Source organism: Diadema setosum, chromosome 15, assembly GCF_964275005.1.
Source record: "Diadema setosum chromosome 15, eeDiaSeto1, whole genome shotgun sequence".
NCBI classification, from domain to species: Eukaryota; Metazoa; Echinodermata; class Echinoidea; order Diadematoida; family Diadematidae; genus Diadema; species Diadema setosum.
In genome coordinates this window covers 37571744-37643832 of record NC_092699.1, presented here as the reverse complement: position 1 = coordinate 37643832, position 72089 = coordinate 37571744, and the positions used below count along the sequence as shown (strand labels likewise).

The 72089-nt window shown below is 36.5% G+C and overlaps 1 protein-coding gene across 1 annotated transcript; it reads left to right on the top strand.

Moving 5' to 3' along the window:
* Positions 1-33268: 33268 nt before the first annotated feature.
* Positions 33269-59845, top strand: LOC140238470 (leucine-rich repeat-containing protein 23-like). Its single transcript, XM_072318373.1, has 8 exons — positions 33269-33496; positions 35871-35983; positions 37359-37533; positions 38111-38189; positions 40525-40655; positions 46462-46675; positions 55628-55782; positions 57795-59845. The coding sequence occupies exons 1-8, from the start codon at positions 33374-33376 to the stop codon at positions 57834-57836; spliced, it is 1032 nt and encodes a 343-aa protein (XP_072174474.1). The 5' UTR covers positions 33269-33373; the 3' UTR covers positions 57837-59845.
* Positions 59846-72089: the final 12244 nt, after the last annotated feature.

The following is a 72089-nucleotide window of genomic DNA, read 5'->3' as shown; positions in this document are numbered from 1 at the left end:
TTCTGCCAACTGTGTACCACCAAACATGCCTTCATCATTAATCCATAAACAATGGGTAAGAAAACACAAATGGCGCACACTTTTACTCCACAACCGGAAATAGCTGGAAGTTGACCTGGGCAGCTTGGGGATATCCAAGATGCATTCCGCAATGGGGTTCCAAAATGGCATTGCGTTAAGCTACTTGTAGAAAGGCGATCATGGTCTCAAAAGCGTTTCAAATCGCCATTTGAATAGCATTCAAATTGATGTTTCTTGACACGTTTTAAAACACGGTTGCATTCATCTATGGCCAGAAAATTTCTCAAACCCAGTTTGTTAATAGGATCATGATTCTGCCTCAGAAAATTTTTAGAAAAATGCACCCTCAGAGCAGGGAGGTGGGATTCCCACTTCCTGCTGTGAGTGAGCTATTTTCTATAAGCTTGAAACTGCAGGAAATGGGGAATTTTATCAACTACCATAAAAATTACAAAAAATCATGCCCTGCATTGTATACATCTGAATGAGAAACATGTGCATGCATTACTTGTCAATTGGATTTAAAACATGCTCCTTACTATTATTGAATCCACTTCTCTCATGCTTGCCAGTTATTATTATTATTATTATTTTTTGGGGGGGATCTACATCTTTAGGTTGTTTTAATGCATGTAAGGTGAGTGCATTTACATGAAAATGATATATACACAGCAAACAATCTTGAGTGGTGATAAATTTTCTGGATTTTGAAATCATAGAGATGGATGAGCCCCTACACAGTATAGTTTCCTTTCTTCTGTGACATTTTGTATTATCACAGAATTTTATTTAAATAAATTTGTGTCTGTAGATCATGGAATTACAATTTTGCAGCTTCACGTAATACATGTAGTATCACTTCTGCCTTCAAGATAACACTCAGATATACCATAACACTCCCAAATGGTTGGTACATAACACAGCTGTTCCTATTTTCATACACGGTATGTTATGGAATGGCCTACACTGTACCACTGTCAAAAATGATTATTCATTGTTGTACAGGGGCTGGTCACAAATACCCTTGACAAACTGTTTTCACATACCCAAACAATGGCCTATTTGTAGCAATCATCAATCCAATGGCGTTTATTACATAGGCACAAAAGATGATGTTAGCATTGAGTGATTGCCTTCCACTAATCAGTTTCAGCCAGCCTCATTCATATAGCAACCCCCCCCCCTCTCCGAATTTATGAAAATCCTGCAATTGGGTACATTATTACATGTACCTTGTCATTCTGGAAAATGAAATAGCCGGAATAAATTTTCCAATAGCCGCATTATCATAAAGTCCCAGTTATTGGTTAAAGTAAATTCTCTTTGCCACCATTCACACACACTGCGCAGGACAAATTACCGGGTATCACAAGTTTAGAATAAAAATTAACAGTGACCAGACTATGACCCCGGTCAGCCAAGTATGCACACCTAACTCTGGCAAGCTGCAATATGGATTATAAAGTATCCCTGTGCCATTCACACGTACTGCGGAGAGCAATTTTTTTGTAATATTTTTTTTATTTTTTTTATTTTTTTTAAATCAACCAAGGATTGATTTTTTTGCATTGTAACGCTGAATGCGATAATTAAAAATTTTGTGTGTGTGAATGTGTGTCCACACACGTGTTAAATGTTTGTGCATCACACTGCAATAACCAATTTTCAAAAGCCTTTTACTTAAATTTTGGGTGGCTTTAAAAGTGGCTAGTATCACAGCTGGGGTATACAAGATGTAGCTTTACATTACACTTCAAGAGATCTGTATCCGTATCACACACACACACACAAAAATCAAGCCCACATGAAAGCAATAACTGACAGAAGAAAATCAAAGTTCTAATTTTCAAGACGGATATAAAGTTTGTCTGGGGAATATTTGCAGATATTTGTTGGAAATACTGTACAAGCTACAGACAAAATTCAAGTATGTCCTGATCAGGATTCGCTTACTAACGGATAAGTGTGTACACCACTGGAGATCTGGAGCTGATGATACATCACTGAAGGTTTCTCATGTCGTCTTTTCTCATCAACATTTTGGAGCACACATTGACTGCTGGATATTTGTAATACTGGTGATTTTGTAAAAAAGTGTGCAAACTATCATCAAGTAATCAGGAGATCAAAAAAAAAAAAATTGCAGGTTATGCAAATTCCTAGAATACAATCCATGTCAGAAGGGTGAGTGTATCTAGTTCATATCACTGAATTCTCCTTATCGCATACAAATGTCCGACCGCTAGCAACGAAAAACATTTCGTTGATGGTGGTTGGGTCTGTATGCTAGTCGTAGCCTATGCCCAAATGAATGGGGTGATCGTATGCATCCGGTGTTAGCTTGTGTACCGATAATTCCAGTACTACTACTATTACTAAAACATTGTAACTTTAAAACAATAGATTATGCATTTTCAGAGTTTATAACTTCATATTTCTTTTGCCATCATGTAACAACTGCTGAAATAATTGCACAAAAACTAAAGGTAGCTTCAAGATAGAGATAGTGCTCTGTTTTTTGTGTTTGATCAAATAGAGCTCGCGCAGTGCACCAGCACATCATTGTTGACACATTGTTACGAAAACTAAATACATTGTGGCGCCACCGCTGTTTGAGTTTTTACAGTAAGGCCTATATGCGAGAGGGAGAATTTAGATGATAGATGTTCAAGATGTCCAGGCAGGAGAAAGAGGAAAAGATGTGATGAGATAGAGTCAGAGTGAAATGGAAGATAAAACTGGTATGTACCAATGAGGAGCAACAGGAGAAGGGGGGAATTGAGATGGAATGGAAAAAAGATACCATACACTACCAGTCAGACGTCGTTATCTCAATGGAAGCCAAGAAAACACACCAAGAGATTTTCTTCTCTCTTTTTCTCTCTCTCAAGAAGTAACACCCCCTCACCGAGCCTCCTGAAGATATGACACAATCTGGCTGGGGGAGAGAAATGACCATTTATGGTGGTCACCATGGCCTATGGTGGACCTACACGGAAGTGGACATTCACGCCAAGGAGTGGACAAAGTATTTCTGATGTCCATCCAATGAAAACATGGATGAGAGAGGAAAACAGCTTCAGTCCGGTCTATGGGGTCAAAACTCAGCAAGAGTCTGACAATGTTTCCTATTAATTGATGAACAACATTATCATCTACTGCTAATCTACCATGGAGATGTGATGTGTAGTTGTTGATGCTAATTACAATGTTCTTGAACAATGCACTTTGTCTTTACTGCTTGTGAGTGTACTAGGACAAAGGACTATCATCTTGATAACCACATGCACATTCATGGCGAAAATTGCTGGTTTTTCATCTCATATTAAAGATTCCCAGGGATGTGACACACATAAATGATGCACATTGAACTCAAATAATTGATAAAAACGATAAATTCTATGCTGCCAAGGCATGCAATATTCCCGTTCTTTCTCTTTTCTCTAGATCTATGATAAGTCTAGATCTCAACGGTGATATCATACAAATAAAATATACACATTCACATATCAAAGGTTAAGTACAACATTGTACCATGTTTTATAGCCCTTGCTTTTTAGCAAACTTGACAAATTCTGTTCATAATTCATTGTTACATTAGTACACTCAAAGTCACACGATGTGCTAGTCTGCACAATATATACAGTATTGCAACTGCAAGAATTGATTACCACGCCCCAAAATATGCATGTTATTTCATTACAAAATTCTTGATGTAATGACACGGTCCATTGTCCTAGTTAATCAATTAACCCAAAAAACTCAGAGCTATGAAGGACAGCACAACTTCAATAATGAACAAGTGAGAGAACATCTCCATATACCACTTATATGGAAAAAAAAATGCCACATATACACACTGCAAATGACAACAAACACACACACACACACATAGATAAACAAGTTATTCATATTTATATCCTCCTACTTCAATGAAACATAACTTTGATAATAAAGATTTAAAAAATAACACACATAATAGAGTAGTTTCTGAAAAGATTGAACTGAAACATAAAGATGACATACTGTATCTTCAGCATTCCCATATAACCATAGTGTTGTGACGGCACGGTGAACCACATGAGTAAACTCTGAGCATTGCTACAGTCAATGGTACAGTGTGGGAGAGGCTGGTACTACCTCTCAATTTATGTTTCTCAATAACCAGCAGGAATCTTTTATCTTTATCTTTTATGTCTGCAAAGGAGAGACATAAAATGAAAGTATGAAGGAAAGTGACAATTGTATGATAACTCTCTACACTGAGTGAGTGTGATTGAGATATTGTATTACAAGAAGGACACCAATGAAATGTATCATTCACTGCACAAATAAGTGCAGAGATGGGTCCCACATCAGGATTTCCACACCTTATCAAATCCCTATCATTTCCTTCGATCCGGAGCTAAATGCACTCTCCGTCCCGCCTCCATTTGCATGCAGCAGCGCAAATTTGCACACCTCTTCCCCATCTCTCAAATTTGTACACACTTGAGTGAGAATTGTGGAAATGATCAGCGTGGCTCTGCAATTTCTTTCCTTTTTTTTCTATTAAAAATAATCCATAAGAAATCCTGTCAGTAAGACTAGGTGTACTTTGGGATAAGAGGAGATGCTCCCTACTCATACTCAATTAAACATGGCCATAAAATCCCCTTGCATCTACACTACTCCGCTGCCTGCCAGCTAGAGCCAGCAGTCAGTGTGTTTATGCAGCGTCGGATAGCTCCATTTTCATCACCCCGTGGGCCCTGCCGCATAAACCAGATAAAAATAACTCGAAATAGAAATGATGCGAAAGTTGTCCATTCTCATTATGAATGGGCATCCGAGTAACCTTGGCGATACAAACGACGGTAATTTGTTTTTTCGCTCGATATGGGGTGTTTTCATAGAATAAATTGCATTTGTAATATCCGCGATATTATAACACTGTGGCACATGCGGCTCCATCGTAATTCTAGTGAGTGATGCCTGGACTGTATTGTACTCTACACACATACATCCTGCATCAGAATGTATGCTTTGAAAGACAGATATTTCACGCCTTTCTCTTGAAAGATTGTCAAATATATTTTGTGAACAACACACACACACAAAATGTGACAAACAACAAGCTTTACAGCGTGAAAAGTCTACCTGCAATTTTCAATGTGCTTTGCAAATATGAAAGCATTTTTTTTCTTTCTCTTTCTTCCCATACATTCAAGCAGTTTGCACCTAAACATGGCATAAGTTGATTAAATGCAGATCCTATTAGTTTGAAGGTAAAACTGAAGCCTGTTCGAGACTGATGAACGTTCTACTGTATGCTGTACTTGTCATTGTCTCAAAAGATATATCGCAGGGAATAATTTTCCTGGTATCGCATTAGCAATTTGCCATGCATTTTGGTATGACTGCTATACAAAATGTAATTTGCATAGCAGTTTCATTACATAGACTTGTATACCATTTTGTTGAAAATGTACATCCATCGACAAAAACTGCTATTCAATTTCGAGAAGGAAAATTATTCCATGTTGACTCGTATTGTGCTACTATCATAGTTCATCTAAATTCTTGCCATAGACTGTATAAGACTTGAATGCATACAATGAAACTGAAAAAAAAAAAGGAAGCACAGTATCCCAATTTTAAGTTTGCAGAAGTGATAGTAGAAGAGGATTTGTGTTATTCTAAAAGTGTGATTTTTTTTTTTCACTTGGTAAATTTCAGTGAACTACAACTGTATATCTGTGAATGATTCTGTGACTGAGGATATGTTTGTGTATATTTCACTATCTTTCTGAGTGAAATATATCTACATCCTACATCGAGTGTATGATGTTCACACTAATTCAGTAGAGCAAAAATTCACACAAATTTCAATACAATGAAATAATTCACATAATTGACAGTAGTGGACTGAATGCCTTAAAGGTACTGTTCACTTTTGGGAGCAGTGATTTAAAAAATGTTTGAGTTATCACATTTGATGCATGTGTTGGTCAGTTGTACCACAAAACACCCTACCATATATCACACTTTGCAATTAAGCCTAAAATATAAGGAGATATCACTATTTTCTCACTAAACCATAACTGAAGATGGTTTAGTCTAGAAACAATTTTATCATAACTATTGTTCACATTTTGTCTATTTTACAATACTTATTAAACACCTATTATATTGAGTAACATTTTTACACTGGTCGTTTCTATCCGTAACTCTTATTTCAGAACTATTTTGAAGCACTAAAGCTGAGTTTTTGTTTCATCTGCAAATGGTAAAAGAATGCCTCTAATATGAGAGAAGCAGTTCAAATGACTGTATACTAAGCCCTCTTTTGTTCAAGATAGCAAAGGTAGGTGTTCACAAATTAAAGTCACTACCTTTAAGACAAAGTCAAATTTGTCTGGTTATTATATCATATCAACAAAATAGATGTTGCAATCTATCATGGGGATGACATTTAGCAGTGTAGTCAAAGCTATTTCCTGCTCACTTGGAGACCTTGTTTGATACCTTGACAGTCAGGGCCATCATATAACACACATCACTTTGCATCACCTGAGTGTGAAGATCATGTGTATTGCCTTCCAGAATGCATTCAAAATCCATGCCTTCAGAGGTTGTCCCTGATAGTGCCTACCTAGCAAAGTGTACCCAAGTTTCCCCCACGGCTCACACGGTCTAGGAACACGAATCTTGCAAGATTAATTTCTAGGAAATTCAAGGAAATGACACAGAAGGAGGGGCAGGTGGCAACATCACCAGACATTTTCGTCAGAAACACTCATAAATTGGAATAATATCCATCAATAAACAATTTCCTACTAGACGTAATGTATGCTTTCTGTTTGTAATAGAACTCATATGATAATATCATGCCACCACAGCGTAAGCAAAAGAGCACAACTTCAAACTGCATAAACAATCTGCTTCTCTGAAAATTTGACAGAAAATAGAAGGCATGGTACATACATTTGTAATGTACACAAAGCAGTCGATTCAAATACTGTACATGTACTCAACTTAAATCTAAAGACAATATTATTGCATAATACATGTAGTTTGAAACATTAGGCCTAAATCTAGTGCATGACTGCCAAAGTTATAGAGTGAACAGAGAACTACTTGATCAGGTATAGAGAGGGGACTACTCAAAGTAAGACAGGACACATATATAACTCACAATAACAATAATAAAAATGACCTTCTTTGTGAGAGTATCTGACCACAAGATTTACAGTCAAAATCCTTCAACTGTCTGATACTCACTAAACTTCTATCCCAAAGGAGTTCATCTATTAGAGAGGTAATATCAACAGAATTCATGAAATGTTACTGGTAGCTACACTGCCCACCTACAGTAATGGACATTTTTTGACAGATTTTGACATCTCTACACAACATCCATTTGGGCAATTCCGCGGTTAGTAACGTTACATTTGAACAAATTTAGATATTCGTTTTTACCACTAAATTACCATTTATTCATTTCAAGTCAAAATTATGTCAAAAACATGTTCATCCTTCCCAGGTTTATGATACAGAAAAGAATGAACACAATCCAAGAAATATTAGAATTGCTATAGCAACTTAAAGGGCTGGTTAGTAACGTTACGAAAAAAGGACATGACAAAAAAATCAATGTCTTGTAACAAAAAGTGTGCAAAAATTCAAGTTACTTCAAACAAAGTGTTGCATTAATTTCAATCATTGCATCATGACAAATGTTCATGCAAATTTTTTTAGCAGTTCGACCAATAATTTTTTAGCTAGACCCCCAAAAGCATGGTTAGTAACGTTACTAACCGTAACGTTACATTTGTCCGGAGTAATTCCGCAGGTCATTTCACCCTTTTGTAATTGACAAAATGTCACATGACTTCTGGAGTATTTAGATGTATTCATCTTTTACCCTTTAGCAAAACTTTGAGGAAAAAATTTCAAAGGAACCCACTGTAATTTGCATTTAAGTGAATTTCAGCGTCCCCAGTCCCACATGTACATTTTAAATGATGGTTTTAGATCTCGCAAAATCAATAAATACGAAAAATAAAATCTACTGAATTTGAAAGACCCTAATGATTGGTGAACATCCATGGCATTAATTGATACCTAGATCAAAGGGTAAGATAAAGAGGCACATTTCTTTTATCCATGTCATGTCCACCTAACTGCGGAATTGCCCATTTGGTTTAAATGTTATCATTAAGTTTTCCCTTTTTTCCTTCCATGTTTTCCGGTTCATTTTTCACCTTGCATTTCCTCAAACAAGTCAAATTTCCTCTTCTTGAGTTGCCTGTTCCAACTACAAATGTACTTAGAAGGTTGTTGGATTTTTTTTTTTCACGTGTTCATATTGCAGTACATGTAGGTAATACATGTACTAGTGTAATAACACGAAGAGATCTGTATGGCAGTTTTTGAACTACAGTCCATGGCTACTCAGGTCTCTTGCTACAATGTACAATATGCAATAATGCAACACATATAAGGTATATTGTATGTATAGACCTTAGATTTACTGTCATTTTTTAAAGTTTTTAGCCTAAGCTGTTAGTTAAAGCAAAAGGCTGTGGTACATGGTAGTCAAGGGTCTTTTGACACGAATCAAAATACTGAAAGCTACCAGGCCAAGAGATTTTTCTGCATGTGCTCAATACCATCCTCCTGTAGCATCCCGTTTTGAGGCAGTGAGGAAGAGGAGGAGGAGGAGAGAGAGAGGATCGGATGCAGGAACTGAAGATTTTAAGCCTCTTCCCAGCCTGAAAACGTAAGCAGAAGATTCTGACGGATGAATGGAAGCGGAGATACCTGAACTGGTTTGTTCAATTCAATTTTCTAATTCTCCTTTGTTACACCAATAGGCATCCTGTATCGTGGTAGGGTTTCGTCACCCCGAGGGGTGTTTATGCCAGTGCTCGACCCCCCCACACCAGGCAGGACGGATACCCAAATGGGCGCAACGCACGAAAATGGGGCGATGGAAACGAAGAAGTGTTTTCACAACGGACATCGGATGACAACCGCTCCCTCGAGGGTCTGTATCACTTTCTGTTAGTTAACATATTGCTGAATTTTATGACCGATTTCATTACCTCTTGAGATGAGCTCTGATCATTTTAATTTAAATTTTCTGGTCCCTCTCCCTCTTGATGTTCTACCCTTATTTCTAGAATTTCTCTACTCCCCCCCCCCCCCCTCACCACCACCATCACTGCCATCCCTCATAAATACAAGCTTATCGACTACACATTTGAACAACCTGTACACTAGCTTGTATCATAACCTAGTGATACTCCTTGCGGGGGGCTAGTGAAATACAGCACTTATTTGGAGAGAGGAATTAGAATTTATCATTTTGCCCGCTGTGACATTACAAGGCTCAAGAGGTTTTTCCGAAGAACACAGAGAAAGTTGGCAGCTGGGTAAAAAAAAAAAAAGACAAGAAAAGGAAGAAAGAAAGTAAAGAGAGTTCAAAGTAAATTGCGAGAGGGAGAAAAAAAAATTGCATGGGAGAGTCCAAGTCACGTTTGATAATCCAGTTTTTGATTAGAGAGCTGCAAAATTAATACCATACCACACCTCGATTAGTTTAATATTAATCACAATGCAACATAAAAATGGAACTTGGCGGGGATCAGCCATTCGAGGCGAAGTTCACATCAATTCTGCATGGCTTTGCTTAGCGCATCACAAAACTGAATGTTTTAGCAGATTCTTCCAGCACCCAGCAAATTTGTATCCCCCTAATGACCGAATGGATTCTCTCGTGGATTCTCCTCCGAATCAACTCCTGACATTAAGGGGGCCCAAACCTCTTTCTGCAAGAATGCAATTTATGGGAATAAAAAATGGATGGAAATGCCTACTGGAAAGTAAAAGGAAAAAATTGAGTCAAAATGACATAATTGAGAAAACTGACTCTCGTTCTGCAAGTCATCTATTGTAGCTATGACTTGCACTTTGCGACTTAATTAGTTCTGACGAAGAAATTGCCTAATTGATACCTAAGGACTGTTTGCAGCGGTGTAAAGACAGAATGTACAATCTCAGTAGGCAGAATATTGGCTAAATTGGCCACGCAAGCTATTTTGATGCGAGCCACAAAGTTTCTTGTTTAATACCATACACCTGGTGAAGCTCAAGCATATGGGGGCCAAACCAAATACTCAGGTCAAGCTATATCATACACAAAGCACAATGATACTACAGCTGCAGAATGCTATGACATATTGTCAGTTTAATTACAGAATACATGCACATGTTTGAAGTAGGAAGACGATTAGACAATTTCATATGTGATTACTCTATTTTCCAACTTTTTAAAAAAGAAATATTTGTTTTCATACTCCCAAATCATTCCCACTACAAGACAACCTTGTACCAAAAGTAATCAACAACAAAATGTTTTATATTGAAAGGTATACGAAAAAAAAAGTGAAATTTTCTATGTCTTGAAATTGAGAGCTGTGGCATGAAGAAGAAGAAATAATGGAAAATATAAACATGAATGAATGCATTCTTATTCCACTGGCTATCAGCCCTGTAAACAAGTTATGGAACCTAACGATACCAAACTTTGAAATGTATAAATGCAGTAGAAGTAAAACAGTTTGTGGAGTCATATTTTTATCTTTGTTATTTTTTTCTATTTGAATCAGTTATCACTCAGTATTTGAATGATTTTGAGAAATGCTGATTACAAGTGAGATTTGAGAGCTTGATATTTCACAATTCTGCATCGATACATGGCATGGTTCTGCAACAGAACAAGCTGATATCATTGAGCATGGATACACTGTTAATAGCTCTAGTAGCTCTGCCATTCTCTCACTGGCCTGTGTTCTTTAATTCTCTGAAATAATCATATGCTCAAGTCCCATCTTGAAGAAATATAGCCCCCAAGGCTAGTCATAAATGTGATACAGCAATCCTGATATTGCACACTTTATGATTACTTTCAATGTTTCAACGAACAATGCATTACGCTCAAGATTCATTGTTAAGTTTCGAAACCTTCCATCCAGCACGCTTATGTTAGCCATTTACAAGTGTGTGAAATTACTCAGTGAGAGAATTCATACAAAGAGTCTATTCTTGTTGCTACAAAACTTAATTAATGCCAGAAAACATGTCTGCCCCATATTAATTCTCCACTATCCTTTCACAGCAAGACTCCACGACATGTGAGCGTAAATTGAGAACTTCCCTCTTGTGACCGACGATACGATTACAAATACCATGCCGTAAACGACAACAAATATTTCATGCACTTGACAATGAAGAAGGCATGAAAACTATTTCATGTCATATGAAAGGAAAATGGGGAAAGATTATTCTAAAGTTCAAATGGCACAAACGCCTTTACTTCCCTAAAGAGACAGCGCTATTGCAATCACATGATGCATAAGCTTTACTGAATACTCAAACTGAACAAAAGACACTCAATTTTGGAGCAGACTGAGTCCATTGAAGTACACTAGCCATAGCAACCAAAGCCAAAAACTTTTATTGTCTCTAAACCATTTGTAAAAATGGCCACATCGACCCAAGCAGCCATTCACTAACCCTGTGTCAATAATCCACTTCTCTCTTTTTTCTTCTTTATCCCCTATCTTTTTTTTCTCTCTCCGTACCTTACTCTCCTTTCTTCTTTTCTCTATTTTCCCTAAATCGGTTGCTTCTTTCACTACTTTGCAAGGAAACTGGGATTAAGTGTTGCTATGGGCACTTTGCTGCAAAAGATGACATATCATGTAACAGACTAAAAAAAAAAAAAAAAATCTAAGATCATTGCTCTATATAGGCTGGGGGGGGGGGGAGCATGGATAATGCTCAAAGAAACAGATCCCAGCGAGCGGCTAAAGTTGACCGTCTTGTTTCCCAAGTGATTGCACAAGAGAGGAGAAGCACAAGTCTATTGTCCATCTTCTCTTTTGTTTACACCAAACCCCACAACCTTTTTTCCCCTTTCTTCCAGGAGGAAAAAAAAAAAGAAGATCAATATTTCCATTGCTATGGCAACTACTAAGACTTTGGAACGCTCGGCTAGCGGGGCCTCGCAGACCAAAAGAAAGAAGTGAAAAGAAGAAGACAGTGCTGCGGTCCCAAACAATGGACGTCGAGGTCAAGCAAGCTGGCAGAATGGATTTTAAAACTTTCTCCCATGTTTTATTCTCCTCACTTGGCTAAATCAGTCAAGATGAGCTGTGGGCATTATGTAACACCATTTTCAGCCCCAATTTAGGAGGACAAAAGAATGCAGCCTTTACCCACATCCTTGCTATCTCTTACTGCTGGGGGTGAAATGTTCAGTTCGAACAAAAAAAAAAAAAAGAAAAAAAAAAGAAAAAAGAAAATCAATTCTTGAACTGGGACCTAAGAATTCATTTCTCTTTCTTCCCATGCCATGATAAAATCAATAAGAGCAACATTCAACAAACTCTGCACTCTTGAGAAAATACAGTATGATTCTCTGCAAGGCTCTTGCAAAATCATATGCAAACAGGCATGTAATGACATGTAATCCAAATGTGATGTGATCGCAAATAATGCTCAGCACCGCCTCAATCATTTTGCCAACGTCAGACGACATTATTTGTTGTGTAGCTTAAGGCTGGCGCTTAAAGCTGACACATGTTAGTAAACATGTAGAACACACACAAGTAAAACATGTCCTACCAGAGTCTGAATGGCCTAGCATCACAGCACAATGTGGGCACAACTCCAAAAGGAGATGAAGGGAAACCACAGATTGAAAATATTCCCCTTCACAGGTTCAGATTTCAGTCCATTTTTAACTTGCCTCTTGCCATGTAAAGCTTATCAAGTGTAGTGAAAAACCAGAATTTTTTGCGCTCATGAAACTTTCACAAATTTCGCAATGAGCCGGATTCAGGAAAACACAATGCACATGAAAGTTCTTGTCTGCACGATGCACAGAATGGCTGTGGCAACATTAAGACACAGCTACATTGTTAGTTTGTCAAAGTGATGCGTACGGACGAAACAGACTCCCACTGTCCCAGAGACCCAAGCAGATTCTGGGCTCTTGGTCCACGAAAACAAATTCACAAGAATTCTGAAACAAATGATGCGATTGATAACAAGCAACATCCCATTATTCACAATCCAACTCCCCTCCCCCTCCCCCCCCCCCCAAACACCATCATACATCCAACTTGTCAAAATGTTTCTGCAAGTTCACAGCATCCTCTACTAATCATAATACACGTAGTATCTGATTTCATATCAAATTATATATTTCAAAAAATATGGCGGTGATCCGCAAAGTTCTAGTAGTGGTTGTGAAATCATATCTGTCAGTCTCTCAACTACTTTACTCGAAGTGCCTCTACTAAATATTAACTGTCACAAGAGAGAAGGGGAATAAAAGGGAGTTCCATAAATCTAAGACCATAATGGTCGAAAGCTAAAGATGGTCTCTCAATTTACTGGGAAGCTTGACATATTTGGGGGGGGGGGGGGGGGGGTACCACGATACAAGGTCAGGAACAAAAGTTCACAACGTATTGCAGATTTGTTTTCAATGAAATACCACTCCAGCACTTCCTTTGAATACAATACGTACTTTCAAAAAAATTGTGAAAGTACACTCTACATTTTAAGCAGAATTCCATAGTCTTTGCTACAATTGGTGCTATAGATTGATTAATGACATATGTTTATGCTGCATGTACATTTTGATATAGAAGATTTTCATATTCATCCTTCCTTCTTTTTTAATTCCTGCATTGTTATATCCTCTTTCCTGCTACATACAATGTACAATATGTCCCCCCAAAAAATTACAATCAGATTTTTGCATTGATAATACTCAATATGATTAAACTGTCTAAATGCTACTTCAGGGTCTTAAAATATAACATCTTAGCTCTATTTTGCAGAAAACCCCATTCAATTTGGTTAAGCGGTCACAGAGAAATGTGGATTGTTGTAAAGCATGTCATGAGTCTGATTCTTCCAAATTAACACTTCGATGCTCTTGTGTGTGAATACAATAGACAGAACTTGGAGGGAAGAGATTCCCGACATCCTCTACAAAATTCCTCATTTCTCTTTGACCACTGAAGCAAATCGAATGGGGTTTCCTTTAATATGTTGGCAATGAGTTATAATTTCATTCCCTGAATTTGTATTTAGATTGATTTACTATTTTTAAAGATATCATTGCGGAAGGTCCCGTTGTAATTTTTTGGGGGGGACATACGGCACAGTATACTATTTGTTTGTTGCTACATACAATAATTGACTTTTCCATGTTTCAGCAATTGTGAGAAGATATTCTAACATTATGGCTCTGCTTTATGGCTTACTACGTCTTTTTTTTTCATTATAACCAGCAAATATGTCCATGATCCAGAAGAAAAAAAAAAGTTATTGAGGAACGATGAAATGAAGTCGGCTGAAATAAAGCAAATGAAGTTGGTAGAAATAAAGCCAATGAAAAGATGTTTGAACACATGAGTTCTAATATCAGAAGCTTTTAAATTAAATTTCAGTGTGTCTTGCAGTAATACACAACAAAATGAAGACAGACAGTAACAGTACATAGGTATTAGACAGATGACTGCAAAATGGCTGACGAGGACGAGACTCGTAGCTTTTTATTCTAATCGTCAGACGAGGATGCAAAATGATGTAAGATTTCGATAAGTAGGCAGAGATGCCAACCTTTTAAACAACACTGCAGTATTCTGAGTGGTGAAAAGGAGTATTAGTGGTGGAAAACAGCATGTTTACCTTTCCAGCAATAGACAAGTAGTAGTACTACAATTTGGGTTCCATGAAGCCTGCAGTATTTTTGGCAAAAACCAGTACAAAATACTGAAAAAAAAAGTAACAGTTTGTATCCTCTGCATAGGGTGTCCAGTAGCCAGTTTGGCATGATTACAAGAAATGAAGTACCCCGGTGGGGCGTAGGGGTTCCTGCCCTCAAATACACAGAGACCGGATCTGGATCTACAATACAAGCCAATCTGTAATGCTGTTTTTATCATCTGAGTCACATATACATTTTGGTGCCTAGATGAACTTGGAATTCCATTCCTTATTTCAATCAATTTTCCAGAAATACCTGTTCCCTCCCGTTATGGGTAAGCCATACTCACACAAAATGCTGCTATTTACATCAAGACATAATCCAAGCACACCTTCAATACGTTAACTGATACTTTGTGTCCAATTCTTCAACCATTTCAGCATATGTAAAAATATACGCAAGTGCAATGCTTTTGCCTTCCGCCTCAACCCGCATAGCGTAACATGAACATTAGTATCAAATCTTTAATATCAATTTGCCATGCTTGAATATACAGAATTTCTTGCACTCTAATATTGCACTTGTCTCATATTTGGAGCAATCAGCCCAGCAGAAACTCACAATCTACCCTAACGATATGACGGTGAGGCCTGAAAAAAGATATTTTTGTTGCTGAAACACTTCCCATAATGACTTTTCAATGCCAGCTTACAATCTGTAGGCACAATAAAAGGTGTGATACATACAAGACAAAATGAAAGATACATGTATTAAGATAAAACAGAACAAATTTTCAAGGCTTTGTACATTTAATTCTGAAAATGAGATGTTAGCAAATGCTATAAAGGAGGTTTAGTATGATGAGCACATTGCTGACAAAAAAAAATATCAATCATAAAATTTGATATGAAATGTTGACTGCAATGTGCCTTGCAAAACAGCTAGAGACAGGGTATATCACAGGTGATTATGACTATTGCCACTGAAACGGTAAATGCTTATTGAGAGCAATTAGGACAAATAGTTTGTGTAGTAAGAAATGTCTGCACTCCATAATTTTTGTAATTTGGCAGTGAACAGTTGCCATGGCAACGTACTTTTGCAATACAAGTGTAGGTGTCCAGCACATCAATACCTCACGGAACCAAAATGTGAGCGAATGTTTATTTGAATTACTTTCTCACTGCGCTGTGCTAGGTTTTCTACCCAAGATCTCTGTTGCTCTTTTTGATCCAATATGCTGTTGCCACGGCAATCTGCAATTTCCATCATTCTACAAAAATCTGTCTTGTACAGTTTTGTACATCAACACCTCAAGATCAGCATGTGTGCCAAAGATCATCTGAATTGCTTTTAAAACTAGGGAAGTTGTTTGCTTCACAAGGTTTTCCCAAATTTCTTGTCGTAATATGCAGCTGCCATGGCAATGGCTGTATTTGAAATAAATACAATTGTGTCTAAAAACCACAATGCTCCAAAGTTCATCTGAATTTCTCAATTACCAAGGAAGTCTTTTTTTTTGTCTGCAAGGTTTTACCCTGAACTTTTCCATGATGTACCATTACTGCAATGAAGCACTTTCTGCAACTCTCTTATAAATGTCTTGCACATCACCACCACAAAACCAAACATAATGCCACATTCCATATGAATCACTTCAAAACTTGGGAAATTGTTTGTGCTGCAGACTTCTTTCTGAATGCTTGCCAAAATACGCCATCACCATAGCAACCATTTCTGCCACTCTCTCACTCTCAAAAAAAAAAAGAATAGTCTTGCACATCTACATATAGTTTCCCCATCGAGGCCATTCAACACATCTGCAAATTTTCCTTCAAACCCTTTTCTATCCGAATGTGGAAGCTGTTTATTTCACAGTCTTTTGCTATGGACTGACCATCCATCCATTGAAAAGACTGACAAACTAATCACTCAACAAACCACTATATCCTCTTTTAGCCTTTGGTGGGTTGCATAATTTGAACACAATAGTTTTAATTATGCAAAATACCCAAATCTGTCAGGGGAATTTTTAGCACAAAGTTGTCTTACTGATTTGTGTGATTACTCATCAGCATGCTTTTCTTTTCTAAAGCCTCAGTATCTAAAACACTGAAAATAAATGTGTACAGTAAACATGTAGGTTAAAAAATATTTCATGCTCTGAAATTAAGTAGAAATCTATTTACTTTCAATACAGTTGTAAGTAATCCAGTTTACCACACTAAACTATCTTCATACATAAAGAGGTTATCTGCCACAATCCACTTCACTGTTTCTTAGCATGATGATTATTTGAAATGTGTAGATCTCTTGATAGTTACAGCAAAGTTCTCAAAACCTTTGGACATTGGAGTGGGTGTTGTTGTTGTTGTTGATATGCATAAATATCATCATACAATTGAATAGCTACAAAGTATAAGTCAGCACAGTTGAACAATTTCTAAACCAGTGTCTTTATTAAGATAAAAAGGCAGAATAATGACTTTAAATGGAATGTTGATGGCATGGAAATTCTCTCATTTTAACTGCAACTGTAAACATGCCAAAACATTTCTCTGAATTCCTAGAACTACCTTCAGTAAAAGACCACGGTGAAAACAAATGTGAAACCATGGTAAAATAAATGTGAAACCATGGTAAAATAAATGAGACCCATCTGTTGCCTCACAACAGTTATGATGTATTTTGCTTTGTTTTGCTTCAAGGTGGTTTACAAAACCAAACACAAGTTTTAAAGTGGACCACCTCCAACATAAGGCAGTGCAAATGAATAGAACAAAATGATTAATAATCATCAATCATTCCCAACAGCGCTACATGTACCACCACTTCATATGATTAATCATATCAAACGAAACAATGGCAAATAAATCCATATTTCTGTGCACAATATGACCACAATACTTTGAGGAACAGAAGGAAGAATTATGATAAAATCATGAGAATAAACTTTCACTTTCACATTAGCTTGGCAAACTCTAACGGCAAGTGGGATGTCCTTTGAATAGATTTGTCAATACTTCAAAAGGATCAACTGGTACAATTCACCATTGACAGGATTCATGTTCTTTATAAAATAAAGCCAGGAGAAACACAACCTAGTGACATTTTGTGCATGATCTACTTGGATGTACAGTGCATGTACAAAACTGAATGAAAATGTCTTAATTCCATCACGGTAAAGTTATCATAAAAGAAGCAATCAAGAATCAACAGCATTATGATCATTATCCTTACTGTAACTTATGACATCTTATTGATGAATAAGAATCAAAGAAACTGACTCTTCTGTTATTCATGTGTGTCTACACTTCATCTTGGCGATCAGTAGCAATGTTGGCTTACTCTGGAAACTAGAAAAGCTGGCGAATCAAGTACTAGTAGCTGAGTTGTACGGGACAACAGACTCGCGACATTCGCAACTTCACAATTGCCTAAATCTGCCCCACTGAAACCATTTTATTGTAAGATTACTCAGATTATCTTGCTGAACTAAAGCTCCTCAATGTCATTGGGGAACTTTAAAGTTGAAATTATGCTCAGTTGCAAGCGTTGAGTCTCTTCTTTATTGTGTGTGTGTGTGTGTGTGTGTGTGTGTGTGTGTGTGTGTGTGTGTTACATTGATACATTTCTGGGCAATAATATGGATACACTACAAATCAAACTAGAAATTTATCATTTAAGGTAATTCAAACCTCACCCCCCCCCCCACACTTTTGTATGTGAGTTGGTATGCTGCCGAAAATAACAGAGAGTCAATATTGCTTTACTCAAATGTATTCAATAAATAATAAGTATGGGTACAATATTGCTGCACAGACATAGATGTTACCATGGCAACAAACTTTCAGCTTCTCTTAAAAGATATATCTCGCACAGCTTCAGAAAACAAACACCATGTGTGCCAAACTCATTTCGAATCGCTTACAAACTGGAGAATTTTAATCTGCAAATTTTTTTTCCGAATTGTCAGGCCATACATAATGCACTGTTAAAATGGCAATTCACTTTCTGCTACTCATGAAAATTTGTCCTACACAACCCTTCATCAAGTTCAACAAGTGTAACAAATTTGATTTGACTCTCTTAAAAACTGAAAAAGTTCCATCTGATTTGGGGGGCATCCTGATTTTGGGCAATAATGCACTGCTACTATAGCAACCCACTTCATCCATTCTTTTAAAAAAATGTTTAGCACAACTTTTGGTATCACAGTCACTATTCTAAACCACCTAAAAACTGGGGGAAAATTCCTTCTCCAAGGCGTTTTCCTGATTTGGGGCCTCATAGTGCACTGTTTACAATTCTATTGCAATGCACTTTCCAGAAACTTTCAGGAAATGTGTCTTAAGGATAACTCTGTACACTGAATTTTTCATGTGTACCAATTTTCTTGTGAATAAAGTGAAAACTGGAGAAGTAGACTGAACCTCAAACTCCACACCTGATTTGGGGGCCATAATGTGCTGTTACCATGGCAATGCACTTTCTGCTATGGTTAAAAAAATGTGATTTGTACAACTCTACATTGAGCTCAACATATGTGCCAAATTTCTTTTGAATCACTTCAAAAGTTGAGTAGTTTGATGTACAACAGACCGACCTATTGCCCGACAACATACTGATTCCTAAAATACTACCTTCAAACTTTGTTTGGTAGGGGTATATAAGAAAGAACATAATCACTTACATTTCAAAAAATAAATAATCTAGGGTTTAGACATAATCTTACAATATAATTATGTGGCACTTTTCAAATTTCATGTAGCTTTGCCTTTGAAGTGTCAGTATACACAATATAATGGCCAGCTAAAATGATGCAACTTTCCTTAGATTTTAGCCAACTGAGCATTACAAAAAATACCATTCTTTTCCCTATCTTTCCAGCTACCAAGTTTGTTGTTGATGTTGTATTCTCTCTTCTTCTTCTTTCTTTCTTCTTGGGGGGGGGGGGGAGGGGAGACAACGGTCATGGGATAGGCACTCATAAACTTGTATACCTTATTATAAAGAACAATTTGAGAATAAACCAACTCTATCCCTGTGTTTTCCATGAATCACAGTATGGGGGGGGGGGGGGGGACTGCAATGGGTGTAAAGTGTAGCAGGTACTCTTTAAAGGACAAGTTCACCTTCATTAACATAAGGATTGAGAGAATGCAGCAATATTAGTAGAACACATCAGTGAAAGTTTGAGGAAAATTGGACAATCGATGCAAAAGTTATGAATTTTTAAAACTTTTGTGTTGGAACCGCTGGATGAGGAGACTACTATAAGGCTCGTGATGTCATATGAGTACAACAGTATAAAGAAAATGTAAAGAAAATTCAACATATTTTCACTTTTTTTTTTGCATAATAAAAGAACACTTGACTTGCCTCTTTCTAAAGGCAATGGGAATAATATTACCCATAACATATGTCAGTAACGAGTCAAGGGAATGTGTACTTTTTTCAAAAGATGAAATTTTGTGAAATTCTCTTTATATTTTCCTTATATTGTTGTACGCATGTGACATCATACACTGCAGTAGTCTTCTCATCCAGCGGTGACTGCACAAAAACTTCATAACTTCATAACTTTTGAACGGATTGTCCGATTTTCCTCAAACTTTCAATGTGTTCTACTAATATTGCTACATTCTCTCAATCCTTATGTTAATGAAGGTGAACTTGTCCTTTAAATCTTAAGTACTGTATACAATTGTATACCATCATTCATTTCAAGGGATTTTAATTTTCGCAAATTTCATGAGTTGAGTGCTTATAGTGCATTCAACAACACATCAATAATATTGACTCTGATCCTGACCTGAACGCGATGTAGTGTGCATGCATACATGTACTGGTACTCGGTACTTGTACATGAAAGATGTGCGTGATTACAGTTTATAGTTGCCCTAAAAATCACTGTTAAAGAGTTATGATTGTACATCATTTTAAACAAGGAAAAGAATTATGAGTTTGATGTTTGCCCTACTTTCAGAACAATATCATGCCCTGTGAATGAAGCCCAAATGTGAACCAAGTTTTTATTGCCTGCACAAACACACAAGGACAGTATATGATGCGGACAAATGAAAACTGACTCGCTATGAGTTTGCTGTTAAATATGCTGGTATGCGAGATACCTAACCAGGCTCTGATGAATTGTAAATAGAGCCACTTAATCTATTCCACAGTATTCACAGATGGTTAATAAGGGCAAATGCAAAAAAGAATAAAAAATCAAAATATTGTTTCAATCTAACTGTACAGTGTACATGCATGCAACAATCAGGGGAAAAAAAAGAAGAAAACTCATCCATGTCATCTATGAAAGTGATTACCACAACTAGAAGTCCAAAGTTGTTGAAAATTAATTTTCCTACTTTACCTCATTTTAATTCCTTTAACAGGTTTCATTCTATTTCACTTGTTTCCAATTACTTTGATAATTGTTTGACACAGGGAAATATTTGGAAATTGTGAATAATTGTCTTTTTCAAAATATCTGGATTTGCCAGAACAGAACAGAGAAACAGTTAAAGACAATTGTACAAAAGCATATTGGTATCAAATACAATTTTCATCTAAAATACAAATGGAAAACACACAGACATACACAAATACACACATCCAGTAAGGTTGCAGAAAGCAATGGGACAATTGGAAGTCCATTTTCAAAGCAAATTTCAGAGCAAAAACTTTCCCCATTACGAAACAAATTTATAAACCTGCTGACTTTCTGGCTATGGAGAGGGGATTGTCCTACCCCCCTCCCCCCATCTCTTTCATCTTATTGATCGATATGATAAAGTTTGATACTCAAAGGATACATAACTTTCCAACTTTTTATCTAGAATAATGAATAGTGCAAATTTGAATTTATTATATCAATTTTGTTTTTGTTTTGTTTAAGTATACAGCACATCCCTTCAACTCGGAACCATATACTGTAAAGCAAGTAAGTATTCGCAGCATGAAATATTTGCAAATTGGAGCCGACGGTGGCATGAAAATTTTGCGAACTGCCACTGGCATTCAGTGGCTATAAATAGTGCAAACAAGAAATTTTGCATGTATTTTGATTTCGTGAATCTTGGCTTTCGCAAAATTCATGCAATTTCTGGGTTTACTGTATTCATGTGGAAGATGGATTCTACACAGAAAAATCAAATAGCTAAAGTCAACACCTATTTTGTACAGTTGTAAGTACAGGCAAATAACTGCATCCTGATCATGATAAATGTGGTATTATTTTGGCATCAAGCATGTAATCTCAGAGATGTAAACAAGCTTGTGTTGTCCGCACCTGTTGTCAGTGGAATAAATCCAGGCACCATCTTGCAATATGAATATCTCACGAAAACAAAATGTCTGACCTTTGGGCAAAGTGCATATTTACTTTCATCAAAGCGGACGTGTGAAGCAGCAGCTTACTCTGTATTTTTGAGATAAATTTAGTTCTGAACACTTCATTTTGTGCAATGTGTCAGAGTAGAAGTAAACTAGAATAATGAATAAGATAATATTGATATTCTATCACCCTTTCTAAGAGGAGAAAGTATGAAAATGAGGTGTCAAATGCTCATAAAGTAGTTCCAGCAATGAAAGTAAAATATGAGTGTGTTTATGTCTTGGAAAGTTTCGATGTCCAGTATATCGCCGATTTTCATAAATCTATATTTTGCATCTGGCAAACATGCCACCAAAATAAAAAGGAAAAAAATGAAGACAGAAAGGCAATTAGGATGCATTAATACACTAACATCTTTCCACTAGACTACTGGAGAACTAATAGTGATGACCTTAGCAATGACAAAGGTATAATGATCAGCTCATTGATGACATTGAGATATTATTCACTATACTCACTGCATTCTACGTCAGACTTTGGGCTCTTTTTTCAATCTGATCATGATTTCTTGAATACAAGGGAGGAAATTTGCTTCAAAAGTTTCTCATTTGTTATCGCAAATGAGTTTCCTTGGCAATATCTACAACGTAGCCTAATAAACACAAGAACTTGTGCGAATCCCTACATCCTACACACATCATGTAAAGCACTTTGCTCATTAAAAATTCTTTTATATTATGTATTACAGTTGCCCATATCAACTGCAAATTTTATGAAGCATATCTTCCACATAAAACATTTAGAGTTCATCGCATTTGCCATTTAGTTCCATTGAATTATCTCAAAACCTGTGGGAATAGAGAGCATTTTCAAGTCACATTGCCTCTTGTTGCATGCAGTGTAAGCATCCGAAAAAAGCTTTTAACCAACAAAACTGTTAATTTTAAGGACAAAATCAAAAATAAATTATGTACAGACACTACACTGAATATAGCTCCTTTATTTTTGGCAAACTTTGTGACTTCTGGTGCAAGCTTGTATTTCCCACACATGTGCCCAACAAGGTAAGAAAGGAAAACTGAATTATTGTAGTTAGCACCGTGCTTCTGTCTGGCCACTGACTGGACTTTGAAGCGTTCTCACTCTAGATATCTGAATACAAAGTGACCGACTGGTCATTTCTGGCCATGAAGGGATAGTTTATGAATACCGATGATCCCTATTAAAAACAAACAAACAAACAAACAAACACTGCTTTACACTGTATTAAAACATTGATGCATTAATCATGTAACATCTTCCTTAAAAAAACTCATGTAAAAAGCATTGTGACCTGGGAAATTTTGCAGCTCAATGAAAGTTTGAGTTTGTTTGTCTATTTGTTTGTTTCATTTTCCATCTGACAAGATGGCTGGATAACCAATTGCACTGGCCAATCTTCAATGGGGTCTAGTTAGATGTGAGGCAGACTACTTCACCAGCATATTATACACCCTGCACTTTGCAAGGAATGGATGAAGTTGGATCATTTAAAGGTCCTGTTTACCTTTGGGAACAGTGATTTGAAAAAATGTTCAAAATATCACATTTGATGCATATTATATATGTAGGTCTGTTGTATCAAAAAACATTCTACCATATAAAATTTTCACAATAAAACCTAAAATATAAGAAGATACCGTATCTGCATTTTTCTCATTAAACCATAACTGCAGACGGGTTAGACTGAAAACATTTTTATTATGACTATTGTTCACATTTTGTGTATTTAACAATACTTAACATCGATTATACGAATTCAAATTTTTACTGTGGTTGTTTCTATCCCAAGATCACATTTAAGAACTATTATAAAATACTAATGTTTGGTTTTTGTTTCATCTGCAAATGGTAAGTTATGCCTTTAAGAGCGGGGTTGTAACTCTCTCACACACAGGCCCTCCATTTGATAGGGGCAGTATTTTACCTCTACTAGAGGGGATGGCATGACAACACACAACACTGCTGAGTACGACTCACTTTGGTTTCAAACTGCACCCGAACCAGTGCCTGAACTCCAACCCGAGCCATTTGATTGAAAAACAGATAGACTACTGGCTGAGCCATCTTACAACCCTGTTATTGGAGTGTTATTGGACAAAAGTCAAGAGTGATATAACCACAGGAAGACAGTCAACTATTACACTTTACATAGTATCGGGCAATTCAACATGGCCGCTGTTATCATGAGATTGTGATACTATCCACTTCACAGAACCTCTCAATTCTTTTCTATTTTCACACCACACCAGGTAACAAATTTCTGTTGTTTTTCTTCACCTCAAGTTCTCCAAGTCTAAACTCAAGACAAAATTCAGCACATTTCCAAATTCCATGACAATCACATTCAACAATTTTTTATTTTGCCACTTGGTTTGTACAACTAAGACGAAACAGATGTGATATATGCATGATATCCAAGCTTCTTGGAATGACTCGGATAGAAAGGATCATTAGTGGAATTCACACTGACCTGAATTAACATAATACAATTTTTGAGTTTTCCATCGCAAACGAAATCTCAAGATTTTGCCTGTATGTACATAAAAATCCCAATAGATCGCACAATAAGCATCGCAATACGAATCCCAAGAAATCTTGCAATCATTCCGGAATTATCGCCATAATTTGAAAAATAGTGTAGTAATTCACACAGCACCAAGCATGTGAACACTGGAGCAAAAGATCTTGAGATTTTTAATCCCATCATTCAAAACACACTTGATTAAACAGCGCACAAACACAAGGGCAAGGGTCACCGTATTGGCTGATTTCGCACATGCGCAGTTTGGTTGACAAATTATCACGATCAGCAATTACAGGGATATTTCTGTCCGTCTGAACAGGTGCATAACATCTTGGTATTTTGATTGCGATTGTCATCTTGTTAGTTTGTCTGTGTAAGTGCCACTATTTGGGATGCCTTGGTATCAAATATTTGTGCATTATTGCTTATATTGATGAAAACTGCTACATTGGCCTTTCACTGATACTTCTAGAGTACAATGTAAAATGCAAAAGTTTGAATAACAATGGACATTACTCACAGTAACAAGAGACCCGCGGGTCTAGCGCTCACCTGAGTATCGCAAGTTCACCTTTCACGCTGTCACTAATCTAAATTAGTCACAGCTCTACTCAAATTTGACCAGGCATTCTCAAGTAGAAGATGAAAATGTACAATAAGGGCCCAAATTTTTGAAGATTCCTTAATTTTGGGGGATGGGGCCCCCTGGGGCCCTCTGGGTGGGGCATGGTGCCCATTTTGATAAATTGAGATCCTGACCCCCTAGGGATGCTACCTGCCAAGATTGACGAAAATCCATCATGATGTTTTCAGGAAGAAGATGAAAATGTATAATTCAGGCCCCCATTTGGACCTTCCCAACCTCCCCCCACCCCCCCCCCCCCCAAGAGGGGCACCCCTGGATCTGCTATGAACAAACTTGAAACTACAGTCATTAATGTACTCACTCATAGTATTATCTTAGCTCTATAACTTCTGATTCTAGAGAAGACTTTTAAAGATTCCTTTATTTTGGAGGGTTTGGGCCCCTCTAGGGGCCCCCTGGGTGGGGCATGGTGCCCATTTTAACAAATTGAGATCCTAACCCCCTAGGGATGCTACCTGCCAAGTTTGGTGAAAATGGGTCATGGGGTTCTCAAGAAGAAGATGAAAATGTACAATTTAGGCCCCATTCTCCAGGACCCCTCCCCTGGGTCCCAAGGGGGGCACCCCTGATTCTGCCATGAACAAACTTGAAACTACAGTCATCAATGTACTAACTGACAGTATTAACTTAGCTTTATCACTTCTGGTTCTAGAGAAGAAGATTTTTACAGATTCCTTAATTTTGGGGGTTTGGGCCCCTCTGGGGGCCCCCTGGGTGGGGCATGGTGCCCATTTTAACAAATTGAGTTCCTAACCCCCTAGGGATGCTACCTGCCAAGTTTGATGAAAATCGGTCTTCGGGTTTTCAAGAAGAAGATGAAAATGTAAAAAGTTTACGCACGCCGGACGACGCACGCCGGACGCCGGACGAAGGGCGATCGCAATAGCTCACTTGAGCATCTTTAACTCTAGAACAGCACTGCTCAAAGTTGGAACAGAATCAAATCCTGTTGAATGCAACTTCATGGTTGTCAGTACATATATCATCAACCTGAAGATTACCATTCGCTTTGGGCTCAATTTCATTTCATCTTGAAAAAACAGGTCTGTTTGCTGATACATTGCAGCTCAAGAACAATTTTTATGGAGGTCAAATTTAGTGCTTGAACAGCCAGAACACCACATTCCCATTCTATGTAACAATACTCCTGATAAACAGCCATTTAATCCTCTGCAGCATCCAGTGTGCATGGTTTGATTCAATATCTCACATGTTCATGGATAATGTAACTTGATGACTTCTTCATCTGAGACAAAAGGGGAAAAAAAGTGTACAATGCCAGCTAGATTGGGAAGGCACTCCAGCAATCTAACACTAAGTAGGACATGCCAACATAGTTGTAAATGACAATTCATGAGGAAATTGGTGATCGAATTTCTAGCCACATTTGGCATTATCATCATGTTCAATGTCTTTTCAACGTCCGTATTCTGGACTGACCTTGAGCCGTTGAAAACGCCTAACAATCTTGTCTCAAGTCAAGAGCAGTGCGCTGAATTTTGATTTCTATTTAACCTGAGCTATCACCTCCTTGCCAAAAAAAAAAAAAAAAAATGAAATGAAATGCTGCGAATCAATCTCATTTTCAAAAGATAGTGTCCTGTTTGACTACACTGTAGAAAGTGAGTGAAATTGAATATCTTGTAAGTTTGTTAACTTTAACAGTTTTTTTCTCCTCAAAATCATGATACTGTAGGATGACTCGAAACGTGATACTTGATGGACACTTAACTGGTCAAGTCCGTAAAACTGTTTTTGCACAGCTTTTGTGGAAAAACAAACCCAGTGTGGAGATGAAATGTGAGGTATCATCACGGATCTGGCCATCAAGAAGATCCGAGTTCTTGCTGACCGTTTGCTATTTCAATTTAAAGATACACACACATACACTGAGCGTTGCTTTTTTTTTTTTTTTCTTGTAAGTTTGTTGTTCTTCCCTTTCACTTCACAGTACAGGCACCAGCACTCAAGTACTCTTTACATGGACAAACATATTATTTGTTCAAACAAGTTGAAACTTGAATGTTTATTCAATGCCCCCTCCCGGCAGCACCAATGAACAGACAAGAGCAAGAACCAGGGCCCTTGTTATTTTCATGCCTGCAACTGATGACTCCCCCCCCCCCCCCCTTCTTAATCTCAGTTAATATTTTTCACAGTTCATACCATATCCGCCTAAAAGAAATATGAAACAAGACAGGAAAGACCACAAAAGTCAATAATTCACAGGGCTATTAAAATTTTCCATCATTTAAAGGCGACTGAAAATTTAGTAGTGGTAAGGGTTATGTTTAACAGAGGTCATACACAATGTACACAGGTGTACATTTGTACAGTATTCCTGCACATACAAATTGTACAGGTAGAGTAAATTGTATCAAGAACAATTGCACATTTTTTTGTGTGTGTTTTTTTTTTTCAATCATATGATTTCCTAATCATGTGGGACCATACACTGTATGGAACTCGAAGTACAGATAAAATTAGGTAGTGAAGAATTATGCTCCAGTGAAGCATCAAAATGTACCATCTAACATTATACACACCTGTGTATGGTGTGTGTATATGATGGTAGTATTTATATGCCAAATATTTTGTGGGTTTCTATTTTTGCAAATTTTGCAAGTCGGTTGCTAAGACACACGAAAATATTACTCCTGATACTGACAATGATAAAAATGATATAAATAATAGTACTACTGGAGAGTAATGATTTTGATAATGATAATGCTGATGATGAAAATGATAATAGCGATAAAACTGATTTCATCAATTTCAGAGACTAAAACGCATACTGTGTATACATTAGGGATGTACTGGATGTACAGGGGTTCATAGCATCTTAGAAGCTTTTAATGTTTTGTGAGATATTCAGAAACCACTCTATGAGATGTCAAAGAGCATGTAATTCTAAGGGGTATCAAAAGTTTATTTGATGAAAATCTGTTTTGAAATTCTGAGATATCCAAAAACAAGGTGACACAAAGAGATCCTAATAAAAGGCATGGCCTGTCACCTTTTATCATCGCTTTTTTTGGATATCTCAGCCATTTGAAAACCAATTTTCATGAAATAAACGTTGAATCCTTCTTAAAATTACATGCTCTTTCATATTTCGAGGCTTCTCATTATCTCACTTAGGAATGTTCAAAACATGAATCCCCACCTCAACCAGTATTGTACAGTCCCTTTAATGAGTAGGTACTGGAGTGCTTTCTGGCCATACGCCCTGTATAATTGCTCTGTGATTGCTTAGGGGACGCAAGGCGGTAGGCTTACCTCGCATGCCAGCACGCTAGCATATGAACAACCAAGGAGCAGCCAAATCAAGGAGTGTATACTCGCATGCAAATTCAAAGTTAAAAGACACTGTACGCACTGTAAGAATGTTACTTGAGGGCAAAGTCTGCTTAGACTACAAGTCATGTAATCAAACAGTATTGTATAGTTCGCCCTCTATAGGTAGTGAGAAAAATCTTTGATTCAGACAAACTAAAAGCATGTGAAAACATATCTCCAATCATAAAACTAATCTGTGTCTGGAAAAAAAACAAAAAAAACATCTCACCCCAAAATGTTTAAACATGCCTTTATCTCACCCCAAAATGTTTAAACATGCCTTTATAACATCTTCAGGTGCTCACACTGTTCAAACTTTCTCACTAAAAACCATGTTTCAATGATTTATCAATCCATTGCTCTAATTGTATGGTATATTATATTAGGTATATATTTTAGTTCTCTTTCAAAATATGTTTGTGCTTTTCTTTTGAATCAACGTCTCCTTCAGGATATTTCCTTTTATTTTTCTTCATCTTTACTAGCCACACATATGTGTCTTCAAAGTGGTAAGGCAAATGCACACAGACTGTACGATGTATCATGTACTGTACCTGGCTTGCTTACAAAAAGCTTGAATTTGCTTTCCTTTAATAACATTATAAATCCTGTGAATCTGGTTTACTTTGTAGCTGTCTTTATCATGACATTGACGATTAGGAACTTGATTTCAAATTCTTCAATAGTTTTACATGTTCTGCAAGATATGACAGGATTCTTTGCAGTTTTCTTTACATTTTCTAGGTTGTGACCTAAGGGATACTAAAACAGGAGATCACAAATTCATCTCACAGCAGGAAAACATGTAGAATATAGTACAGTACCTCTAATAACTACATGTACAAGTATGTTATACCACATTACAATTACAAATACACGTATGTTGGACTAAGCACAGATGGGAGGGGCTCCTTATTACAAAGGTTTCAAAATTGATACATTAGAAATTGTATTGTACATGTACCTTGATCCACACGTAACACTTCCTTAAATGAGCAAAATACTGACACAGTAGTCAGTACATAACGTACATTTGAGATTTGCTCATAATCATAATCTCAATGCGAGTTAATGCTACTGATACTTATTCCAAAGTACCGTATATGTTGTTAAGAATGCAATTTTCAATATTACAGTATATTTAGAGTGATGAATACCCAATTAAAGGGAAGATAAACCCCAAGAACAATGTGGATTGAGTGAAAGCAGCAACATTAGTAGAACACATCAGTGAAAGTTTGAAGAAAATCGGACAATCGATGCAAAAGTTATGAATTTTTAAAGTTTTGGTGTTGGAACCGCTGGATGAGGAGACTACTAGAGGTTATGACGTATGAGTGGACTACAATATCAAGAAAATATAAAGAAAATACTACAAAAATCCATTTTTCATGAAAATTACAAATTCCATCAACTTGATATTAACATATGTTAAGGGTAGCAATTATTCCCCCTGCTTTCTGAAAGCGGTTGGTCCACTGCTCTTTCATAATTCTAGAAAAGTGAATTTTTGTTGAATATCCTTTATATTTTCTTTGTATTGTTGTCCACTCATACGTCATATCCTCTAGTAGTCTCCTCATCCAGCGGTTCCAACACCAAAACTTTAAAAATTCATAACTTTTGCATCGATTGTCCGATTTTTCTCAAACTTTCACTGATGTGTTCTACTAATGTTGCTGCTTTCACTCAATCCACATTGCTCTTGGGTTTACCTTCCCTTTAACTATGCTGCATCATATCCATGGTTGTAGTTAATCCCTTGCTCTATGTGCATAATAAAGTATGCCTCCCTACTGTTTACTTTAACATCATAAATTTGCATTTTTATACTGTTGTATATGATAAAACTATGAAATCTATTAAAGGAAGTTTCATCCCCCACCCTCTGTCCTGATACATGCCCTGAATAAAAGCATCACCATGTTGACATATTAACACACAAAATTAACTTAAATGATGAATTAGATGAATGACTGAGAGGTTTTGTCATTTAAATGACAATACTACATGTTATGGAATTCAAGCATGACATTCAAAACTGACACCTGAAACAAAGCAGTCATGGACAAGTGACTGCACACCCATTTTTGCAACTTAAACCTCACACTTCTGGAATTTTTTCTTTTTTTAATCCTTATATTTTTGTGAAAAACAGACTACCTGTATTACAGATGATTTGAAAGAACTGTGAGAGTCTATCACATACCCTGATGGAAAACAATGTAAAAAATTGTAACTTGTATAAAAGGGAAGATAGCAATTACGTGCTATTTTCAGTGAATTGATAAACCCTCATCACCATGCAGTGTCACACCAAAGAAATGATGGCAACACGACATAAACACCTCCATCTTTTTTTTTTTTTTTTTTTTTTTTTTAATGACTGCTACACATTAGTTGCATCACGGCACAAGGGAGGCTGCAGAATGGGGGTTGGGGCTGCAGAACCCCCCCCCCCCCCACACACACACACATGCATAATCTGTGAGTCTTTAAAAAAAAAAAAAAAAAAAAAAAAGAAAGAAAAAAGATGAATTTCCAACCAGGGCTGCACACTAATCCCATTTTTTCTACTGGTCTGACCTGTCTATTGGACAAAAAAAAACAAAAAAAACAAACAAACATTTCTGCAGCTTCTGCATTGTCTAGGTCATGTAGGCCTAACAGTTACTGCTACTGGCACTGCTTGCAAGATAACTTTTGACATTATAATAGGTCACAAGTTAGATATATTCAGAACTTTTTTTTTTCATTAGATAATCTTGCTTAACTTCAAAATTGTTGCTATCGTTGCCCGTTTCTGACTTTAAGACTAGACTTCCGTTTTCAAAAAGCCATTATCCCTCTGGAACGCAGAACAAAATTCCCTTTGAAGATATAATAGTCACATGAGTCATACCACAGATGACGCATATTACATCAATTTGCATTCGAGTGCATCAGCATCAAGGAAACAATAACGCACAAATACACAGGTCATGTCTTTGAGAAAAAAAGCAGAAATTATCTCTACATCTACACGGTAACTTGTCATCAGTCAAACCTAATGAAATTCCTTTTACATAGACGCTACCTGCACTTAATTTGGATCTATGATGTAGGCTAGATTAGACTACCCTAAAAGTTTTTAGATGTACAGTAGGGCCTATGCAGTGCCAATATGCCCTAGTTTGTGGAACTGCAATGTACGTTAAGGCTGTCATTAGTCAAGTACTTGTAGATTTCTAACTGTTAGTGTTACATTAGTTACTTAGACTCAGAGTGTATTCATGCATTGCATTGAAAGTGACAGTTTAAATACCGGTAACTGTTACGTGTTAGAGCTTGAGTCTTCATCATAGCTTTGCCTTTGCCTTGAGCCCTTGGGTCAAAAACTCAATGTCACCGAGACTGATTAAGGGAATGAAGATCACATTCATGTACTTGGCCTCGATAGACAAGAACAATGCAAAACATACTGTGTAGGGTTCCTACATATATTGTAGATCTAGACTTCTTGTGAAATTTGTACTTTATGCGTATTAACTACTCTGTTACATGTAAATTACATGATAAACATAGCTCGGTACTCAGTGGATCAGGCAATTTTCTACATGTACATGAGAAACAATGTACATTTTCATGGTAGCGAAACCTCTCGAGTAGAGTTAGATCGAAGAGATTTTCTGAAGCTGCACCGTCTCTGATGTTAGTGACATTCATTTCTGCAGCTGGCTCGCAAATCCTTAGGCTTTACTACTACAAGATCGACGGTCTAGGCATTAGAAACCCAATCACCTGTTTATACATCATCATATTTTTTAGACAACACAAAAGTTCATAGCTTTGCCTTGGTTTGGGCCTTGGGGTTTGTTATGGGAGTCTAATCGTCTAACGTTAACCTTGGTTTGGTCCTCATGAGGGAAACAGTCGCACTCTGCTCTGCCTTACCGTCTAGAGAAAACAGGTTTCCATTCAGTTTCTTCTTGTTCAATTCAGGGCACCAGTCTGCTCCCCCGGTCTGCTCGTAGGCCTTGGTTCAAAAGATATTAGTAGTGAATATCTGCCGCGTCTCGTTCCGTTTGCTTAGCTTGTTATGTTGTCGAGCTCGAGCTACTGGTGTATGGTACAGAGCCCGATCATGCGATGCTTACAACATGAAACAGAATGTTGCCAATATATGCCGAAGCGTGTTGTGGTAATGTTGTTTTCGCCGGTGAGGCGCGCGGTTTCTCTATTTTCGCACACGGTTTTGGATCCAATGTATCAGTATACGAGGAGTAGTACTGCGCGCTCTCGACGGGAGACTAACCGCGTTGAAAGGAATCGAACACCCTCGTGCGTAATAGCGCTCGCAGAGCTAGGAGAGCGAGAGGGAGCCTCGTAAAAATATACGAGCCAACACTACACTTTTGAAAACTCAATTCAAATTGATAAATATATATAATTTCAAGATCAGCATTTGAATATAAATAAATTTCATCCAAAATTATTATAAAAATAAGTTTAGGTGGAAATAGATTTACATATTGAATATCTTTATTTACCAATAGTCCATCCTCGTGCATACCCAGCTAAATCAAGTTTCCAAGCAACGAACACCCGTAGTCCGTAAAGCCAGCAGTCGGCGGTGATTATATCTCAAGTAAATCTCATCTATACATTCTCTAGCCTTTAAAAGGGCTTTCAAAACCTGCAATAATGTCTGACTATGATGACCAAGAGTATGACGAAGATCAGGAGGGAGTTGATGAACCAGAAATTGACCAGGAAGGAGGAGGTGATGAAGAAGAAGGCAACGAACAAGAGCAGGAGGAAGAAGAGGTAAACGGATTACCAGCGGAGTGGTCCCCTTGCGGGCACGGGGAGGTCATGGCGTTGCAGTAGTTAGAAATCCGAAGACCTCCGCACTTCCGCAAAGTTCGGGATGGAGTAGATTCATCTCTTCTACGGATACATCTCATACTAATAGATTGTTTTTCATCATAGATTGTCGCTTGGTCAATTTGTAGAATAAAAGACTGAATGGAACCGTAAATGCTACAACCACGTGTAAGCTCTAGCCTAGGGACTGTAGGCCTAGATGGTAGAGTAGGCCTACTTACATTTTTATCTAGACAGGTAGAACAGAGTCTACTCTATGTAAAGTAGATTATAAGAATCAACATGATTATTTTATAGTGAAATGAAACATGAAAATCGTTCTTAGTATTACCTCCAGCTCAGCCAAGGGAGGAGGTCTAAATATTTTTTCATTGGTGTTGGTTTGTTTGTTTGTTGGTTGGGTAGTTTGTTTGTCTGTGTGCTAAATAACTTGACCTTGTCCTTGAAAAGTGTATGTATTTGGATGAAACTTTAAAGTTTAAGTTTAACAGGAAAGGTTGAAAATGACACAAGGAACAAATGATTAAATTTTGGTAATGTCTAGTAATCCAGGAATTTTTATGGATTTTATGAAGGATTTTCGATATGTTGGCATGTAGGGTCAATGAACGTCGGACTCAATCGGAGTTCAAGCTGCACATTTTTTTGAGGATTGCATACGTGCACGAAAGTGCATGCTCTAGTTTCTGCTAGGGCGAGGTGCGCCACACAGCTGGAAGTTGATGACATAACAAAAGGCTTCATATCGGGAAATGGGCAATTTTCAGAGATCAGTGATGGAAATGAGCTGCTTGACGGAGATCTGCTCTCTCAGAATAACTTTCTCTAGTTAAAATTAAAATGCACAACATCAATGAAATACACGATCATGATTGGTTGAAAGTTGAGGAGGGACTCACAACCACTTGAAATAATTCAGCATGCCCAAACCTTCCGATAAGGTCATGCGACCTAGTCCTACGACACTTGGGTTTTTGTTAAAATTAAACAAACAGAAAGTCATGTAGTGTGCTTCAGGCTTCAAAGTAACATGACCTCTCCTGTAAGACAATGATATCAAAATGCACTCATCTTTTTTATGACACTGTTGCACAGCTGCTATCATTTTAATGTCACCACTATAGTTCTGAATGTACCACAGTGGCACAGGATCTTTTTCCAAGGGATCAACATTTTGGTGCAAGAATATCACTGTAGACTTTAGGGTTGTGGTTCAAATGTACTTTTTAGGTCAAGTTCACAATTAATGAGGTAAATATAGGGCATGAATGTTTTACACATCATTTCCCATTTATTTATAGTTGCCTTGCCATTAATTGCACAGTTCATGTAGTTTCATTAATTTAATTGAAAGTCTCTCACTGACCTTGTTTCCTTTTCTTTTGATCCACCGACCTCATAACCTACATTTACATAGGATCTCCTACTTTACTCCCTTTTTAATACATTCTTTTATTTTGTGCAGACTTATGTAAATCAAGAGTCTTTGTCCTTGAGAAAGAGACAAAAGTGTAATTACTTTCAGGCAATCAAACAAAAGTACCAATTACAATTAGATTATTGATAAAGGATAAATATTAGAAGTGTTAATAGATGGTTATTTGAATGATGGTTTGAGTACCAGTATAATCCTACAAACACATGAAAGTGCAGCATGATTATGTACCCAAGGTCAATGTTTCTGTGTGTAACATTTCCCATTCTCCATTCACATGTATATTCTTACACATAATATTTCAAAGATAAAGAAGCAAGTTCTTTCATGTACAAAAGACACTTTGTGTTCTGCAGTAATATACAATTTTGTATGTGTCAAGAATATATTTGCCTAGTCAATATAATGGCAGATGAACTGTCCTAGATGTGGTACATTCTGAAGAGCTCATCACACAGTAGATATTAACCTCCACATCATAAGATTTGATGAGCAAGTCATAATTAAGGTCCCAATTTGTATTTGGCTTTCTATATATCTGTCTGTCCATTAATGTACTGTAAAAGTGGCTTCTTTTTTTTTTCTTTTTCTTTTTTTTGCAAGGGTAATTTTTCATGCTCGGCTGGGGAAGATGAATTTGGCATGTTTTTAATTCCGCAGAATCAGGTCATTAATTACTGGACGATATATGGCAAGTAAAAATATTTACATACTTATATTTTTTAGCTAACTTTTGGTTGCAAGAAATGTGCGAAAATTCCACACCAATTTCAACTTCTACAGTATTTACTCATGTTAGAGATACAAAAAAAAAAAAAAAAAATGTGTGGTATATGTGCAGTACATTTTCTATCTTTTTTTTTTTTTAATGCATGACAGAAACTCCCTGAAGTTCCACTGACGGAGGATGTCATAGCTGAGAACCTGTCATTACTCTGTAAAACAGGCAATGGACTGGCTCATGCTTACGTCAGACTGGATGTGAAAGAAAGGTATGGTAGGCCTATATGTATTTTAACATGGCTGCCAACTCTCGTGCAATTTGCCCAAGTCTAACTGTCTCACTCTGATAAATGAATTCTCACACATGCTCTACTTCAAAAATAGAAAGGTTGAAAAAGGTAATGCCACCAAAATCCCTGATGTTTTGCCCATACAATACGCTCAAGCCCAAAGTTTTGAAGTTTTCCTGCAGGCCCACCCGCTATTTATGGAGTACGTGTTGCACCATTTAAAATGTAAAATTGTCGAAGCTCCCTACTGTACAAGGGAGGGGGGGGGGGGAGGGGAAGGGGAGTGTCCCCTTTCCATCCTCCGTTCCCTCACAGTGTCTCACTCCAGACTCTCACTCAAGGTTGGTACATGTAGCCCCGATTTGAGCCCCCTTTGATTTGCTACTGAGATAGTAGTCTACACACATCATGAAATCAATGAATCTATATATGTTTGAAAATGTCACTGTTACAACAGATTTATTGCAAATTGAACCATAATACGGTAGTCTCATGAAATGCTACTCAAATGACAAAGAAGTTGCATAGTTGAAAATGTATCAATGGAATAAACCTTACATGTATTTCCATTAATGTCCTTCAAAAGATTTTACAAGACATATCACATATCCCTGCCAATGCCAAGTTATAGGCAGCCCTGGGAACTTGATTGTGTCTCTGTTACACCATTGGAGTGAACAGCACGTACATTGTGAAACATGATCGATGACAAACACATTTTTCTCTCTCTCTGTCACACACACACATATACACACAAATAACATATCATATATGCAGAAGCATATTTACAGTATGTACAGAAAAGTAATTTGGGAAAAGCATGTGGAAAAGGTAACTTGCCACTCTCGCACTGAAGTGTATATACAGTGAGTAGAAGTTGACGACAATTGATGTGACCGCAAGCAAAATGCCTATGTAGATCCACCGTTTAGTCCCACAAACTATGTCCTACCACTCCATGGCAAATGTTACAACTGCAGTTGTCAGTAAACACTCATCAGGGATTTGATAGAGAATGCATGATCACTACAATGTGAAAACAATATTCCTTCCCTGTGATTATACCTCAAAATTTAGTTATCATTTTCAGACATTAATGATAAACAATGAAAGTGTTTCAGCTGAAATATGGCCGGATGAGGTGGACTATGGTTCCAATTAAACAGTGAAAATAACACATAAAAATGGTTTTATTTTGTACATTGATTTCGTTTATACTTGGGCGGCGCTGCCGCTGAAGCGGTTCCTAGTTTTGGGGTGAGCACTATAGCCTACTGTCTTATTTTCATAATTTTTTATGTGTTGTTTCCTGAGCTTTTATTTCATTTTACTTCGAATTTTCCTTTGCCAACAGAGAAATTACTGACGTCAATATCCTCAGTGGGTACATCCATCTGCGGTATGTTGACCTTTCCCAGAACAGCCTTCGTGACATTTCACCCTTGAACTCCCTGACCCACTTACTGACTATCAACTGTGACAGAAACCTTTTAACATCAGCTAAGCTTGAGGAGCTACCATACTTGCAGGTATTAAACAATCATTTGAATCCCTTAAATAATCTTTTAAAACTTTGCTAGTGAGGTGATTTATTTCCAGTGTCGGTCTTTGTAGAAAGTGCTTTGACAAATTTTTAAAGAGATCCTAGATTATAATCCTGCAAGAAACATTGAAGATAATGTTATTCCTTGTGCACCCATGGCTTTAAATCTTGAAATTGGTCATGCAGTGTAAAGTTAGGTATGAAAGGTACCTCAATAAATGTGCTTAGATATGATTCAAAGATGATAATCCCATTTATTGAACAATTTGTGGGTCTTGACCAGGAATGTAACTTTAAATATGGTGCACATTCATTGTTCACCATTTCAAGTAGATGTTATATTGTATTCATAGCCATACAGTGTGATAGAAATTAGCCAATTTTATGTTGAGAAGATCATATTATTTCAGTTTCTGTTGATATCAACAGATTTGAAATCTGTTTACATAGAAAGGCAAGATATATAAACATACAATATCATATAGCAGGTCACATTGCATAGATGTATGCTCATAACTTATTTAATTGTGTGTTGTTCTTTTCTTTTTTTTTTTTTTTTGCAGATGGCAAGTTTCACAAACAACAGGATTACAACCACAGAAGGAGTAAATCACCCCCTCCTTGAATCATTGAATCTATCTTGTAAGTGTCGTGAAAAAAAAAAAAAAAATCTTATGAGCTCAATGGATGTACAATGTATGTACTAGAACTTCATTGTATGTATTGCATAGTATTAAAATAATACTCATTTGCAACTATAAATGCGTAGATCGTAAGTTGAAACAATCGTAGCTTGAAATGATGACTTTAAGTGGAAAGCATTATATCGCAATTTTTCATTCAGGCCACTCATGGTAAAATCCAGATTCTTGTTCCCATTTTCTGTTTGTGTAAGCTGACTGGAATGTGAGAAGAAGACTGCAAAAGAGACCTACTTAGTTTTGTATAAAGGAGACTGCACATCTCAATGATAGACACAGTAGAGCAACATGTTGTTACACAGTAACCTTTAAATTTTGCACATTGTATGAATGTTTGCTGATGCTTCATGTTCACTCTTAAAGGCATAATTTACCATTTGCAGATGGAACAAAAACCCAGCATTACTGCTTCAAAATAGTTCTAAAATGTGAGATAGGGATAGAAACAACCAATGTAAAAATTTGAACCAGTATCATAGATATACAAAATGGCCCGAATTCACGAAGGTGGTACAAACAAAACCATGGTTTAAACGATGGACAAAAACCATGGAGCGCCAAGTGTCGCACGGAATATTTCGTTACGAAATTGGTCATTTCGTCGATAAAATGACAAGTTTCGTTAACGAAATTATAATTCCGTGGACGAAATGTTCATTTAGTTACGAAATGTTGTCATTTTGTTACAAAATAATAATTTCATTGACGAAATGACTGATTTCGTGACGAAATATTCCATGCGACACTTGGCGCTCCATGGTTTTTGTCCATGGTTTAAACCATGGTTTCATTTGTACCACCTTCGTGAATTCGGGCCAATGTGAACAATAGTTATAATACAAATGTTTCCAGGCTAAACCGTCTGTACAGTTACGGTTTAATGAGAAAAGTAGTGATATCTCCTTATATTTTAGTTTTATTGCGAAAATTTTATATGGTATGATGTTTTGTGGCACAACTGACCTACACATATGTGTCAAAAGTGATATCTTGAACATCTTTATATCACTGCTCCCATGTACATAATGGCCTATTGTTTCCTAATAGGTACAGCAGTATTACTCTCATTTCGACAACTTTCTAAATAATGTAAAATAGCTCACTGCTTGTTTATTTTTGTCTATTATAAGTTATGTTTATTGGAAAGCCTATTAAGACTTAACCAAGAGAATGGTGTGTCACAAAAGTAATTCTGACATAATTTTGTTGACCTTTGACCTCTTTCAAATTATTAATTATATATTCTATATGCAAACAATAAAAATGGTATGAAGCGTAAAACTATAAAAAAAGCGGTTCAGTTGCTAATGGGTTAAGATGTTATTCTAAAGTGTTAATCATGAGTAATCGTGACGTATAGTAATGAATGGAGAAATGTACATATATCCTTGCAAGTCACATTAGTGTTGGGTTTAGTGTTGATATGTTAGGGTAGTCGTGTTGCTAAATTTGCAATTATCACTTGACTCACAAATTTCACAAAAAAATCAGACATTTTGCAAAATACGTGGCATATACAGTGGCATCTCTGTTGTGATTACTTCCTCTTGTCTTACCTACATCATTCCAGGTCACTCTACATTGTAAGCACATAATCCTGCTGTGGTTTTAAGCACAAAAATTATCATGGTACCCACCACTGAGTGTCTGAAAAGCAGTATAGTTATACAATCAAGTCACAAGGCCCGTTCACAAACAACAAAAATCGAAATTTCAATCGCGATCCAAATTTCAATTTTTTTTTTCGACCGTTCATACACAGGGAAAAATCGCACTTCGCAGCAAGGAAAGAACGATCAGTGGCCAAACTGCGCATGCGCGAATCTTGCATGACCGAAGACTGACCCCGCAATCCCAATAGAGTTTCGCACGCGCTACGAACGATGGGATTAAAAATACCGATTTCCGAATCTCGATCGCGCTCACACACACGACGCTTGGCAAAATAATCGCGATTATTCTGAAAAATCGCACTAATAGTGCGAGTTGGATCGCGATAAGGATCGCGGTAATTAGTGAGATTTTTCTGTCCACACTGGAAAAAATTTCGAAATTTTGATCGCGATAAGAAAATCGATTTTTAAATCGCACTTTTTCCCTTGTGTGTGAACGGGCCTATATTCAAGAGCTTATATCTTTGTTTGGTTTTTCTTCACAATTTTCTCTGCACGTTTTGAATGGGTTGACAAATGTGCACCGTGTATTGAGCTGCTCAACGCGAAAAATTAATCACGTGAAAATATCAACATTTACAGTAATGACCCTCTCCCTTTCAGTCAATGAGATCACCATTATCAGTGGTCTGGAGCCGTCCAGGCTGAGCAAACTACACACTCTGGAGTTACGAGGCAACAAGCTGACCAGCACAGAGGGAATTTATTTGCCCAACCTGAAAAACCTCTTTCTGGTAAGTATTTATTTATTATTTTTTTTTAACAGCCTAAAATGATGCTATGTTTTATCTTTCTGTTCTGATATTGAGGAACAATATGATATGGATGTGCCAAGTGCTCAAGAATTATCATTTTGTATACCAATGATACACATAAATTCCAAAGAGCAGAAATTTGTCCGGCATGTAAAAAGTTAACGGAAGATTGCTATTTAAAGTCTGTGGAAAGCCAACTTGTGAATTTCTTAGTAGAAAATTTTTCTCAACCCTTTATGTGCTGAGGCACAAAGTAGTATACACTTGCCAATTTTCATTTCAACAGCATTTTGTAATTCATCCAAACTTGACCTAGCTTGAGATGAGTAAGTTCACTCAGGTGTAGCAAAGTATCTCAGTCTAGCAAGAATTCCATGGAGATACAACATCAATTAATTCAGTGACAATTTTTGTTTTTCAAGACAAAGAAGTACTCTATAGACTGTGTGCAAATTGGCAAACAAGACAAACTAAGGGTTAACAATACACAAGAAACACTGAGAGTGGACCATTAGAGAGTTCATGTAAAACGAACTTCTCATCGACAAAAAAAAAAAAAAGGAAAGCAAAAGATAGAGAATGGTGATAGTGATGAATTATAAATGTCCAACAAACAAATGAAAATGATATCAACTATTTATAGAGCAAGCAGTCCATCTCAATGCTTGTCAGATTTTTGCTGCTCAGCTACATAATAGTCAATTAAAAAATTTCTGAAAATAAATGTTCCATATTTTAGTTTGATTTAATTGTGATGGATCATTTTTTTTTTTTTCAACCTGGCCATGTCATTAAGTCAATTTGTGAAGCGAAAGTCCAGCCAAAGTTATGGGGGATCTTGAGTGCAGTCAAGAAGACTTACATGTACAGTGATGAAATACGTGCACACACCTTTTTCAAGCACACACCGTAATACACACACAAAATATATCAAGAAGATAAAATGTTAATTCCATCAAACATGCTCACTCTCTTGGATAGGCCAACAAACCCTACCACTCTGCCACAGAGAGAGAGAGGGAGGTGTAGAGAAAAAACAACAACAAAACACTCGGTATCGTGAAAGATAAACACAACCTCCGCCACTTGAGGAAATTGTAGAATATTTTATATTGATATTCCTGGTTTCAATTCATATTTTCATAGTTGCAAGAATAACAGCCTTCTGTGATGCATAAGAAGTTAGATCCCACTTCTTGGTGGAGCAACTGGCGACCATTAAATTGCCTTCCTGATAAATTATATTACAATATGTTAGCAAAAGAGTACTGTGTTTTTACTTTGTTACGCCAATTTTTAAGAAATATAAAGCCAATGAACTCTAACAAAGAAACTTAAGTAAAATATGTGTTAGGCAGGGTTGTTCAGAATTACCTTTCTAGCAATATGTTTGTTAATGTGTGTGTGTGTGTGTGTGTGTGTGTGTGTGTGTATGAATATGAATATAATAGGTATGAATATGAACATATTGAATAGTTGGGAAGGGAGTTGAGTAGAGGTTTTTATATAAAATTCCATTTAAATTTGTTTATTGTACTTTTTGACATGGGAATACAGGGTATGTTTTACTTTATTTGTTTTGTACATAATTTATACATTCAGGTGGAATGGAAATAAAAAAAAAAAAGAATGTGTATTCATTACTAGTATTTCTTTTCGGAGATGCTAACTAAATACAAAACAATATGACATTTGATTGCCAAAAGATAGAACAACATATATGAGTCGAATATAAGAATTGCACTGCAAAATGTGTTTTAGAAGTTTAGACAGTAACTGAACTGGCATTTCCAAATATACAGTATAAATATCTCACTTGTATACAATTATCTACAAAGATCATCATATCATTGCACATAACACAATGAGATCGTGGCTTCTTGCACCAATCTTAAAGTAGATATGATAGCTACATGATACCAGATACTGTATGTAATTAGAAAAATTATGAGGAGAGAAGATCATTCGTGGAATTTGGTTGTCATTGCTCACTTTTTGTGAGGTAACATACTTCATGTATTTGCATACTCCCTGTACGTGAGTCATCGTGTGATTGCCGTTTGGGGCAGTTTGTATATCCTTACCGTTTCTCCAAAATGTCATTTGAGTTGGTCAAATTGGTGCTTTCAGAGTTGAAAGTATATCATTTCATGATATACTTAAATGTCATCTCACTCTGTGAGGCTTGGCCATGGCTTCTGTCTTTATTGGCTACTCTCACCAGGGAGAGGGAGGAAAATATCATGATTTTATTATGAGCAGATCGAGGACAGGATTGTTTTGATTTGTGGAGTAACTGTCATGTGCCATTGTCAAGGCTTGCATCCTTTGGATTTCTCCTTTTTTATCCTTGTCTGTTCATTCTTCTTATCGTGATTTTTGTAATGATCAAAGACCTGAGGTGAATTCTCAGGTCTGCGGGATTCCAAGCTCGTTATGCATTCATTGCAAATCATGATGCAATGGATGAAAGGTATGAGCAGCTCATTTTGTGATGGTCTGTCTTTTCTCACAGGCTTGATATCAGTTTCATTTAAATAGAAAAAGACAACATTTTTCCCCAAGGTCAAACTTGCTCATCTGATGAGGGCATGCTCCAGCTAGGCGCGTTCACACACAGGAATTATTGGTTTTTGCAATCCAGTGCAAAAATCAATTTTATTTTATTTGCCACTGTTCACATTTGCTTAACTGAACAAATTATCACAATGTTTTAACAAAAAAAAAAAACAAAAACAAAACACACACACAAAAAAAACAGTGACCAGAATGTGACCCTGGCCATTCTAGTGTGTGGGCCTATACTTGACGAGTTGCATATAATGTGAATTGTTAACATCTCCATGTTGTTCACACACACTGTACATTCTTGCAATGTTTCAAAACTACCAATTAAGTCGGAGTGTAAGTTTTTTGTATTGTGATGCGAATCATAATAATTACACATATTTTTTGTATCCATCACACACATGAAGTGACGCTTTTTTGCATTGAGTTGCAAAACTCAAGTTTCAAAAGCTGTTAATTTTGGGTGTGTGTGAATGCGGCTTTTGTTATTTGCTTTCCAGGACACGTTTGAAAGGCAGTGATAAGATTCTGCTGGGAGTCGATGGATGATAAGGAAGATGGAAAGAATCGAGGGTCGTACATGTATATCATGTCTTCCCCACAAGGCTCATTTTCTATGACCGTTTAAGGCATGGAATTTGCCATGTTGTGCCTCGGTCTATCTGCTCATGATAGCGAGGCAAAAAGATATCTCAGATAAAGCAGCAGGTGTTAACACCCATGGTTCTATGAAATTTGATGACGCATGGTCTTTAAGTAGGCATATGTCAAAACAACCCTTTGCAATGCCAGAAACATTGAATCAAAATACACAGTCCTATTGACTCAACTTAGAATGACCATCCCTGCTGGCAGACAAAACAATAAAAAAAAAAAACACACACACACAAAAAAAAAAACAGCTCTACAGATTTCTGTCTGTACCCTGCAAGTGCAGTGCATATCTAGTAAACATGCAGAATGCAAAGCAAAGCTGATGATAATAATGTGTGAATTAAGTGTCTGCATGATTGTCCCATGCTGTCTTGTAATTTCTTTCTACATCCTCAAGGCACGAATATAACTAGCACTATAACAAGTACACACATATAATTAGCATACTAATGTACATATTCAATGAATCAAACATATACAAACAACTGAACAACAACAAAAAAAAAGCCACAGTCTTGTAACAAGGCTTAAGCCATACATGTAGTCTCCTGGTAAGGCTAGGTTTCATCTTGCATGCGAATTAACCCGTTGAGGATGGGCGATTTTGCTACAACACGCATTTCCCCATAGACATATACTCGGGACTCATCTTCAGTGGGTAAAGAGAAGTCGCAAGTCCTGTGACAATTAAGGAAGTTCAAAGTGGTAAAGAGAAACACAAGGGAATGAATCATTTAGAGGTAATGGTACAATGCCCAAATTAACGTGATAATTACTTATGTTAGTGTTAGCCATTTGTGCGTTGTACAAATGCACAAAATTGCACTTTCATGATGGCTGTCCAAATATTACCTGTCAAGTATAGGCCCTATAACCTACTTTATTTCTTCACAAATCAAAGCATGTAATAAATGGTCCTAGCTTACTACCTGCCCATATTGCATACTTCTAGCAGGACCCATTTTGCATTAGATAGGGTAGTTTAACCCGTTGAGGACGAGTCCCAAATATACTCGGGCAGGGATCTATGGGAAATGTGTGTTGTACCAAAATCAGTCCGTCCTCAACAGGTTATGTAATACCAAGTAGCATGGACTTTTTTTTTTTTATAGCATTCATATTTTACATTGTATGTTCCCTTTGAGGAACAACAAAAGGGATTTCAAATCAAAGAAATCATTGCTACTGTACAGTTGGTGGCTGAAGTTGACCACATTGTAGAAAAAAAAAATGAAAAAGAATAAGACATCCTTGTGTTCTGGTGTGGCATGACTGTTGTGTTGCTTGTAGAGAAGTTTGCACACAAACTGCAGATGCTCAAAATGACTCAAACCATATACAGTGTACTTCGTACCATTATTCCTATATACATGTCTGTCCTTTTGTTGCACAGTAATGAATGAAAATGTATGGTAAATTAGTATCATGTCATGCAAAGAGAACAGAATGACATTAAAACCAAATCTGATTCATGTAACAATGATGACTCCAAGACACTTTAATAGTGAGAACAAGTAAACAGCATTAAAAATAAAAGCATACTTCAGTGATATTTGCTCCATTTCAAAATATCCTCTAGATTGTTGCTTTAGTCCACTGCTTTGGGAAAACATAAACTCTTCTCTCATGGTGTATTTTGTGCATTTTCTGTTAATTGCCATGGAACTCTTCCTGATTACAGCACATAGTTTTAGAATATGAAAAATGTTGTGATGTCCTGGTCTGTATATTGCACTCCCATTATAACGAGCACAGCTATAACAAAACTCTTGGTACAACAAAATAAAAATTCAGGTCCCCAAACGAGGGCGGATCCAGATTTTCATGAAGAGGGGGCACCTTTATAAAATTTAAAGGTGCATGGTCCCGGTGTTTTAGTCAAATGTGTACGCAGACGCACGGCGCAAGTTTCCTGTAGAGACCTACGCTATCGACTTTACTTTGGCGCTTACGCTTTGGCCTACTTTCCCGAGTCCGAAGAAGTCCGATTCACTGTAGTCAGTGGTCTGATCACAGTTCGGCTCATGATTCGGCTGAGGAGGATGACAGCTTAAGCAAACTTAATTCTTTTGTGATGTCATAATAACAAGCACATATGCACGCACCCTGGCATTACTACAGACTGCGCGATGCGCAAAGAAGACAACAAAGGCAACGTTACTTAGCAACACCTACGCACTTTACTCTTGATGACAGCTCAACTTTGGTAATCTTCGTATCAATGCTAACGGTGATCGGCAGTATCATGAACAGCGCCATCTATACTACCGGGACTATGCCCCTTTAAAGGGGGCGCACATGCCCCCCTCCATTTTCTTTTTATTTCTTTTGTTTTGAACAAAAAATAAAGTGGGGGCACGCGTGCCCAGTGCGCCCCCTCCTGGATCCGCCACTGCTAAATTATTATCTATAATCTTTATACTTCATTATCTGGCTATAAAGAAATTTCGATACAATGAAAGAAAACTGCCTATCACAAGGACTCCTTTATAATGGGAATCACCTGTAATTACATTGTAGAATTCAATTATGACTATTCCTGCCTTGATGTTTTCTCTATAAGGCTGGCAACCTCATCTCCAAGCTGGAGGGTCTAGAGAGGCTGGAACACCTGACCACGCTCCATCTCCGTGACAACCAGATCAAGAAGCTGGATGGCTTCTCGGAGAACATGAAGAACTTGCAGTATATCAACATGCGCGGCAACAATGTTGGGGACGTCAAGGAGATGGCGAAGATGAAGTGTCTTCCGAAGCTGAGGGCACTGATATTATCAGGTGAGAGTCACAAAGGGACTTACTACCTTCTGACAAGTCTTACAGGAGATGAAACCACCAAAACATGTGGACTGAGTAAATCCAGCAATATTAGTAGAAGGCATCACTAGTGAAGGTTTAAGGAAAATCAGACAATCTGTTGAAAAGTTATGAATTTTTAAAGTCTCGGTGCATGCCGCCATCTTTGGATGAGAAGACAATATTTTGTGATGTTTATTGTTATAGTCATGAAAATAATATAAAGAAAAATTATAAAGAAAATTCATCTTATTTTCACTTTTCTAGCATAAAAAAGAGCAGTTGACTTTGATACTTCTTTCAGAATGCAGGAGGAATGACATTACCCTTAACCTGTTGAAGACGAGTCCTGAGTATACTGGCCGGGGCAGGTGTCTATGGGAAATGTGTGTTTGTAATAGCGAAATTAGCCCATCCTCAATGTCAGTAAAAGTAGAGGGAATGTGCACTCTTCATACAAACTAATATTTTGTGAGATTCTCTTTGTATCTCTTTTATATCATCTTCCATTATGTGACATCACAGAATGTGTAGTCTTCTGATACAGCTAGGGTGGCACAACTTTTTAACAGATCATCCAATTTTCCTCAAACCTTCACTGACATTGTGTTCTACTAATGATTCTAATTAACTGAATTCACATGTTTGACTTTTTTATTTCCACAAAGAGGCTTGCCTTCTTACAAGTCTTTGGTTCTGATATTATCAAGTGAGATTCACAAAGGAGCTTGCCTCTTAAGTAGGCTTACCAGTTTTATACCTGTCACAAGAGCTGCTTACCTTTTTTTTTTTTTTGGGGGGGGGGGAAGAAGATTTTTTTTTTTTAATTCTTGTTCTGTCTTTCATTGCAAATGCAAATCGAGTGCCTGTAAATTTTGCAAAAAACATGCACGCACACACACACACACACATACACAATCTCTGAAATGTGTGGGTTACTTCATTTTATTTTGTTTTGATTTGTATTTTGACAAGTTAGGTTATATTTGATCATTCATCTTTTTGCCAATATTTAACACTCATTCTGCTTGGTGATGGTGAAATTAACTTGTTTGTTTGTGTGTTTGTCCATTCTCGCCACTTTAGTTCATGCAAGTACAGTAGCCTGACTAGTAACCGCTCACTTTGATACTTTATTGTGAATAGCTTTACCAAATTATCTCCTTTTATTTTTTATTATGTGGAAGATGGGTCTGCTTATAGCGAAAATAGAAGTTTACAGATACATGGGAATCCCGTTATAATGAGATCGTCGGTTCCGGGTGATTTTGCTCATTATATCCGGATTCTCGTTGTATCCGAACGCTTGTGAAATGTACACTTTATATATAAAAGCTCAATTAAAATTGGGTTACCTGCATTTTATCATGACGACGTCATATTGATGAACAGAAAAACAAGAAATGCGACAGGAAAAATGAGAGAGCATTCTCGCGATAATTACAATTATTTTTTTTTCTCGACACATGTTATCAGATATTTCAGATTTGACAAATCATATAATCATATCGTATATGGGGCCTGCCTTTTGTTAGCCTCATTCTGATCAATCTGCACATCTGAGAAGAGAGAGAGATGAAGCAAAATTTATGCAACTAAAGGTAAAGTAATCGCGCTATCAATGCTGCATTTAGCGTAACTCGCGTGGATGAAAGCTGTGAGTAAAATCCGAATTTATCTTTCATTCTGTGACAAATTATTGATATAAACCACGTGTACTATGGTGAAAGTTTACACCACAATTTATACTCTCGTTTTTTATTTCTTCCAGGGAAACAGCTTCCCTGTTGTGATGCATCAGGTTGAATGCGTGCTTTGCGTGAATGTTTTACCTGACGAGATTGATGGGTGAATGCCCGGCGTTTTATATGAAAACAAAAACCACGTACTGGCTAACTGTGGATTGCAAAATCGAGTGAAATAGTACTTGTATTTCGATAAGCTAGGGTTGACTTAATTAAAATTTTAGCTTACGACCCCATCGTATGTTAGTTACGACATTCAATTCACTTTATCTTATCAAAGCTATGTAAATGGGTATCTAACTGAGCGGCTATTTTTTTTTTCTAATTTTTTTTCGTTGTATCTGATCTCGTTAGAACAGGATTCCCATGTATACAAGTTATGAAATAGCCATTATTCATAATGTACTGAACTGAATGATTCATGAGGTCTTTGATGTAGTGATGAATGAAAATATTTAAAACGTAGAATAGATCTAATGCACATAAATTCATGTGCATATGCACTCCGTTGTTTTATTCTAATATTCCTTTTTTTTTCTTTTTCTTTTTTTTTCCTTTTTCCTTTCTGTTTCTTCCATTTTTTTGTTAGATCATTTCAAGTTGTACAAACGTGGCAAACCAGTAACTTTACAAAGAAATCCATTAACTTTATAATGTCAATGTCTCACAACTTTTATGGGGGGGAAGGGGGGAGTGCATAATTACCGACAATCTCGCTCAGCAGGAGGAGGAGGAGGAGGAGGGGGGGGGGGGTGGTTGCCTCGTACCTTTATGCTCACACATTGATATAATCTCTTGTTGATCATTTATCCCAATTTCCATGGAATTGATTATAAGTATATGAAAAAGAACTATACATATTTATATAGTTCACCACACAAGCTTTTAATTCTATATATTGACTGGAAAGTCCCCAAGACATTCTGATGAATCTAGGGAATGCTGAAAAAGAATAAAAACATACCAGTTATGAGCACTTCAAAAAATGTTATAAAAAAGTATGTCTGCAAACATTTTATAAACAGGCAATATAAGGCTGGCGATCTTTTCAAACATGTACCGTTAATTCAAACATGTAATATGATAATGAATCTTACGAATGCAAGAGTATACTTGTGCTTAAAATTTTGGTCATATTAGTAATTTTCATCAAATATGTCTGAAATAAAGGTGCATAAAAACAAACTTCAGTGGTATTATATTGGTATATAAACAGTAAAAATATTATGGGATATAGTCATGACAGCAATATCACTTTTGAGTCCTGTAAATACCGGTATTTCTCGGCCGCTCGCTCATACGTATTATTTGTTTTATAATGTCGACGCACATATTACATGTATGTGAGTTTTCTTTATTGTAAAATAGCTGGAAAAAATGCAGTAAACATGTAACAGAAATATTACTTCTGAGAAAAGAAAAAGTCTACATAATCTACACATAACTCAACACTATTTTGAATATACAGTTATTCAAAATATTATTTTGAAAATTCCATTGAAATACACATATTAACAAGATCATTTTTTTTCACTGGTACGTGAGGTTATCCAAAAGGAAGAAGGGAAAAGAGAAAGACTGCGATAATGTTCCCCTTTCAGCAACTTGTTCAGTTCAGCAGAAAGGACACCGATACATGTATTTTGATATGTCTTCTTCAACCTTATTTTTTAGTTCCCTGCATTCCAAGTGCAACCATGTGTCACAAAAATCACAAGAAACCCATTGATCTTCTACGGCTTCTTCTTTCCTGCATGCTGGACATACATATCCAACATCATCTGATTCAATTCCTTCCTTTTTGTTCCTCTTCTTTTTTCCGTTTCTTCTACGCTATTCTCCTTCGTAGAGTCATCTTCTTTGTTTTCTTCTCTCTTCTTTTACATTTCTTCTTCCAAACTCACTTCTCTCTTTTTTTTTGCATTCAGTTTTTTCCAACTTCATTTCTTCCTTCTGTTTTATTTCTTCTTTATGGTTCATTTCTTCTATCCTCATCACAATCCCATAGATCTCTGTGATCTTTCTTTCTATTTCCTGTACCCAAATTCATCTCTATCTTCTTTCTCAATGTCTTTGTGCCTTCTTCTTTGTTTCCTTTGTTTCTCTCTCTTTCTCTTCCTTTCTTTTCTTCAACTCTCTTTTCTGTTTGGATTTCATATGAGTTATGAAATCATCTTCTGATGTTGCTTCAATAGCTGCAATTTCCTTTTTTGACTTCCTGGAATGTGTATTTCAGGAAACTCGATATATTAATGTTCGAGAGACGGGGAGATTTTTATTTGAAACCTTATTTCATTTTTGGATTAACAAACCTTATGAATAACGAGTTGTAACCGTATATATATATATATATACATACATACATATATATATAATAATAATAATAATAATGATAATAATAATAATGATAATAATAATAATAATAGTGGCTACTTGTATAGCGCACAGGTCCACTTTTCAGTGCTCATGGCGCTTCAAAAATGAAAAAATATCATATATTTACATGCATATACATATTCAAACATTTCAACAAAGAAAAAAATGGTAAACAAAAGCAAATATATAGATACCAAATAAAGAATACAACATATATCAATTAAAACTACAATATTAATCCAATATTAATGACATACAGCAATTACAGTCCTCAGTATGAAAGGAACAGATAAGTTTTAAGTTTGGATTTGAATGACTCTGTAGATGACAGTTCCCTTAACTGAAGAGGTAACTGATTCCACAATTTTGGTCCCATAACGGAAAAAGCACGATCACCATATTTATATATATATATTTATTTATTTATTTATTTATTTATCTATACTAAGAGCAATGTCACAGTAGAGGAAAGCATTAAATGCCAATTGCCTTGATTATAATTCAAAATCTGAATTTTCAGGGGCCTCTCCCTTCATCGGGGATCCAAGAGGATAGTTAGCTGGGGGGGGGGGGGGGGGAGGTGAGCGGTAACTAGTCAAGTGCCATCTCTGTACGAGTTTCGAACTTTTTCTTTTCGCGTACGCAATTCCACGTACATACGTAGACTACTATCGTTCAGTTATTTGCCGACAGTCGTCAGGTCGACAACTAGCGCCTATTCGTATGACTTATCTCAACTTTGCGGGATTTTAACTAAAAAATCAAGGCCTACTCACTAACTTCAGTAGATGAGACCTTTCCGGCCATCGGGAATCTCCAGATGTGGCTAATTGCATTTTAACATCATAAAATAGTCGTGAATACTTTGAATATTGCATTTTGTTTGAGCATCGGATTCTTAACATTGCGCATACGCGTACTGCAGTGCGTGCAGTGCGTGCAGTGCGTATCAAGTGCGTATTATAGAATGTAGGGCAGATATTCTCGGTCATCATCAACTACACTCGTGCGCTAAGGGGTGAGCGGTTACTACTAGTCAGGCTACTGTATGGTATTTGTGGGAATGGACACTTTTTTTGTTCTATCTAAATGTGTTTTAGAATTCCACATTTCTTATCAAATCAGCGGAAGTTTTGATAACGATCAAATTCATTCTTTTCAGGTTTTTCTGCCAGTAGAGTTAAAACTAAGGTCTGGGATTTTGCCAATCTGAATGGGTCCATTTGAGTGTGTAATTTATGCATGCAATGTATGTGTAATATGCCTTTAATAAAGCCAGAAGATTATGTGGAGCAAGCAATATCACATTCACCAGTACTCACACACAAATGCATTAGAACCCTGACGCATCCATCAGAAGCTATAAACCGACTGTAAATCAATCACCTTTCATGTGAGGTACCCAAGAACAAAGAAAAAAAAAATCTTGACCTTGATAAATGAGGCAGTTCTAATAGTGAACTTGACCATGCTATACACAGCCAACAAGGAAACAATTTTCTGTTGTAGACCTTTGTCAATAGATTGTTTTGATATGGTTTCATTTTACGTGTGGTCATGGAAAGAGCAAGGTTTATCAATTTTCAGTCTCTCATTTCCCAGTTCAATACATGGGCAGTAAACAAGACATTTATTTTAGGCTTCAGCCTTAAAGGGACATTCCAGACGATTTTTAGAATATCACATCATGTAGTTTATAAATCGATAGCACCATGTATAGATTTCTGGAATTTATTGTGGTCCTGTATTAAGCATATAAACCAATACTCTGAAAAACCCAACACAAATTACACTGAACATGGATGATAACATAAAGGCTCACATGTTCCAGTTATGTGGCAATGTAATTCCATTACAATACTACTTGCTCAACAATTTCACCTGTCTGGAATTTATGCATACTTTCTTGTTTTGTTCTGCTTCCTTGAGCCTCAAACCGTGTATTCTTATGTGAAGCTGCCATGACCCCGTTTACAGTGCGAGGCTCGGCCGCGGCTTGGCCGCGGCCATACCCAGCCCCGCTTCAATGTAAACGCACAAAAGGCCAAATGCGAGGCCAAAATTGGCCTCGCATTTGGCCTCGCTCTGGAGGTGGTCTCGGCCGCGGCCGAGTCCGGCCTCCATTGCGCGGCCGAGCCTCGCAATTTTGTCCGTTTACACTGCTGGGCTCGGCCGCGCTTTTGATTCAAACCTTTCAATATTTTGTCATAGTGGCGCTCTGCTTGTAAACAAACGCAATCTGGTATTGTCTGGTTTTCAGACCCTTTGCCAAATGAATTCCGTGGTGACGAAGTCGCCGTTCGGGCAAAGGCCTTTGCCGAAGGAAAGAATCCTTTGCAGGACAAAACCACCTTAAACTATACTAGTTTTCGACGTTGAGGGGGTTAATATCCTGAATAGTGAAAGATACAGGCAGAGGGTTTGGAAGCCAGACTAAAATTTGCCGCGCAATTGGCCACGCATTTGGCCCAGTTTGCGTTTACACCAAAAAATGCCGGGCTCGGCCGCGGCTCGGCCGCGGCCGAGACCACCTCTAGAGCGAGGCCAAATGCGAGGCCAATTTTGGCCTCGCATTTGGCCTTTTGCGTGTTTACACTGAAGCACGGCTGGGCACGGCCGCGGCCGAGCCGCGGCCGAGCCTCGCACTGTAAACGGGGTCTAAGTGTAAACTTAGACCCGCACTGTAAACGGAGTCCATGTCATCATTCTTGCTCACTGAAATTTGTTATAAATTTTTGAAACATTCTCATTCCTCATCCCAATCACTATGAGTTCTGTAACTCTGTAGACTCTGTAACCAACTGTAAACCAATTTATGGATGTGCAAATACAAAATTTTGAGAATCATCCAGAGTTCTCCTTTAAGGATTGTTGACAGGGTATACAGGACTGATATTACCTCATTTTAATTGTGCATGGTTATGAAAAATTCAAACAACATTGGTTCACATTTTAGAGGATTGCTGTTAGACAATGTTTGAATACAGCAGAAAACTTACAAATGTTTTAGTTAGTGCATCAAGTTATTTGCAAGAAAAGCTTTGTTAATTTGCGCCAATTACTGCTGTTTTGAGCATTTCCTATCAAAACTATCTGAAAAAGAAAATATTTCATCCCGATATCTTTCTGGTAAAATATATTTTTAACCACCAGTGAAATTCTTTTGCGCACTCTGGTAATTGAAAATTGAAATAGAACTGTTGGTGTTACCATGGAAAATCAGGTAAATGGTGTTTTTTTCTAGAAGCAACCTAACACAAGCTGAAAGCCAACACAAGTTCATCATCTCATTTTGATGTTTAGAAGATGAAATCCGTCATAGAAGGGTCTGGTTTGTTGCCCAGTAGATGTGATGTAATAATAGCATACAGTAAAGGCAGATACAGCAGCACAAGGCTAAACCCCTGATAGATGAGTGGCTGTGGCTACAGAACAGTAGTTTTAGTCATTGCAAGTTACAGCAGTAGTAATATTTTTATTCAAAGGAGTGCACGCAGTCCATAAATGTTTGGCAAGCCAAAGTTCTTTATAATGTCCCAGTAAATTTGACTTTTGTAAGGTGAGTTTAATGCAAGTTTCAAAATGGATTTCACCTCCATATATTAGACTCAATTTAACTGCTGGTATATTCCACAATGTAGTAACACAAATTGGTAAACAGTTTTACCAGATTTGACCCCCTGTTTTATTCATTAATCATTAAACAAAACTCATGACTTCTTTATGTGGGTATTGTGCAACCATTAAAGATACATCGAATGAAAGATAATGAGAAATGATGAAAACTGCAAGATCATTAGATATGTCATAAAAAGTTTATTTCCTCCTGAGGTCATCTTTACAAGGCCATATTTGTTTGTTTGTTTATTTTATTTTATCTTAAAGAATGTATAAATGCAAGCATTTTGTGTAATGGCTCGATTTTAGTGCCGCTTTCAGTTCAATTTTTTTCATGAACTGCTCTATACACAATACCCATATGCGTTACTTTTGTATAAGAATATTTTTAAATTGTTATATATTACAAAAAGAAAGCATGTACATTAATTATTCAAACATGGCTGATTCTGCTAACCTCCTTAGAAACACTTGGTACAGACATATTTGTATTTGGTCAGTGAAGCTGTTAACAATCTGCTCATTGTCACTTGCTCTCAATGGTTATATAGAAGGCAGATAAAGAATTTGATTTGCAAAATGAGTTTAAAACTGCATTCTTGTGAATTTGAGATATTTGTGGTTAGAGAGCACTGCTAAAAGCAGAGAAAATTATAAGAGTTGGATATTTTTCATCATCACTTCAAGAATATTCCTTTTCATGTATCAATTGAAGTATCAGTGGAAAGGTTATTTTGCTCTATCTGATGATAGACTTGTCACTTACACGTTTATGTACATGTACTTTAACCTGCTGAGGACGAGTCTCGAGTATACTCAGGCAAACGTCTATGGGAAATGCGTGTTCTAGCAAAATTAGCCCATCCTCAATGGGTTGTATTATTTAAAAATGGTGCTTTACTTATTTTGCAGTCAAGCTTTTCAGATATTTTGTCCTTTTTGGGATGATTTCCTCATTCTTAGTCCATCAGACAATGTCCCAGATACTCAGCCCATCCATGCCCTGTTTTATGAAAAGTTAAAATTGATTATAATGATTTCAACTGTAAGTCTATGGCAGCCTATGTGGTAAGGAAATTTAAAATCGATTTTATCTATTGATAAAACGGGGCCCTGGTCCTCTTCTGTATTGTGTGTATGCAATCTCTTTTATTCATTCATGTTCATACCTTTGCTGATGACTACCATCCAACAGAAAATCCCTGCTCCGATGAGGATGAGTACAGGATGGAGGTGTTGATCGCCATCCGGAGGTTGGAGCGACTCGACAAGGATGAGTTCTCCGAGGAGGAAAGACAGGAGGCAGAGGAGATCTATGAACAGAGGAGAGCAGAGGAGATAGCAGCAGATGTGAGTGTGATTCCATCTCTTCACTTCTTCTTTTTCTTCTCCTTCCTTTTTCTTCTTCTCTTCGTTCTTCTTTCATCTTGGTCTTGTTCTTTTTTTTTCCTCTCTCTCTCTTCCTGCGTTGTCTTTTTCTTGCCTGCTCCTTCTGCAACTTCTTTTGACTTTTTTCTTCTTTCTCTATCTGTCACTTTGATTAATTTTTTTTTTCATCTTCTCCTTCTTTGTTGTCATTGTATAGTTTTTCTTTGCTATTTTTTTTAATTGAATGATGTTCTGCTGAACTTGATACAAATTTGGAACAAACCCATATATGGCAGCCGCCCAATTCCTGCACCTCACTTGGAAACTTTTATTTACCGAGTATGCTAAATCAGAAACCATGGAACATGATCACAATGCAAGACACTGGTGTGAAATGAATGGTGAAAAAAAAAGACAGTCGCTGCATCTATGTTTTAAAAGCAATGATTATAAAATAATGTCAGTTGGTGTAGTCATGGTGATTGCAAAGTGATAATGATAAATGAAAATTGAATGAATGACATTTGGATTAAGATAATCATGAAATGAATGATTAACTAGTAAGTGTGTTTTTTTTTTTTCAAATATGAAAAACTGATTTAAAACAAGATGAAGAAACTAATGACATGTCACTCCCCTATGATCTTTGTGACAACTTTCTATCCACCATTAATATTCAAACCATCATCACTCATACTTTATGCAAGAGGTGCAGAATTTCAAGTTGTATAGCCATCTCAATTCGTTCTATCCAAACAAATGAACTTATCGGTTGATTCACAAAATATTAATTCTCAGAGATGTGTGACCTCCCAGGTATAACTGCTTGACAAATGAGAGATGAAAACACTGTACTGTGCAAGATGAAATATTCATGTCTTGAAATCCATGCATACTTCAGTGATATTCACACTTTGATAGCAAATGCACCACACACACTTCAAATTATTCATAAGGTTCCCTAGACTTGAACATGTCTTCCTTCCATTTTCAATTTCCTCCACAAGGAGCCCCCCCCCCCCAAAAAAAAAATGAAATAAAAAGAGAAAAAAAAAATCAGTCATGCATTATGTAACAGCAATATTTACTTTATTTGTCGTATCTTTCTCTCTTTGTATACACTAACACTTTTGCACCTTTCAACGGTTATTTGTCATATTCAGTACCTATGTGGCTTCTTTTCTCGTCTCTTTTTTTTATTACTTTTTATATTATTGTTTTTTTGGCTGAAAATTTTTGGAGAGAAAAAGCAGCATCTAAGTTGATGGTGGGATGAGGTATCACCATGTCAGGAACAAAGATCCTTCTCATTCACCTTATGGACGTGAGAGAAAGTAAAAAAGAGAGGAAAAAAATAGAAGTAGCATGGTGATGTTACCTTCAGATTCCTAAAAGGCAGAAGTGAAACACCAGACTCAGAATAGAACGCACTGAACTGTACAGCTCTGTAAAGACCTCATTATAATTGTTATCATTCTAGAAAGATTGTTAAAGTAATGATGATTAACTTCTTAATTATTGCCAATATTGTTGGACATTATTATTATTATTATTATTATCATTATCATCATCATTATCATTATTATTATCATCATCATCATTATCATTATTATTATTATTATTATTATTATTATTATTATCATCATCATAATCATTATTATCATCATTATCATTATTATTATCATTATTATTATTATTATCATCATCATTATCATCATTAGTATCATTATTATCATCATCATCATTTTCATTATCATTATGATCTTTACTTTTCCTCCCACCCCTCCCAACCCCCCCCCCCCCCCTTGCACAATCCAATAATTCTCCTCTCTAGGTACTTGGTTCAGAAATTTACATTTGGAAAGACGGCATAAGATTTGTGAAACTTTCTGTGAAAGCGTGTGGAGTAGACTTCCAATGAGAAAGCAATAAGTCAGGTGTTCACTTAAAATAAATGTCTTTCGTACATGTATGTTTGATTTCACCTTCTTTAGGGCACTGAGGAAGTCATTCACTCAGATGGAGAAGATGCCTAGTGTGATTTACATCTCTCAACTATTTCAACTATGCCAACTATTTGGCACCCTCACCATTCCCTCGACAACCATGCAGGATTCCCAAGAATCCCACCTTTTGACATTCTTGCATGTGCCTTGGACGACATGTGACTTGAGACAGACATTTATGGAGATTCTTGTTTATTTCATTGGCATGCATGTGTGATGTGAATTTACATATTGGATACTTGTCCATCACTCCCTCACTTTTTAAATGAAATGTGCAATGTGCTTGATACCAGTATCGACATGTGTACCTGTGGGCACGGTCCTCTGGAATTGCATATATTCTATCATCGTTTCATTCCATGTTGAAAACATGGAAACATGTCAGCCATTCCACAACTTGTCATCAGTGGTTACTGAGAGAGCAGTGATGGGAATACCCCCATATTTCCCTTCCATCGTCATTACTGTGTGCCACAGCCTAATGTTTCAAAATCACACTTGCGCGATATCATATGAAGTGTGTCACCATACTTCTGGTGTAAAATTCTGTAAATGTACACAGGCAGTGGTGGCTGTGGTGTTCATAGAAAACAGCTGCCAGTGTATGTATATTCTGCTTAGTGTATGTAGATAACAGACGAACGCAAAATACAACATTATGACATTCCGTCCACCTGTCTTGTGCCTGTATCCAGAGAAAATCTGACAGTGCACAGATGTACATGTATTCACATTTAGGACAGAGTCTTTGGATCAAATGAGATATAAAGATTTATTGATAACTTTCATAATGCCAATTTGCAGTCAGCAACAGTATAACATGAAATTCAAGGGAAAATCCTCTTTTGCCGCCTCTCTCGATCTCTGATCAGACTTTTATCTTGAGGAAGCAGTTATTTTCAGGACAGTACTTGCATCAAAATGCAGCTCCAATCTTTAGTGTCCTTGGCCATTAAAAACATCATTGTTCTTTGATTATGTCCTTCATTTCTCTGAATGCTTCAAGTTCTTGTCAGTCTCGTTCAGACAAAAACTTTCAATGTCAGTGGTTAATTTATTCTTAAACCATGACTGGATTGGTGAACATCATTTCCTTATTCATTATCAGACCAAGCTGCCGTAGTTGAATCCTGTTTTATGCATTACCAAATGTTTAATTAAGTTGGGTAGTCGTAATGACCATCAGAAAACATGCCCTCCATCCCCCCCCCCCCAAATAAAAACAAAACAAAACCGAACCTTTTCTTCTTTTTGATGTTTTGTCTAAAGGCATACCATTCTAAATTGGTGCGATGAAATGATGTACACTAACACGACTCAGAGAGGAGTGTTTATCAAGTTTGTTTGCCTATTAAATTAAAGTAATCTTTTCCCAGCTTCTAGTACTGCATCGACTATGTGGAATCTAATTGATATCTGTCAAACATTTACAATGTGAGAAATCATTCCCTTCTCCCTCTCTCTCTCTCTTTGTTTTATTTTTGCACCTCTATCTGTAACTTCTGAAGCCCTCTGAAGAGTTTGGCTGCCCAGTGCTCTCTGAATAATGCTTGGAGCAGAAAGTTTATGAGAGAAGAAATGAGATATCACACTGAGGCCATTTATATGTTTTATCTTGTCATGGCTGGCTGTATGCCATGAGTAGTTGTATGCACTCAAGAAGAGATGTATAAATGATGTTTGTATGAAACTGTACATACTTGTAAGCACTGTAGTGCATATTTCCTTTTGAGTAACATTAAATATATGTTTATATAAATGAATGAAAGACATCTGTTTTGAGTTTTGTTTGTGCATTTGTGTGTGTAAAATTCAGGTTCAAGGACAAGTCCACCATCATATACATAAGGATTGATAGAATGCAACCATATTAGTAGAACACATCAGTGAAAGTTTGAGGAAAATCGGACAATCCATTCAAAATTTATGATTATTTTTAAAGTATCTGTGCAGTCACTGCTGGATGAGAAGACTACTGCAGTGTGTGATGTCACATGCATACAATGATATAAGGAAAATAAAAAGAGAATTTCACAAAACTTTACTTTTTGAGTAAAGTGCACATTTCTTTGACTTGTTACTGATGTATGTTAAGGGTAATATTATTCCCCCTGCCTCCTGAAAGAGAGAAGTTGAGTGTTCTTTTGTTATGCGAGAGAAATGGAAATACAGTATGTTGAATTTTCTTTATTCTTTCTTTATATCGTTGTACACATGTGACGTCACAAGCTATTTATAGTAGTCTTTTCATCCTGCCATAACTGAGCAGAAACTTCAAAAATTCATAACTTTTGAACGGATTGTCCGATTTTCCTCAAACTCTCACTTATGTGTTCTACTAATGTTGCTGCATTCACTCAACCCACATGTCTATGAAGGTGAACTTTTCCTTTAAATGATAAAACAGATAAGCCATAGTAATGTTTGTGGGGACATTTAAAATGTGAAGATGTAGTAGTGATAGGGATCGCCTACTTCTTGGTTTTCATCTCATCAAACATGATCACTAAATATAGCCCACTGTCAATCTTAGGTTCTACATAAACAGTCAGTCAAATTCACAGTAAGTCTTCTCACAACATATTGATGTACGTGTATAATGTGCTCATATGAGACAATCACATTTTCCATACAAGAATACATTGTACCAGAAAATGTTCAATGATTATTCATAAAGTCTGCAATGACTGTTGAAGGGCAATTCCACATTTTGTTCAAGTAGATTTTGATAAATTATGTGAAAAATCATACGGACAGAATTATATTCTTTCAAAACAAATCAACAATTCCTCCATCAAGTAAATTTGTACAAAACAAATTTATACATTGATTTTGAGGATTGTCTTTTGGTGAGAGAAGTTATGAAAAAAAGGAGACAAAAGGAATAGTAGATATATAGATTGATAGATAGAAGAACAGATGGACAGATAGAAAAATGAAAATTCAATTCAATTCAGTTCAATTCAATTCAATCATTTATTGTCTGATTTAGAAATACAGAAAATCTTCCTCCACTGGCAAGGTAACAGAGAATTACACGACAAGAATAACAAACAGATCACATATATAAACAAAATGACCAATGACTCATGAAAAAGATAGGAAGATAAATTGGAAGGTGGATGAATGGATAAAAGATAGATCAAAAGACAAATAATGACTGATCATACGATACATTGAAAGATGCACACACAGAAACAGAAAGCAGAAGCAAATCAGAATAATTATTGCATCTTATGGTAAACATGAATCAGACACAACAAACTAACTCTCAGATGTCTTCCAGCATGTAACAATTAACCCGTTGAGGACGGGCTGATTTTGCTACAAAACGCAATTCTCATAGACACCTGCCCGAGTATACTCGGGACTCGTCCTCAACGGGTTAAGGCTCACAAAATTAGTCCGGATTCTATTCGCCCCTTCCACCAATAGTTTTATATCTTTCTCAACTTCTTATTATAAGCAATATAACAAAATTAGATACATATTGATATTACCTTTAGTGTCTTCCTGAACAAGAAGCATGCAATATCTTCTTCCAAGTGGAGGGAATACAATATGCTTTACGACATCCTGATTGGTTGTATTTTGTTGTTGTTGTTGTTGTTGTTGTTGTTGTTGTTGTTGTTGTTGTTGTTGTTGTTGTTGTTGTTGTTGTTGTTGTAAGGGTCATTAATGACAAAGGGTGGCAAAGAAGAATGAGGTAAGAAGAAAGAAAGAGGAATAAGAGGCAGATAAATGAGAATCAAGACATTCTTTCATAGCTCTAAGTTAATTTCGATGACCTTTTTATCCATGACGTCCTGAAAGGTACAGACATACCAGACATGTTTTTCTTTTTTGTTCATTGGATCAATCGTTGCCATGGCAACTACACTACAAATCTTGTGCAGTGGCCGACTGCTCCAACAATTTGTAATAAGTAATAGAACTTGGCATATGGCTAGATGTTTATGTGCAAGCTACCATGGCAACTGTAATATATCGGAGACAAACATGATGTGAACTGCTTGATGGGTAGTTTTCGACTGATTTGAATGTGTTTTGGTACACATTATAACCATGGAAGGTAGATGTGCAACACTTTTTTTTGTATTGGTTGGACTAATATGAGAATGTGTTCTGTATTTTTACTTCTTCTTTTTTTTTTAAAGCTGAAATGTATGAAGCTGTCTGCTTTATCTCCCCCCCCCCAAAAAAAAAAGGGTGTGGCATAGTCCCAAGCCCATTTGTGACTGCCCAGGTCAAAACCCACAAAAATTAGGACGAAGATGTTTTTTCACCCATTTTAAGAGTAAGCTTAAAGCTTTAAAATGATATATAACTTGTTAAAATTGGATCATCCCAACCCAGTCAAGAAGTGATTGAAATAAGTGACAGGTTGGAGGTGCAATTTCACAGACAAGGGAGAAAGGAGGATTTAAAGATTAGGGTTACTCAGGCGTGCTGTGGAGAACAATTTCACAGTGAAAGTAGCACCTATCTGTAAAAAGGTGATCCAGAAAAACTGCCAACCAAATTTTGACTGTGGGTAGAGAAAAGGGTACTCTCCCACGTGGAGAATCAGCCTTCCCAAATTACACATTTCGTTACATTTCAGAGAAGCCTAATCTGCAACTTAATTTTTGTGGATTTTGAGATGAGTGGTGATAACTCTATAAGGCAGCAATATGGATAACACACACACACACATACATTTTTTGTTTTATAATATTCTTTATATGAGTTTCATTCAATATCAAATCCATATTAACAATCAAATTAATATTACCACCAACAAAAAAAACAGCAGCTGTATTCTTCTTTCTTGTGCTGCTAAATCATTTTTTCAAGCATACAGTACATAATTTGGGTCTTTTTACCAAATCATACCCTGTTTTTATAAGAAAAATGACATGAAATTCTGCATTATTCTCAGAAAAAGCTATTCTGATCAGCCTAATCAAGCCAATCCGAATGTGCCTTATCACTCACACACCCAATAAGAAATTTGTGCTACTAAATCACTTTTTTTAACTTAACTTACACACATACACACACACACATACATACATACACACACACACACACACACACACACTCACACACACACACACACACACAAACACAAACACACACAAATTGATTTGCAACTAATCCATCACTCAGTATTTTACAGAATTGGACATAAATCCTTCTTTATCATTGCCTCTAATTAAGATAAAGCTGTAAAATACGTGTGCTACGTGCCTAAGCCTCGATATCTGAACTGTTCTCAGAGTATGTTGATGATTGAATTTCATTTATTGCGCATAGATTTAGGAGGAAAACTGTTGTATCTACCACCAGCAAATTTAAGAATCTTGCTCGCATACTAATCATCAAGGCAAAGTCCACGAAAAAAAATATGTTGCATGGAAGTCTGGATTTCAGAGAAGACATGATTTTCTTGCTTCATATTTGAGTTCAAATGTTTTGTTGATTGATTGCTTGTTTGTATGTTTGTTTGATTTTGCAAGCATGTGAGTTGTATCTCCAAGCTAGCATTTTGGAGGCACGTACCACACTGTACATCTTTTTTTTTTCTTTTTTTGTACCACACTTTTCGTTGAGTCATAAATCCTTGTTTGAAAAGTTTTCCTTTAGAGTTCATAATCATTTGTCTGTAAGTTATTATATCTCCTTCTTATGTAATAGAAGTCATGCCCATTGTATTTCGAACACTGCATCTCACAATCCCATGACCAAAATCATTTTGTTTTCAAACAACAAAAAGTCTGGAGAGCAAGCATATCCTGAATTCTCTGCCTTGCTAAAGTGAAGTACAATGAGAGAAAAAAGACATAGGAGCACATCAGAACTATCTCGCACACTCTTGAACTCTGACCTTTGAACTTGCATGACACATGTTGATGTAAGATCATATTCTTTGCAATTCTTTGCAAATTACATGCTATTCACAAATTGCAAAGTCTTGCCTTGTTAGAGTGAAATACAATGAAAGAAAAAGAAAGATGAACTTGCCATGAACTATTGGCTTTTGAACTTGTGTGGCATCATGGTGATGAAGGATCTTTCCTTGCAATTTTTATGTAATATGAGTCCACAGTGCTTCATCAAATCATCACCATCATTATCACTACAACAGTGCAGTCACAGCATCAAGGTTGATTCCGAGTCATTCGTTGCAAAGTACTCACTTAATTGGCAAATGCTGAAAGTTCCCCATGCTGAGGCAGTGCTTTTGGTAGCAACTTATGAATGATAGAGGCCAGCATATTAACCTTAATGCATTATGAATAGCTCCACACAACATCTTTGGGGACTCGTTACATTCCCGGTCCCGCTCTCTCACATTGTTTTTCCCGCTTCCTCTCCTGATTTAAATAAATATGAAGAGTGCAGGAAAACGTGATCCATTTTTCTAATCCGATCACAGAGATCATGGGTAGCTGGTCCCAACGCTCCCAGATGGGGAGAGAGAAAGGAGAAAAAAATGAGATGGATAGGGGGAGAGAGGGGGGAGAAATTCCAGAGGAGGCGGAAAGAGAGAGGAAAAACACACGAAACCAGCTTGCTTTTCCCTCAGGCACGACCGACTTCATCAGAATTCATCCTCATCGTTGGGCTGATAAAATATATTGGTTTAATTCCAATGCAAAGTGAGTAGAAAGTCAATGGAAGGCGTTAGAGAGGGAGTTGTAGTATGATCAAATTTCCCCCAACCTTTCTCTTCTTCCCTCTCCTTCTCTCAAACCACTGGCCCTTTACCTACTACCTCTGAGGGGGAAAAAAGCTCACTACCCCAACCTTGCTGTCTTAGCTAGGGTGTAAAGCTGCCCTACAGCATCTATGATTGAAATTCATTCCCAGTCTCGGAGAAACTCGAGAGAAATCCTAGCAAGAAGCGAGGATTTTTATTTCAAGATCTCTCAGCCCAAGGGAAGGTGGTTTCACACTTGAATAGAAATGCAACTTAACACCTCAACAATGTTCTTGAATCGCAATCTTCCATTCTTTTTTATATTCCCCCAAATACTGTAAATGGAGAAATAACATGAAAAATGCATGTACCGAGGATAAGGGCCCACTCCAGAGAGAAATGGAGACGCCATAAATCGAGTGAGATGCGAGAATATAAATCTTGGAATAAAAAGTTAGAAGGAGAAAACCAACAAAAATATGCCTGTCCTAGATTTGGGGCGGATATGCCTGAGAATGATCAATTTACATACATGTTGTGCCTCATTCACCCCAATTTTCTTGTCTGTTTGTTTTATTGTTGTTGTCATTATTTTCGGGTTTTCCCTGTTGTTGCTAGCTGGCTCACCGCGGGCAAAGCAGTGCGGCAGTTCACCTTTCGTCAATACTGCTTTCACCATTCGATAAGATAGCGTGTCTTCAAACAATTCTGAGGGTATTGGAGAAGGACAGAAAATATGATCGACTGTCATCTCTTCAGGATATCATGATGCTTGGAAGGGAATACAATTTTGATATTATAGCTACACGGGAAATTAATGCGAAGTCATCCAGCGCATTAGATTCCCTGTGGTAACCTCGTGTCGGGACCTAGCTGATTTCCAACAAGGATTTCTTCGGCCACTGTATTCGTTGACCCAGAAAGCGATGGAAGAATCCCAACTCGGGTCTGAAAAACCAAAAGAGAGGAAGAGGGAGAGGAGGGGGGGGGGGGGGGAGGTGGAGGCAAAATTGGAGAAAGAGAGGGAGGGAGGGATAAGGAGGGGGAGGGGGAGAGGAAGATTAACTTATCAATATGTTTGGGATCCAGCGGGCAGGTATTTGCATATTTGCAAATGTGGACCTAACTTGAACCTTACTTGACTTTGGTGACACCCACTTACAGTCAAAGGAGAATTTGGTAATATGACTTAATATCATTTAACTGTAGTGTGACAAAATAAAACAAAATTTCATATGATCTTATTCAATGGCTTTCTATAAGATCTTATCTTTCATACAGTTAATATATATCTCAATGTCTTGTGAAAATATTTTTATTCATCTATTTCCATTCACAGGGTGGATGACCCTTACATAAAAAAAGAATATGACCATGATATATATTTATTTTCAAAGGGGCCCACGTATAGTGAAACATTAGTGTGCAATGTTGAATAGCAAATGCAGAGTACATGAATAACTATAAACTAAGCAAAACAAAATGTGAAATGTAATATATATATATATATACCTTGACTATAGAAGAATCTTGAATCAAGTGGTTTCATAATCTAAATTGCTTGAAACAAGCAGGAGATAAACAATACTTTTGCTGGAATAGATCACCTACTCTCTGAGCATATACATTTCATGTTCCAGATTTAATAATACCTTTAATTTTGTGTAAAGTTTTACTTTATTTCACTGATATGTTGCCATGGTAACTTCATAAAGTTTCAAGTGATTCAAATGATTTTTGTTTTGAATGATTCATATGATTTACAAAATATGTTTGGCCTCAAGATATAAGTAAGTAAGTAAATAAATAAATAAATAAATAGATAAATAAATAAATAAATAGATAAATGAATGAATAAGTAAATAAATAAATAGATAAATGAATATTATATATATATATATATATATATATATATATATATATCATTATTACAGTACTAATAAAGGAAACTGTGAAAGATGTCACTTTAACTAATTTTCATCCATAGAGCTTTGTCAAGTCAATGGCAGATTTCATTTTGAAGATCAAGATGGTATAAATCAAAATAAAAGATATGTCGTCAGTGGTAGAGCGTACATAATAAAAAACGCACATACACAAGTAGATTATGTATATGATGTTACAAAGAATACTAATTAAGAAGGCCGCAGGGAAAATACAAGAAGCGCACAAAATAAGACGTCACAAAGAACAGTAAGAAAGCAGGAGAAAACATGTCACAGTGTAAGATCACAGCTGAGGGGAGAGAGAGAGAGTAAAAAAAAAATAGAATAGGAATGAAGACAAAGATAGAAATAGGCAGAGGCAGAGAAAGCGATCTTGCATTGTGACTTGCGAGATGGCAACTCTGCCCAAACATGGTCTTCTATAACTAGTTTAGTTGCCTACTATTCATATTTTCTTTCCCTAAAAAACATTTCATTGGCTAAATCTTATTTTGGGGTGTGGTGTTCACTAGAAATTAATTCCTTATTGGTCAAATGTTCCATTAGCTCCTCCCATTCTTTTCTGTGAAACTCCATTTTCCATGATTCAACTCAGTTTCTGATTAACTCGCCCACTGTCTTTTAGTTTCTTTATCTACTTCTTTTCTGTAATCACTGGTCAAAACTTTATTGTTTCTTGGATAACAAAATGATAAACGAAATGAATACTAGTGTCCTTATGACAACCAACGTCATCAGTGTTCTGGGTTGTTGCCCCTGAATTTGTCTTTAGAATTCCTGAGTGACGCACTTCACTAAGCAATACTAAAATAAGAGTGAGAAATTCTGGCAGGAAAATGACCTCTCAGCTTAGAGGGTCATTCATGTTTGGGGATCAGAGGGCAAAAACATGTCATTCCCGTAATTTGGTGAGGTGCTTTGGGGATGGAGAGTGCATGGAACTGACCACTAGCAGGAGAAAGTAGCAAATGTCAAACTCATAAATTCCTAAGACCAATAACTTTTTTTTTTTGGAGAGGAGAATTGACAAAAAAGGGGGTCTAACTGGAAGCAAGATAAAGGGTTTCATAAACTCCAAGAAGGGGAAAAGACTGAGCATATTGACGTCACGGTTGACTAGGAAAACATGACTGTAGTGTTTTGTTTTCTTTTCTTTATGATATGTGCTAGTAGCCATCTGGGCTACATCTATATGATATATTTGATATGCAAGGCATAACTATTTTTTATGTAACAATATTTGCTTGATTAAACTGCCATAACAGAAATGGAGCAAACTACTTCCAAAATTTTTGAGCAACTCAAATTGAACTTTGCACATGTAATGCTCTGTTGATGTTTATGCTTAAAGGGTGTGTACAGTTCTGGTCGAGGTGAGGATTTAGCTTTTAACGTTTTGCGAGATATTCAGAAACCACTCTATGAGATGTCAAAGAGCATGCAGTTCTAAGGGGTATCAAAAGTTTATTCGATGAAAATCGGTTTTGAAATGGCTGAGATATCCAAAAACAAAGTGAAACAAAGAGATCCTAATAAAGTTGTGGCATGTCGCCTTTTATTATTAGGACTTTTTTGGATATCTCATCCATTTGAAAACCAATTTTCATCAAATAAATGTTGAATCCTTGTTAAAATTACATGCTCTTTCATATTTCATAAGAGGCTTTTCATTATCTTACTTAGGAATGTTCAAAACATGAATCCCCACCTCAACCAGTACTGTACAGTCCCTTTAAAGTGTGATTTTAAATCTCTATGACAAACCATTGCCAGGGCAATCACATCACTAAGGAAACAATGTTTTAAATGCAAAATTCTTCTTTGGTCTTGAAGTGTAAAAGTGCAACATTTTTATTTTTTTATTTTTATTATTATTATTATTATTATTATTATTATTATTTTTTTTTTTTGGGGGGGGGGGCATTTTTCCATGATTGTGTGGTATTGTGTGCATATAATAATGATAATCTTAGTTTGTGATATTTGTCATTAGAGCTTGTGACTATTAGGATCTTATTTCAGAGAGTATCATAAAAGTTTGAGCACTTAGGTTATAGAAGATAACAGCCAAACAAACTTTCTTAGTGTGTGCAAATTCAAAGCTATGCACCATTGTTTTCTTTTCTTGGACCATTTTATTTACACAAAATAGCCAATCTCTATATTTTGCACTTATGATCATATTGTTATAAAAACTGTTTTGAAAATCAAATCTATCATTGATATCAAGGTTGACTAAAGTCCTATATCAAACAACTTCAGCAGTTACAGAAAACCTCTTTTTGAAGGGGAAAAGAACATAATGCTTGCTAATGCCAGTAAATCCTATTTGTTTTTATAAAGTACAATATATCAAACAGACTAAAGTTTTCATTCATCCATTAGGCCTATACAATTTGTTTCTAAATTTTGTGAATAATGCATTTAGAATGTTACAAGTGTAAATTTTCTTTATTTCTCCTACACACATACATACATTTTCATGGCATTAATTCAAATGAAAGTTATTATGCCTCTTTTGTCTCATGTTTTCCAACATTTGATAATATAATTGTTTTTCACAAGTTAATTTGTTTTAATTTGGTTTTATCACCATCATCATTATTACTGTTTTGTATAAGTTAGGATGGTGGGCTTTTACATGTACATGTACAACCTTCAAATGGGAACTTACTATTGGATAAAACACGTGTACGTTTGTAATTATTCCTCTGGATGAAAAGTAATGTAAAGATACAGGAAGCAGCTTTCCCTGAGCAGCCGTTTACTTCCCGACTGCATCTCAAAGACAACATTTTCAATTCTGGCTCTTCCTGTGTATTATAGTCTTAATAACACAAGTCAAATGTTGAGGGATGATTTCTAGGATGAAATGCCAGCTGAAGTATAAGCTTCATAGCACCAAGATATAATAAGATATTTCTGACTGTCTAAAATAGATCTATCAATTGCTTAACCCCTTCCTTGCCAGGGACTGTGGCAAGTGTGAAGAAAACTTTTGGGGGTTTTCCGTGACAGTATTTGGAAACATGAAAAGGGAAAGCCAGCGTTTGCAATAGTATATTCTAATAAAGAAACATATAAATGTACAAGTATTAAAAAGAGCATAATATATGAATATTCACATTCATACATCTGTATAATTATATACTCGTTTTCTCTTGTACACACATAAACACACATATCTCATGGCATTCAGTTCATATACATATACTGTATGAATGTATACCCATACAAAAATGGGCAATCACATCTTATATCTCACATATGCTAAATAGAGAAATATAAATAAATATATATATATATATATATATATATATATAGAGAGAGAGAGAGAGAGAGAGAGAGAGAGAGAGAGAGAGAGAGAGAGAGAGAGAGGGAGAGACAAAGGGAGAGATATTCCCTTGGTCTGTGTATATATATATATATATATATATATATATATATATAGCCTAACATGCTCTGCTTTACAGCATTGAGCACTTTTCAATCCTCAACAAACTACATATTCCCGACGGATATATACCAAACGGATATATATATATATATATATATATATATATATATATATATATATATATATATATATACAGACCAGGAGCAGATGTATACCCTTGTGTGTATGTCTGCTTCAACATCACATCGCATCCTGGTCGCTGATGAAGAATGCGATGACTAACCTGTTTGGTGTCTTGTTTCTATAACATGCACTTTCTTTGCCAGGATAAAGCGTTTTAATGCCATTTTAGGTTTTTATTATATTTAAAGATATGTATCTATATATATATCTATCTATCTATCTATACATATATATATATATATATATATATATATATATATATATATATATATATATATATATATATATATATGCTTACAACTGAATACCTTCTTTATTCCTTGTCACTAAACCCTCTGTTATCATAGATACCCCATCAAAAGCAGAGCCAGGTTTTCCCTCCAGGATTTTCCTATGTGGTGCATTTTCATGACACTGAAAAGATCACAGAGAGCGAGAAAGACAGACGTACACATACATACACACAAACACACTCACCTGCATTACATGACAGCATAAATCATAATGCAACTCTCACAGACATATACATTAAAAACGAACACACACACACACTCGTATGAAGATATACAGTCCCATCTCAATCATGTGGCTATCTCTTATCCTGACCTCTCTATCATCTGGACATGTTCTTGTGGTAAAGACCGAAAAAAAAAAAAAATTAGATACTCAATTAAAGCTTCTACAAAACTCACATCATTTACATATAATATTCCCAAAACAAATATTCTAAGAACTATAGATTAAATTGTTTCAATTTTTGTAAAAAAAAGGCCTATAATTGTAAATATGCTTAGATTCAAGATATATACAGTACCTACTGAAGCAGTGATGCTACCACTGGGTCGGCAGCTGTATACATGTACATAAACAGCGTTTCTCCCATATCCGGCCATATTGCTTCTCCAGACGGGTGCTGGTCCTGACATGGCTGGATAACAGAGGTCAAACTGTACACATTCATACAAATTTGCAAACAAATGTGCACATACACAGAAGTAGTGCACACCACTCTGTAAATGTTAAAAAAAAATAATAATAAAGACCACCAGGTTGCCTAAATCTTTACAAGTTATAAGTTTTATTCCTCCATATACATAGGTACAGTAAGCAATTATCACTACACAGCTCATTCATTGTCATAGTCATCATGTAGTCTACAGCTCTGAAACATTGCTTTTTAGTACTCGTTTCTGAAAAAGTTATCAGTTCGAACATGGAAACTTCATATATATATATAATATCTATGTATCTACAACCCTCTCCACAACATTGCAAGCAAAAGAAACATGCACAGCTTAAACCAAAATGACAGAAACACACAAATATCATTTGCAACTAAACCTACAGGCGACTAACTTCTACAATTAAAAAAAAAAATCATTTACTGGACACTGTTTGTATTTGGAAAAAGAAATATGTTCAATACATCAGTAACTACCTGAAATATTCCCAACAAATTTCAATGACATCCGTCTCATAAAATATCACATTGACCTTACAGTGACCTTCATTCAACCTACTTCAATGTAACCTTTGTCATATAAATAGATTGTGACCTGACTTCAAACATCCGAGGCCTCCTTTCCATCCATACACTTCATAACACATACAATGTCAACTGTACATTCACAGGTACTCTCCTACACTATATAACCAAGGAGGCAAGCTTTACACTCAGAATATTACAATACTTTGCTACTGTCCTGAAAAAGCACAATAAAAAGTGATACAAAGAAATAAAATTGTGACATTCTACAAACATAAGTATTTCTATAACTGACAAGGCTTTTTGAAGATGAACTCTTGACACTTCGCAGTTTCAAGAATCAGGAAACGTACAGCAGACTACTACAACACCTGCAAAGCAGAAAGAACTGGTCAAGAAACTACACAAAAATGAAATCCAAGTCTATTCCTTTCCAATAAACTAGGGTGGTGTTTCACCAAGTCGTTCTTAAAGTTAGGAATGACTTAAAGAGCGACTGGAACATGTTCTGATGTGCTATACTTATCAGAATTTCAATAATTCAGCACAAGAACTGATCACCAGTCGTTCTTAAAGTCGTTCTTAG

Excerpts from the sequence above, each read along its gene's own strand:
- LOC140238470 (XM_072318373.1), top strand. The coding sequence starts at position 33,374 with ATGTCTGACTATGATGACCAAGAGTATGACGAAGATCAGGAGGGAGTT. Across the intron at positions 46,676-55,627 it reads GAGGGCACTGATATTATCAG|AAAATCCCTGCTCCGATGAG; the intron begins GTGAGAGTCACA and ends ACCATCCAACAG. Across the intron at positions 55,783-57,794 it reads CAGAGGAGATAGCAGCAGAT|GGCACTGAGGAAGTCATTCA; the intron begins GTGAGTGTGATT and ends CACCTTCTTTAG.